Source organism: Musa acuminata, unplaced genomic scaffold (assembly GCF_036884655.1).
Source record: "Musa acuminata AAA Group cultivar baxijiao unplaced genomic scaffold, Cavendish_Baxijiao_AAA HiC_scaffold_1097, whole genome shotgun sequence".
NCBI classification, from domain to species: Eukaryota; Viridiplantae; Streptophyta; class Magnoliopsida; order Zingiberales; family Musaceae; genus Musa; species Musa acuminata.
Window position 1 is genome coordinate 17,851 of NW_027021310.1, and position 72,089 is coordinate 89,939.

General features: G+C 42.5%; 2 protein-coding genes across 2 annotated transcripts; one reads left to right on the plus strand and one right to left on the minus strand.

Moving 5' to 3' along the window:
- The first annotated feature begins 10,505 nt into the window (after positions 1-10,505).
- On the plus strand, positions 10,506-11,223 carry LOC103973023 (uncharacterized). Its single transcript, XM_018821265.2, is given in 4 exon segments — positions 10,506-10,623; positions 10,724-10,788; positions 10,863-11,163; positions 11,166-11,223. Coding segments are annotated over 4 exon segments (534 nt in total). The 3' UTR covers positions 11,216-11,223.
- Positions 10,637-17,849, minus strand: LOC135666410 (NADH-ubiquinone oxidoreductase chain 1). The gene has a single exon (XM_065177976.1). It carries the CDS (start codon positions 12,076-12,078, stop codon positions 11,707-11,709), a length of 372 nt encoding a protein of 123 aa, XP_065034048.1. The 5' UTR covers positions 12,079-17,849; the 3' UTR covers positions 10,637-11,706.
- Between the last annotated feature and the right edge of the window lie 54,240 nt (positions 17,850-72,089).

The following is a 72,089-nucleotide window of genomic DNA, read 5'->3' on the forward strand; positions in this document are numbered from 1 at the left end:
TAGTAGCTTTGCGCGCTATTCCAATTCCCTAGAAAAAGTGAAAGCATTGTTGTGCACTATTCTATTCTTGGTAGTAGTGATATCAGCCTTTCCCCACAGTAACTCAATTCTTATGGTTATTTCTCTTATTCTTGAGTCTGGGACAGAGGGCCCGGTTCTTACCTTTGAGTTGGATTCCCGAGGGCCATCTTTGCTTTCCAACTTAAACCCCCGCTTTGAAGTCTGATTCCACTATTCCTCATTCCCATACTGGGTCTCCTTCTTGCCTCTTACTCTAAGGGGAACAGGTAATTCTCCACTCCCCTACATGTAGACAAAGTAAGCATCAACAGTTGCCATAGGTATTATATAAGAGAGTAGCCAGCATAGTGTAGTTAGGGATATACTGAGTGAGATGAGATGAGAGCAATAACTAAACCTCAACTAGTATACGAGTAGTTTCATCCCCAGTTCCAGGTATTGCACTAAAGAAGAGAGTTGACTGGTATTGCACTAAAGAATAGAGTAGACTTACCTATCCTATGGAATTGCTTTGAGGCTCGGTTACTGACTTAGTTTACTGACTTGCTTTTTGAATCTGTCTTTGTTGGCTAAAGAGGTGAGCTAGTACATCCGGTTGCTATTCCCACATCTGTTATTGAACAACCAGTCTTAACCCAGTGCCAGCAAGACTTCACCTAGGCATAGGCAGGCTTCAATCAATACCAATCGGAATGGAGCTCGGTATACTCAGAACCAAACTCAGGAGTGACAGAATAGACCTAGGGCGAGCAAGGCTGAGCACTTAGGGACCTAACTAAGAATCAAACCACTACAAACAAGAATGCAACCAGTAAATCCAATACTATAGCTTAGCAAGTAAAGCAAGAAGTCACCTATCAAGTATGAATGAAAGTTAGCCAGAAGGGGATAATATATATATGGGTAACCTTTAGTGGGCTACGTTCTTTATCCTACGTGGACGGAGTAGAACAGAGGTATGTAGACTCGAAAGATAGGTTTACAGCAGAGGCAAAAGGAGAGGTGTCGCAGTCAAAGCTCAAGTTGGGGCATCCGCAAGCAACGAAGCAGGACAAGAAGTTCACTCTTATACAGACAGAAGCCGGAGGAACAGGTGATTTATTTGATAAGCCGGAGGAACAGGTGATTTATTTGCTTTCCCTTTGCGCCTAAATGTTTAAGATAGTGCACCACTTATAATAGAAACAAGTAAAGTCACTAAACACACATTCTTTCTGTCTTCTTAAGCGCCGAGTCAATGAGTTTAATCCCTTGTTGCATCCTTATTATAGAAAATAAGCTTGATAAGAATTAGGAGCCGGCGAACGATTAGAAGCGGAATAAAGATCATCGGCAGGACCAGATGAACCATCAAGCGAAGCAGGAAGTTCTGTAGAGTTCGGTTCGGGTGCTTGACTTCAATCGGTACTATCAATATGAATCTGAGGTGAAAGAATCGGCTAAAGAATCACCAGAATATAGATCTGGATCTGAGGCAGGAATAGAAGCAAGAGAGGGTTAGGAAGCAGCAAGCAGTGGTGTTTCAAGGGGAGTTCAAGAATAAGCAGTGGGGAGTTCCGCACCTACATTGGTTGCAAGAGAATCCAAAGGGGTGGTCTTTGCTTGTTGTGTCAGCTGTAAGCGAGGGGGAGAGTTTACAGTGTTAGCGACGATATCTGATCTTTAAGAATGCCCATTACAAAGGAGCGGTTCGTTCTAGCTTTCGTGGAGTCAGTTTGTTTGCTACTGGACTTGAGATAGTTTCTTCTCTTTCAACTAAATATTCTGTTGGGCCTGTAACTGGCAATACTTCCGCTGACTTTCTTTCTTTCCCACTCCGATCCGACCTAAACTCTCAGTGAAGCTGACCTCTTACTCCCTACCTGCTTTCTTTGTCCTGTGCCCTTACTTAATTAATGCTCCTGTATTTCTGCTCCTGCTCCTACTGCATATAAAGCTTCCTCACTTCTTTCTTCTTAAGGACCTGTGCCTGGCAATACTGTTCGAATAGACCCTAGCTCATGATTCTTTTTCTTCCCCTTGTTTGGGGACTATCCCCATTGGTATCGAGGGTTGGAGGTTGCCTTTGTCTATAAGTGAGGATAATTGCCTGCTCTACATCCGGAGTCCTGAGTTAAGGTATTCAAGGAGTTACTGGTACCAGAGTGAGGAGTTTAGAGTTCTAATAAATACAGGCACCAGCGTTGCAGAAAGGTGAACTAAAGAATGAGATGAAGGAGTGCCGGGCTAACTCTCGAAACAAAGAGTTCAAAGGTATAGTGTTGACAGGATCGGTATGCCTATATTCAAGGTAGAGTTCAGTGAATGTAATGATTGGATTATTATAAGAGAATAGATAGATAAGTAACTGACATAAGAGAATAGATAGATAAGTAACTGACACATAAGAGAATAGAATAGGTATAAAACGACTATCAGAATGAGTGACACCGGTGTAAGGCTTGGACTCCTTAGCAGCAGTCTTAGCCACAGTGGTTTGAGACCTTAGCTATATAGCTGCAGGCTTGGAGGCATGGGTTTGAGTCTTTGATTCACTGGTTTAAGACTGGTTGTCAGTGGTTGTAGGCTTTGACTCCGCCGCTTCATTCTCTAACTCCCTAGGTCGATTCTCCGTGTGCCTTAGCTCATTCTGCCTAGCTACATACCAATACCTAGCAGCGCTGGTTGTAGTCTTGGATTCACTAGTATCAGGCTTAGTAGACACCGTTCGACCCTGTAACACCCCAGCCCCCGAACACAGGACTTGGGCAACCCATACTTCTTGAAACTAGCAAAGCAGCTGGCTCCGATACCGTAGTTAACTAATACAGTTAGGGCTCTGGACTACTATCTTCTCCTCTGGCTCAACAAAGAAGGAATTTGATCTACATCTTGCCGAAGTAAACAAAGGTGCTGAAAGCCACTGTGGATGAAACTACCACATTAGCCTAACATCTACTGTAACCAAAGACAGATGAAACTAGATTACCAATTAGACTAACGCGCAACATGAGCCACCCTTCTGTCGCCATGAACAAAGGACTTGTTTAGTAGTAGCTTGTATGGCGCTCCGGACGAGACGGGAAGGGAGTTTACCGCCTTAACCTTTCCTTTCTATTAGTAGTGAGTTTGATGCTTGCCGGACCTGGTTAGTAGTGACTTTGATGCCTTTCTGGGCCTATTGACTACCATAGTGGCTTGGCTCTGTTACATACTTGTTAGGGAGAGGGGCTGGGCTTGTTGAATGAAGTTACTTATAATGACTTGGTTGTGCGGTCTTCAACTCGGATAACTATACTGGAATACTTACGAGAATCCGGTCTTCAACTCTTCCAAATGAATAGTAATGGCCTTCAACTTAATGCTCATCTAACTCAGGCTAGGCAAGGAAACCCGTAAGAATAAGGTGCTAAATACATTTCTACAGCCGATAAGTAGATTTCATAGGGCATTCCCATAAAACTCCATTAAGTTGTGGTTTAGTGCATTTCTTCCTAACATCTTGAACTGATGGATCCGTATCTGCCCTTGACTATTAATTGGGAAAGTCAACTTCGACTACTGAATTCGCAGTGCTTGGAAAGTCTCTCGGAACAGGCCAAATAACAGTTAAGTAAGGGGCGGGAAGGGCTGGCAATACTTGTTCCTGTTAACGATAGGGCTGGTCTATCTTGCTTTAGTTGCTAGGCGTGTAGGGGCGGATGCGTGTGTGTCATCTGTGTTTGTTGGCGAAAGAGGTTATCAAGCAAGCGGGTCAGAAAGGATAGGTCTAGAGCTGGAGTAGAGCTAGGTAAGTCCGGATAGGTGGCAAGCGGGTAATAAGAAAGGTAAGTTCATTGACAGTTCTAAAGTTGGGTGTTGGGAAGAAATAGTCTAGTAATGGGGCGAGGTGGGCAAAGAAATCCGATAAGTTGAACAAGGCGCGCTGCCTATTAGATCTTGTTTCTTACGAGTTATGTATTTATTGGCGAGTCAAATCAATATGAGTTCCCTTACTTACTTGCCTTAGAAGCATATCCCCTGGAAGTGGGTGGTGGTGATTCCACAACTCAGGATAGATAGCCGGTGCCGGTATTTAATATTGGATAGATCTAGTGAGTGCATCTATAATATCTTACTTCCTTCTTTGGGTGCGAGTTGAATCTAGTGTTGAATAAAGATCTTCAGCAGCAACTCCTTAAACTGTAAATGAATGATTTGTTGAGCCAGATCCACCAGCAGTAGATGATTCAAAGGTAAGGAAATGAAGCAGTTAGAGCAGTTATCAAGTCAGGGTACCGAGTTTCATCAGTTCTATAAGAAATCAATCAAGTGTTGCTAATGTTGCTAAGGAGCTTTCTGAACCTGAACAGGACAGGACTCGTTACTAACAGCTAGAGCAGAGATAGTTAGCTGAGAAAGGAGACTGATAGCAGTTACAGGAATGGAATTGATTGAATTTTGAGAGCACTCTTATAACTCGAGCGGGGCATATAAATATGGAATTGACACTAGAAACTTCAATATAGAATTGACACTATCTACTCCCCTACTCCTTCTCTCGTTGGCTTTTCTCGCACCGATACTATAACTTATGATTTTGATACTGATCTCTAAGATCAAACTAGAACGTAACCTTCATTTCGAACATCATTTCCTCGAACAACTTCTTATAGAGTCAACTTGAGTCCTGTTCTTGTTCTTGTGGAATCCGATATAGAAGCCGAAGAGAAGCAGTGCCTATATGAAGTAGCAAGCTATTCTTCAAGTGTAGTTGTGGAAATAAGATCCTCTGCTTCTGCACTCGATAGAAGAAATGATTGTTTGATTGTTTTCCTTGACTGCCCCTATTCTCTCTGGTATCTGTTTCATGATCAACTGCTGAAGCTAATGCGGATGTTCAATCATACTCGTCTCTTTAGTTAACCCATAGTGGCACCCACATATATTATATTCTAATTAGATTAGATCATCTCACCTCTGTATTCTGTGAATTAGATTAGATCACCTCTGTATTCAGTAGTCTAGGCGCCATCCCTTGTTGAATCTGTTATCAAATACTCGGGCAGGGTTAAGAAAGGGAGTGATAGTTTAGTTTGAAAGGAGACCGGGCAGCGTCCTGTGTTAACCTGTATTTTCGTGTTTCTTTCGGGGGCAACGAGTGGTTATGAGAGTGCGGTGCGCCTTAGTTTCAGAGTTGGATGACTTGTGGAGCGAAGTAGTGTCCCGTCATTGAGTGAGATATTCTATGCTTTTCCTTTCCGGGCGAAAAGAAGTCAGATTGGTTTCCTTTCCGGGCTAAAAGGAGTGTCCAGTGAATCGAGTGTTTAAGTAGAGTATGCTCAGTAGTTATCAAGTCTGCAGTAGAGGAGTCCAGAGAGCGCAGGGAAAACTGGCTTCGTCTTAAACTCTGGTATTAGAGTATTCTTCTCCTGTCAAGGGTTCTTCCCCTACTAAAGGAGGGACAGACAACCCAGTACTATAAGGGGCGAGTTGGGGCAATCAGATAGTAAAGAGTTCTGGGGCAGAGTCGAGTACGAGGGTTGGTATTAGTCCTGTGTTAGAGTATTAGAGGTATCCGGGAAGGGAGTGGAAATTACAACTACTTTATGGAGCATGCCCGTAATGTTGAAATTCATAATTGTTGTCAGTTGCCATAGTTATAGTAGCTTTAGAGGTTTAGTAGCCTTGTGTTAGAGTATCCATGTGTTAGAGTTCCCGCTGCTTTCGATCTACCCATTCCCTTGCTTTAAGATTGTGAATAGAGTGCACCACTGCTTTCAGGTACAGGTTCGGCATCAAGTATTAAGGAAGCAGGGTAGCGCTAAGTACTGAAGTGGAGAAATGGAATGAAGTAAACCTTGCCTGTTATAGATTAGATGTATGTAACCAAGTATAGGTAGCTTTCAGATCCAAGTCTCCAATAGTATGGGCGGGAAGGTAAGATCTTTCTGTGCAAGGGAAGTATCCAAGAGAATCAGTTGTCACTCCATACATATTCATTCATACTGAAAGAAGTGAACTTATACTCGCTAAAGCCAAACCAAGCAAGTAAGTAAGTAAGCAGTCAGATTCCACAGAAAAGAAAGGGAATAGAGTAGTGAGTATAGACCCACAGAGCGGTAATTATTGATTCAGAGGCTCAAGGCTAAATAACCCTGTGGGGTAAGAAAGGACTCTAAATAAAGGTTAAGGTCAGTAACAACTACAATACAAGTTATTACAATTCGAAGTTCTTACAATCTTATACAGCGCTAAGTGAATCAGTAGAGATAAGTTCGGGGTCAGGGAAAGTAGTTTACAGTGAAAGTGAAGGATGCCGGATTAGGATCTAAGGTTTTGGATCATAAAATCGAAATAGTACTTGCTGTTTGTTGACCTCCATACTTAATAACTGACTAATCAATATCATATAAGTGAACTGAGTAACTTAAATGAATAATGAAATGAATAAGTAAGAGTCAAAGATATGATTGGAAGAACCTCTGGCGAGGGTTCCCTACAGAATGGAAGGCAAGGGTATCAGTTTCCGGGTTGGGAGTTACAGACCAAGAGAGCGGGAAAGAGTGTTTATAATACTTACACTAAGTTTCTAATACTTACACTAAGAAGTGGGAACCCAGCTACTAATAGCGGAGTCAAACCAATGCTATAAAGAATGCAAATGCTACCAATAAGACAGAAACACCTAATAGAGAATAAAGCTAATAATATAGCAGTACTGGATTGAGATACGAAAACATATTCTAAAATAAGTCAATCAAATAAGTAAAGGAAGGGTGTAAGGCTAACTTAACTGTCATGAGTATCAGTTGAAAAGCAAACAGACAAAGATCCAGATCAGTAGTTAGCTCCCGAGTTCCCAGTCCAGCTCTTTCCGGTAGTGATTTCCGCCTTATCAGTAGTGGCAGCATTCCTATTTAGTAGGCTTTCAGCACCCGCTTGGTGGATGAAGTCCTGTAAAACAGTAGCTACAGTCTGATAGAGTGGATAGGGTTGTTCTCGTTAGTAGGTGCGTTAGATCATACCTGTGTTCTCTACTCTTGATTTTACCCACATAGTAGTTAGTGTTAGTTGCACAGCCTTTGTATCAGTGGTCATATTCTAATAGTAGCATTTGCTATCCAGGAAAGAAAGTCAGCCTATTTGCCTTTGTATAAGTTGCTTGGTTTTGCTTTTGTTATTTACTTAGATTTAGAATGGGTTTGATCTCATATAATATTTGAGAGTTGTGGGGCATCAGTAGTTTGCATTGAACTTAGTAGTAAGGTACTGCCCGGCACAAACCTAGTCTATTTAACCCCTAACCGGGAAAGAAACCATAAAGAAACCGCTGGAAAAAGAACTACTAGCAAATACTGTATTTATTTGTATATGAAAACACATGCTAATGCTAATAAATAAATAGAAGAGAGTAGATAAGTGAGTGGCAAAATACATTCTAATATAAGAACTCGGAATGCGGAATTGAATACTGAAACTTGACTTTGAATATGATAATGAAATAGTGGAATGCAAGCAATAAGTAAGGCCGGGAAGCGGGAGTCTAAGAAAGTCAGAAAAGGTTTACTGGCAGCTTGGAAGCATTGAAGGTAGGCTTTGTACTACATATTTGCATTATTCGGATTTAGATCTTGATTCTTGCATGTAGGGTTCGATTATCATTGCTACTAACTAATAGTATTCTGACTACCAAAATAATACCTTCAATCTTATAGTTCGTTGTCTAAGCCTAAAAGCAAGGAGCGAGAGAATGCAAGTCAACAGTATAAGAGGCAAGCTAGGATCGATGGCAGTAGTACAAAAAGAAAAGACAGGACAGTTAGAGTTGGAACAAGTAAGGACGGGCTTATAGACAGTGGTTCGATTCTATTAGATAGCAGCTAAAGTCTCATTAGTACTAGTTCAATTCGTATAGGCACCGGTTCCATTCTTATTAGTCATAGTATAAGTCTTATTAATAATAGTCTAGTTTGAAAGCAAGGCAGTTCTAAGATTATTGTTGCGACTACTTATATTTATGGTTACTTTAGCTTGATGAAATTGAATCTAAAGGGCGACGAAGCTGGAAGGAACGCAACCTCAACGTAGAGGAAATTCGAAGATCTTTTATCCTTAACAAGAGAATACATAGAATAAGAGAGGCTTTAGCGAGGCATAACAGATAGAGGTAACTAACCACCCTAGCGCTTCCTCCTTTCAAATCATAGTTTTGAGTTTCCGTTTTCATTGTGGAATTGAGTTTCGTATCAGACCTATTATCCCCTTACTTCTTTGCTTGAGCATACCTCGAATTCTTATGCTCCTTGCTTTAATCCAATAGTGACTTGCCCGGTAGGCACTACATAAGTTCTGTACTCTTCTCTTGTATTGCTTCTTATCGGTATCGTTTCGATTCTTGCTAGGCAGTGCTGGATTCCCTGGCATACAAACGGACTCTTTGACTACTTAGCTCTATTCTTGTACTGCTGAGTTTGATCCTATTACCCATGGGTTGACTTCTTCTTCTTATTCCTTATACTCTATATGTGCTACATCGTACCCAAGATGCACTATACTATATCGTACCTAAGGGCGAGAGCAAAGCAAGGACGGGAAGAATTAGATCACGGAGTCAAAGAACGAGTTGAACAAGTAAGGCGTGGACAGGCGACATCGGGTGCTGTGCTAAGAAACCTCACAATACAATAAAGATGTAGATCCAGCAATTGAACAATGAAATGAACAAGATGGAATACAAGAGAGAATGCTAAGATTGAGATTAAGTAGTAGCAGACCTAGGGTTCGTATCCAAGCCAAGGGAATGAAAACCAAAGTCAAGTCAGACTGCACCAGTGGGAAAGGTCATAGCATAGGCCCCAGTAGAGCAAGGTTCGGTCCCTGGTGTGAGTGTCGATTCGAACTTCCCAGTTGTTTTATTTGACTTACTTGCTCGATTCTTACTTGTTCGCTCAAGATACAAAAGAGATTAGTCTCAAATGAACTAAACAGGTACTTCTTCAGTTTGATAGCAAATCCATCATTTAATACACAAAATAGAGCTTCTAATGAATTTAGTGCCTAGTTTGGAGCTTCAAAAAACTGGACTTGTTGCCAGCAGCTCACTTTAGACTTAACCACTATGTGGGCATTCGCAAAGAGAGGAGATTCAATATACCGAGCTTCAAAGCCAGTACCTGCTCCTACTTCTGATAAGGCTTCTGCTTGAAATTCCTTCTTCTTCATAGGATGAAACAGGAACTGTAACAGGCCTACAAGGATCTCCCGGAACGTCACTTTCTGGTCTTGCTGCTTCCTTAGCCCTTGCTGCTGATGACTCTACTTCTGATTCTCTAATTACCTATTTTTCTTTCTATTCAAAGACTCTTATTTCTCGTATTCTTGATTCTTGCTCTAACATCGCTAGCTCTTTTATCAAGCCCACGTAGCGGTGAAGCATCTATTGATTCAGTTGTGCTTGCTTTACATTCTCTTACTGCTTTCTTTCTTTCCCGAGTCTCCATCTCTATCTGTTCTACTTTCCAACTTCATATTTAGGGTCAGCTGAATGCGTAAAGGTCACCGCTCAACCCCGTTTCATGCTGGAGGAAAGAAAGCCGATATAACAAGCTCTATATTAGCGCATTGCCTCTTACAACACTTCCCGGAAACTAGCGGATTCCTATTTCTTGAGTCTAGTAAACTTATTGGACAGAGGTTTTTCGAGGAGAGTAACCGATGGAAGGCCTAGTTGAAAAGCAAACCGAAGACGCACGAATGAAACGGGCGATCAATGCGCAGGACGCACGATCTACAAACTACAATAGAGAGCGAGCGAATACCAAACGGAGCAAGAAGCAGAGGAAGGTAAGAAGGCGGGCTGGCTTACTAAGTCTAAGGCGGAAAGCTGCCTAATAACGCATTAGGGCACTTTGAAATGCGGTATAGAGCTTACTCGGGCCGAACGATGGAGCTGCTCTTGTTGCTAATGGGTAAAGATGGGAGTTCTTTCTTTTGAGTATGCTTTCTAAGATCAATCAGAGGAGGAATAGAATGAAGGTGGTAAGGGCGGGAAGGAGTTTCCTTACTAATAAAAGCATAATGAGTTAATCGATCAGCAACCTCAATGTGGATTCGCCTACTCATTACGGAACCCTCGATTGCTCTGATTAGACTTCCCGAGTGCTTATTGTTCCTGAGTCTTTCTTTTCTTTTCAAGCGGGGTAGCACAGGGAATGAATGAACTCCTTGGAATCTCAGGCCTGGATAATCGTATAATCCGGGTCGATCCTATGGTAACCTCAAGGTAGGAATGCCAGTTGAACTTCCTTGACAGAGCTAACGGAGATGCACCGTCTCGATGTTTACCTATATTAGCCATTCATAAAGTGCTCATCTAGATCTCGCAAAGGATCAGCAATAGCTCTGTGTACTCGAGGACTATTAGGGCAAGGATAGAAAAGCACTTTTGGATCTCAGCAGGTTAGACCAGCTATAGGTGGGTTTGTTATATACAATTATGCGCCTTCCTTATTGAACCTTTTGGTATGTATTGCCCCATTAACTATAGCAAAGATCCACCAGACGAGAAACTCCATTCCGCACTGCTGCTGAGTGGTCGGACTTATCCACCTCAGGGATTCGTGTCATTTCTGTTTTTTGAATTTCGTTGGGGGAATTCTACCAAAGCTAGGCAGATAGATAGACTCCTTTCCCGCTGCTAAGGGAGAGCAAGAAACGATATTATGGTTTTTGAACCTTTTTATTGCGGGTACTAAGAGTCCTCTCACTACCAATCAGCAGACATCATTATCTTGCTGGGTCTTGCCGGTATCAACTTAGAGAAAGAACAACTAAATGGAGACAGCAACTAACTATGGCTCTTGGCCCAGACTACGTCCTAGGCGTCTGTGAGATCAGAGCAACAGGGAACGCCTAGACGACGACGCCCGTCCAGGGCTGAAGTAAGTAGATCGAGAGGTCGTTCCGCCCCTTGTCTCCGAGGATGGGTAATATGTTCTCATACGGAATTGTTGCTATCCAACTTGATTCTAGAGGGCCTAGCTGGCGAGCGATCCCAGTCCGCGGCAGAGAACAAGACAGCAAGCGAGCGTACCTTTGTTAGCTTCTTCTCCACCAAGCACGGAAGTTTAAGGATAACTGTAGGTCGGTGGCTACCTAAGGAAACTCCGATTCGATCCGCCCCCTGCTGGGAGGCATCTACCTCATCCCGATCACAAGGAGAGGTTCACCATGATGGGGTTTTCAGGTACTCCAATTCTGTCTTTATAGTATGAGGGTATCATCCATTTAGTGTGGCATGCTCGAAGATTTAAGGATTCACAGCGCAGGGGCCAAGCTTAGTATACAGTTGCTAGGCGAGTTATAAACAAGTCCTTCAAGTCAAGCCCTTACTTAGTTGACTGACAATGACAAAGGCTTGCGAAACTAAGTATAGCCTTTTCCATTGAAACTGTTTCTCATGTTCTTTCATTCGGAAAGTAGGCGAGAACCTAGAGTAGTAGCGTTGACAAAGAAGAACAGCCGGTTATAAAGGACAGCTATCAAAAGAAAGAGTTAGGCCCCAGCCCAGCCTTGACAAGCAACCTTTCTTTCCTCTGGATCTGAGGTGCGAATAGAAACAACTATTTGTGGATTACAGCCAATTCCCTCATCCCTATACTGAAAGGGAATAATACATAGAGAGCCCTCTGCCCTGTAAGCCCACACCTGTGTAGAGTAGATCGTTCAACACCTGCGGCACAAACCCATATTTGACCAATTGGTCCGTCTATCATAGGCGACCGAACGGCCGCTCCCTATATTACTAGACCAACCAGCTATAATAATTCCATAAACACCTAGCGAAGATATGGCAAACAAATAAAGTAGCCCTATGTTCGGATCTGACAATACCATACCATAAGAAAAAGGTACAACGGCCCGAGCGACCAGACTTAACGTAAATGTAGCTACTGGAGCCATTCGAAAAAGGGAGAAATTAGCACTACTTGGTGAAATAGGTTCTTTGAGAATCAATTTGAAACCATCCGCTAGAGGTTGTAACAATCCGAACAATCCTACTACATCAGGACCCTTTCGACGTTGCACAAAAGCCATGACTTTACGTTCAGCTAGCACTAAAAAGGCAACTCCTAGTAGAAGTGGTAGAATTAAACCAAGTATTTCTGCTGGAACTGCAATGTACGTTTTAGATTGGATATTGACTCACGATCGGCCCGGACCTGGTCGACCCGAGAATGAGATTGCACTTAGGATCTGGCCTGGTCGACCCAATCATTATATTGAAGGAGGGGACCTTTTCTGGAAAAGAAAACTCCGGATCCCTTGAAAGATGGTGCATTAACGAATCCTGTTACCTTACTTCCGAATCGTAGCCCGACTCACTATACTAAGCATAAGCTAAGTCATCAAAAGGGATTTCCTTAATACTAGTGGCTGAGATAAAGATGGTACTGTTTGGTTAGGACGAATGAGTGGCTGTGAAGCATGCTTTCTCACGAGCTCAAATTCACCCAGATCCCGATAGAATTCCCACAGATATAAAGAATTGTGAATAACAGGATAGAGAGTTATACAAAATGTTGTGGTTTTGCCTCGTTCCAAAACAGACTTTGTCGCTCTTGCAGATGTTTGACTAAAGCTTCCAGAAATTAAGGAGTGGCTTCTTCGGCAATACTCAAGTTGGCTAGGATCCTGCTTTTCAATCCTGTTTATAGAACATTAGCCTAATGGCCAATATTCACTAGATATGAGAGTTCTTTACTGATAATAGCACGAAGGTATTGAGCGGGAGCATCTCAGTAAGATTGAAATCCATCGAATAGCCTGTATTTGTATTAATTAATATAGTTAACATCGCATACATATAAGATATTATGATTTCTAGTTAACATCGCATACATATAAGATATTATGATTACTAACTTATATAAGATATTATGATTACTCACTTATATACAAGACTCTCATATTACCCTTTATATACAAGACGAAACTCACTTTAGATAAAGACTCCACTCACTTTAGATACTCAACTCAACAAGCAAACTCATAAGTAAGCAAGGAACAAGCAAACTTGTAATGGAACTATAGTACAAGGAAAGAATTCATTTAGTAGGGACCAAGCATATACTCAATTCTTTACTTAGCAATAGGCACCCAACAAGCTACTACACTTAGAGCGAGGCATGTTAACCGTAGAACACTTTTATAACCACTTCCCAGAAATCAAATTGGATGGTTTTGGTACCAGTTTTCACTATAATGAAAGCTAGGCGACCCGCAAGAGGATCTCATGACTCTTCTGTAAAGAACAATAAAGATGGAATTAACATCTTTCTTCAAGTAAAGGCACTCAATGGGGTAAACTCTTGCATATCGACGCTTTCCCTTATCCGTGAGAAAGTTGTAAATGTTCATATTCTAACTACGGAACTTATAGAAAGTTGTAAATGTTCATATTCTAACTACGGAACTTATACTAACTACTTCACTTATATTATTCTAACTACGGAACTTATACTAACTACTTCACTTATATTATTCCAACGACTTTGAACCTTATATTATATAGTGTGTGTCACGCCATATGCCTTATCTGCAGGACTGTAAGCGGATGCTCTGCATTGACAATACATATTTCATGATATGATCTGGTCTCTATCTATTTTCACGATGAACTTCTGGATTCCTAGCCTCCCTTTCCTCTTTGTAAAAGAATAAGGTCACTAACAGTGCTCTTCCTTCCTCTCCTTTCCGTCGAGTTACTTCTGTCGAGAGCAATAAAAGTAATGTATTAGCGGGCCCTTACTCTAAGCAATAAAAGTAATGTATTAGCGGGCCCTTACTCTAATTGGAAATAAAGCTCTTTCGCGCTCCCCTTACTCTACTGTAACAAGTTCGGGCCTGTAACAAGTATCTACAAAATGCTTTTCGGCCTATGGAGGAAATCCCCTGCTTGAGTCAGTGCGTGAATCCCTTGATTTTCAAAGTCAGGCAATCCTTTACTTTAACTGTATCATTGGTAGTCAATCCATCCCCCAATTCCTTTATTTCAATATATCTCCCCGCTTTTTTGGAGGCTTTTCATTCGGGATCAATCTTAGCCTCGTCTGTGGTTTACAACTTTGTCTATATTGGCCTTCACTCTATACGATCGGTTCGAGCAATCAAATCAAGTTGCCAATTCATTGGATAAGCGGTGGTCGTTCGTAGGCTAACTCACCTCTAGCTGGGATTCAAACCCCGTCCTTGCTTAACCTGTATCAAATTCCTCGTCTTAATTGATACGTCCTCATTTGGTCACCTCAGTCTTCCTTTACCTTGGTTGAATCTGATTCCACGCAAACAGATAATGCGTCTGTGGCGCGTTAGGGCGAAAAGATGAGAGGTGAGTTTTCACGCAGCTGTACCCTAAGCCCTTTGATAACCCCCAAAGTCGTCCCAATTTCTTGCTTCTATTATGAAGGGAGGACTCATCCGATGTTGTTTAGCAATTATCAAAACATAAAGGATCGGGTCAAAGTCAATTATCCGCCCCCTAGCTTCCGATCGATTTCCTACCTTCGCCGTAAAGAGGTCCCACGCTAAGCGCACTACTCCCATGCAAGGAGCTGAAAGCCTTTTGGAATCCATCCCAGATCCACGACAAACACACAAGTGGAATGCTCTCCTTTATTTCACCATGCCGCATATCTTTATAAGCTCAGCCCAGGGAGAAATGGAATTCAGCCTTGACCCTTGTCTAGTACCAAAAGAATTCTTCGCAGCGGGGGGAATCCACTTGCTTTGTCAGCTAATTCGTATAAGTAGTGCCGTCTTCGGTTCGGATAGACAACAATGAAAGAGAAAGACGGACTTACGAGCAAGAGCACAGAAGCAAGATAGATTCTTCCACCCACTCTAAATGGAGCGAAGTGAGTAGCGTGTATAATCCGTCCTTGCTTTCAAAGGTTTATAGATAGGCCCTCTCTCTCTACCTTTTACTACCTTTGATATTCGTATATGCTGAGAAGAATCCGTAGGTTTGGTTTGCCTTACTAATGTCAATATCGTTTTTATTTGAAGAAATGCCCTAAGCTCTTATTTCCTATGGTAAGACAAAAGGCTTTCAGCTCCTTGATTTCCCACTCCGACTGAGGAATCGAGCATAAAGCAAGAGAGCAAGATAGCTGCCACGAAGCTTACCCGGTCCACTGCGAAGGCCCTCCTCTGCTAGCGACTACTAGAGATCAGTTCACTTGCATTCTTCCTTAAAACAGGGCCGCATCTGTGATCTGGTAGGAGAGATAGAATAAGGTACAACCCAGGGTCTAAGGATACTAAGGTCAGTCAACTAATTCATAATGGAAAGAAAGTGTCTCCCCCTCCAACTGAAGCAGACATGATCAATAGTGACGATATCCCACGAGCAGAATGAATTAAGGCAATCCTTGAATCGATGGAAAGAAGATGAAGACACTGGTACAGGTACAGGGACTGGAACTTGGTAGGCGGAGCACCCCAACTGCCTCACTTGACCCAGTATCAATCATTCTTATCCTACTGATCCTACTGGCAATAGCTTTAGCGCGAACTCCTCACTTTATGACTCTAAACTCACCACTCAAGTCTTAGGCTCCATAATCTTGTTTGATCGACTGAGACCTACCCTTTGCCTTTCGTATCCTTAGGTTTCTTTGTCAAATGTAGAAAAAGAAAGAGTACTTAGCGCTTAAGAAGGACAGAAAGAGAAAGGCGCACGCATTTGCTAAGTTGAACCTCTGTTCCACGGCGAGAAAGAAGTGTTGACGAGAACTCTCCGTAAGCTGATGAAATTAGGCCTTGTTCCCTTACTTATTGAATAGCTTAACTCAATATAATAAGTAGCATGTTACGCGCGCCATTCCTTTCGAAAGAGCTCCTCTGTTCTCCCCCAATCATAACACGTTAGCACCCCCACCTAGAAACCATAATCAGTTTGCAGCTTCGGTGAGCTCCGTTAGTGAGTTATTAGCGAATTGCAGCTTCGGTGAGCTCCGTTAGTGAGTTATTAGCGAAAGATTCCATTCAACAATTCCTAGATTACCCGTCAACAATTCATTTGCTCTTTGATTTCGAGCTTAGAGTGTGAGTTCAATGATTTTGCCCAAAACAAGCAACGGCCACTAAGTGTGTTAGCGAGTCTCGTTTCAATTTATACCCGCGACAACGTTAATAATCTTTCTGATTCATCTTAACTACTTATATACTCCCTTATTCTTTCCACTCTACTTTATACGGCTTACAGCGCAGCGAAAGACTAGAAACTAATGCCTTGAATATTGAAGCTTTAATAAAGAATATCGGCACCCTGGAAAGTAAGCTAATGCACCCCGCTCAAGTAAACGTTAGTTAGTTTTGTAAGCAGGAAGCAGGTAGGTGAATCTCTTCTAGTGAAGTTGAATTCCCATCTTTTCTTTCGCCAAATGTTGTGCTAACAGAGTTTGCCGAAGCGTTGAGTTCACCCTTTCGAACAAGTGCTTTTGAGAGTGAAGTATGTGGTATGGATAAAGGCCGATTAGAGGTTCTAGGAATTGAAGCGCTAAGCACGCACGCACTGAAGTGAAGTCTCCTTGGGTGCATGAGTGTTGTCGTTTCGGGGAGTTATTGGCTTTAGTTAAGGGTAGAAAAGAGCAGAGTTTACGGCTTTCAATAGTATCAAATCCGGGTTCATTCTTATACTGACTAGTGGAATTCTTAATGCACGTTCATTCTTATAGTAATCAACTGCTTTGCGTCTGTGGTTATATGATGTGTGACCCAGTGAATAATCCCCAAGGTATAGAGTCAAGGCATAAATCAAAGTGTAAGTGCAACTCTACTCTCTCATCAAAGGTAAAGCTATGTGATGTCAATTTCCATTATGTGAAAGGAAAGGCATGAATAAAGATGAAAAGAAGGACAGTTCGGAAACAGAGAGCGGATATTCAGCAATAAGTTCTTTTCTCGGAATGTTCATCACCTTTGATCTTGGAGCGACACGGCCAAAACATATCAAATATAGAGTTCAGTCGCTTGGACAATAACCCCAGAAAGGCAAAGAGCTCTATTTAGATTGGAGATTTCGGTGCCTATAACAAAGTCAATAAGTACGTGTCTTTTATGGCGATGCTTAGGAACGAACCCGGGGTTGCTCTCGCAAGGTTTGTGTACTCAAGAAAGCTAGAAAGCGAAATTACTACATTTCCCGTAGACTTTCCAATGTTACTAATAGTTTGTTGTTAAAGGGAGTATGGACTAGACCCTTTATCGTAGGTGCCGAGCTGCAGGGCGCGGAAGCGAACGAAAACCCTCCCCCAAATCATACGGCTCCTTTCATAGAAGGAGAAGGCACCCTAAAGGAACGGGTCCAGTAAAGATGACAATACGATCTCTACCTTTGGTACCTTAACGGAAATGTTCTCTAAGACGCTATATCCCCGGCGATATAAGCATAATCTGGTACCCGCTGGCGGCTGCGAGCAGAAGGCATCGGTAAGGCCAGGCCCCAACAGGTCAAGGAATACCTTCTATGGCTCCATCTCCCTATTTTCTTAAGAGCAAAATCTCTGCTCGAATCTATAGTGGGGAAGCTAGCACCCCGACTGGACCAAGAGCTCCATTCCTATATTAGGGAAAGCATTCTATCTTCTTATCTTCGGAATCAAAGGAAGCCAGCCCCACCCACCCAATCTGGAGTTTAGAGACAGTATTAGCCATCAAAGAAGCGATATCAGCCTCTTTAGTCTAAAAAAGGATTTCCATCTTATATCTACTATAACTCATCTTTGGCAATCCATGCTAACTTAGCCCACGGGTAAGCACTGCCCACTCTCACCGTCCACTATCGAAGCAAGGGTAGCGCCACGGGTAGAAAGAATCCACCCACGTACGTGAAGCATATGCAAGACAGTATTCTAATGAAATAGTACAATAATTAGACAGTATTCTAATTGAATAGTCAAACTGTTATACTATATTCTTTATTCAGTCGTTCAGCTCAAGCTTATTTAGGAAGGAAGGATGGACCCACTCTTGAAGCACCCTAATGCCTCATATCCGATCGAGCTGAGCTCTCAGGCGCATGATTTTTAGATGAAATACCTTCGATCTCTAAGTTTGCGGGACAGCTATAAAGAGAAGGGAAGCCCGGGGCTACACTCCGGAGTGAGGTTAGTATTGATTGGCAAGAGATAGAGGTAAGTCAGCAACAAGTGGTTCTGGTTCAGAGCAACAACAATTGGTTCAGGTTCAGAAAGCTCCTTAGCAACTAGGCCTATCAAGAAAGAAAGAAAGTAGAGCAATAGGTATTATAACAGTACTACGGGTTGGTTTCAAAGAGACTGGTTAACTACTCTTGGCTCGGGAAGGACAATTCCCTACATTTGTTGGCTTGGGAAGGACAATTCCCTACATTCCAACTTTCTATCTATCTTATGAGTTCAATCTTGGATCTTTATTATATAAGATGGAATTTCGATAGGTTTATTTAACTTCACTTTTGTCGGTAACTCTGTAACTCCTCCTCCTTAATCTAACTATACCTGCTCCCGTGGAATACCTAGTTTACGAGTTGGGGAAATCAGATAGTCGATTTCTTCTTTTATACCTTATTGAACAAGCAGCTTTATCATCTACCTCTGGTAACTGGCAAGAAAGAGGAGTTCATTACTAGGGAGTTCAAGAGTTCAGTTTGTATCTTAGTATCAGAGTTAGGTTACTTTACTAATAGAAACAGGAGTGGTCTAGGTCGAGGGGAGTGGTTCACTCATTGAAGTAACATTAAGGGAAGGGGAGGCGTGTAATAGAAAGAAAAAGTCACTAACCAACCCTTAATACAGGACTTATTCAGTTCTCATGCCTACCGGAGCTAAGCTAAGCTAAGGGAAGAATAAGGAGGTAGAGGAGCCTCATTCCGGTATCAAAGAAATGTAGTTAGATGAGAGTCCAGTTCAAGCCCTTAAGTCAATTGTGATAGTGGAATACCAAACTAGTGGAGTAGCCCAGAGCCATAACTTGATTAGTTTACAGAGGTAGTAAAGATTCACTGGTGCAAGCAGACGGACAACTACTTCTGAATGGAATGGAACAGTAGGAATTGGAATAGCAAGGAAGAACGAAACTCAATCCACTAGATCGTACCTTATTCAATTACTGACTATAACCATTCTATTACAATGACTTATGATTATACTTACTTGTCTGCTTGTCTACTTATCTGCTTGTCGGACCGGTTCTTGCTTTTGGAATAGTGACTTTCCTGATAGCCAATAGTGGAGGAGCCATCAAGAGTAGTGTCTTGTCTAGTAGTTCCTTGGCCCGTGTCTTGGCGGTCATTAGTAGTTGCTTGGCGATCGGCTTGGTTAGTAGTTACTTGGCCCTCCATCGAGATTGATTCGCCTAAGACAGAGAATGCCCATACCCTAAGGTGATGATTTACAGGTATTTAGGAACCCTGTTTAACCTCCAATGGGATTCTGTAGATAAACGATGTATAGCTGGCCTTCAATACAACTAGGAGAGCTAGGCATCGACTTACTTACTACACATCGGCTTGCTATGCAGTTTAGTCGGGGATTAGCATCGAATTATGCCTTAATGCTTCACCGCTGCCCCCTCTCCTCTCTTTGTAAGGCTGGCGAGGTAATGAGCAATTCCCAGATAGTTTAGTTCTCCTCAATTGGGCCACTTCGTACTCGAGGATTTGAGACGGTAGTTAAGTGGGAAACGAACACTTGGGGCAGTAGGCGGAGTTGGGCCAGTGTTTAGTAAACCATGAAGTAAGAATGGAATATTCATTAATAATCTAACAAGAATCCAGAAATCTAACAAGACTCATTTTATACTATACTGGAACTTGACTTTCGTAGTGACTTGACTTTCGTAGTGACTTTACTTATACTGATTCTACCTTGATAGCGCTTCCCTCTTTTCGGATTCCTTCCCTTTTTTTACCACAGAAAAACTCATACTAATAGCCAATGCTACTTTATGGATGCTTCAAACAAGTTCTTTGACACTTATTTCCTTCCTGTCTTTCCCCGATATAGGAGTTGGACTCTGCCTTTTCCCTCGGTACTTCTTTCTTCCCTTATTATGATCCCTGCGGTACTTCTTTTCTTCCCTTATTATGATCCCTGTTAAGAATAGAAAGCTGTATGATCCCTGTAAGGAATAATATATCGCTTGTGCTTTTATTGCGAGTCAATCGCCAGGGATGAATAGTCTGGTTTTGTATGCTCAATCAGTGTTGTGACCTACTTTATTGCTGGAAGTAAACGAGAGCTTAGCTTATGAATTGATTTCCCTAACGTTTGAGCTCGTCCTCGGATCTGATTCTATGATTTCTATAATGTTTGAGCTCGTCCTTTGATCTCTACCTTTTCACTCTCTTCCGGTTTAGCCCCAGCTTTCGCTTTTCTCTTACCTTACGAGGAAAGCACATTACTTCTGCTTCTATTCAAAGATTAGATCGTTCTCAAATATCCATTATAGTATCTCGTCAGTCACGTCAATGATTATGATTGAATGAATCGCTTGAAGATCAGAGTGGCATTGGATCGGAATAGTTGCAGCTGCCCTTATTAAGGTCTACAGTAATTCTAGTTTGATTCATAGCTCAGGCTCAGCCAAGTTCTCGTATGGATAGCCTTGTCATCATCGGGTAAGAGGTCGTGGAAGGGGGTTTTCAATCTCGCCGCCAAGAGAGGAATAAAGAGGAGGTGCGCCCGCTACGTTCAGTCAAGTAACGAGGAAAAGCTTCAAGTCATTAATGTCAGACTTATTAGTGAGAGCGCTACGAAGAGCAAATGCTTTCTCCAACTTTGAACATAGGATGCCCCAGGAAAAAACAAGGACCGATACTTATAGGCTTGGGCTTGCGGATGCAGGCAGTTTCAAATCAATGAACTTCGTACAGAGCATCTCGGAGGAAGATGAGCAATTAGAGCAGCGGACAAATAAGAGAGATTTGGTTCATGTCTTACTGAACAAAAATAATACCTTTGTGACCGTGACAGATGCTAGGGGCAATAAGAAGACAGGGGCCTCTGCTGGTTGTTTGGAGGAAAGAAAAGGGCGGTCTCGTCTTTCTCGGTATGCAGCTGAAGCAACTGCAGAACATGTCGGGCGATCCGCTAGAAAGATTGGTTTAAAGTCAGTTGTCATGAAAGTGAAAGGATCTACTTATTTCCGGAAAAAGAATAAAGTGATCTTGAGCTGGAGAGAAGGTTTTCGAGGTGAAGGAGTAGGAGATCCATCTCCCATTTTGTACATAAACGATGTGACCCAACTTCCACATAATGGATGTCGACTCCCCAAAAAACGTCGTGTTCAAATAGTTCCCTTTTGAGAATCTCCATTTTCACTTGACAAGAAAGAATAACGGACAAAATCTGACTCGGAAGTCTGCTATTGTACTAGACTTATTGACTGAGCGAGACTCCATCTTACTTTATATGCATCCATCTAGCAAAGCCGCGTGAGTAAAGAAAGCACCCGAAGATCAATAAATAGAACGGACAACAGCAGAAGAAGCACGGACTCCACAGGGCTAGATCCAATCCACTATACAAGCCTCTTATTTCCACCGTTAACCGCTACGTGGTATTCTTTATACAATGACAGCACTAGCACCGCGTCTTTCCTCTCTCTAAGATTCCACTTTCAATGGAAATCAATCATATTCTTTACTTACTGATAAAAAGCCGATACTCTCTTATGACCGAACTTCGAGAGCGAGTTAGGCAGCTAGTCCTCATAGCAGCTAGTTAGGCGTGTTTGTTAAAGCAGCAGGAAGTGTGAACGAGCTGAAGCTTCAAGCAGAAGGAAGAAAGCAAGCGGGCTCATTAATTAGTGTAGAATACTGCCAAGTCCCTTTGAGAATTTGTTAGGTCTTACAGTGGCAGCTACACAGTAGGCGATCAGCTACTCCGAGAGCCGCTACACTGTGAAAGGAAAGCCGTTCAAAAGCTATCTTTACTCCCAAAAGCTATATATACTTATAGTACGCTAATTCATTCTTTCTATAGTACGCTAATTCATTTCATTCATTCTATAGTACGCTAATTCATTGGTAGATATAGATTGATTACGTAAAGTAGGGCATCCATCTCTTTCTTGAGTCCGGCAAGCTTATCATACTCGGTCGATACTCTTTACATATCTCTATAGAGGCACTGACCCGGATCTCTTCACACAAGGATATCCTTTCAAGGTCGATACCATCTCTCATTCCGTAGTGAAATCAATCGGTTTCATAGCTCTAGCTTGCTGCGTAAACTGGCCTGGCCCTTCGTAATCCTTTCCGTGAGGTAGCTTGTCTCCTCCTGCTTGTCTGGTTAATGGGGCTCTCTATTCTTTGATTCAAGAAGTAACTCCGTGTTGATTCCTCTGGCCAACACCTTTCCTTTCTTTGATTCATTCGCCCTACGTGATCATCTACTTTCTTCCAGTGGATAGAGAAGGCCCCGTCTAGTCGAAATAAGTCAAAGCTATTTTGGTCAGAAAAAGCTAATATCAAATCTGTGCCAATCCCGTGTAAGCACCCTATCGCCTGTGCTTGTGCGTTCCTATCTCTTATGAATGGAGTAAACCGGATCGTTAAGATAAGACTTTCTAGAAGTAGAAGCTGCGGAACTGCTCTGAATCAGAAACTTCGAACCAACTCAAGATAGAATTGTAGGCTAGATATTGATATAGGAAAAAAAGGGGTGCATCTGACATTACATCACTCGGTCTCTTTCTCGGCCTAAACACCTTCCTATGAGCAAGAGAAAAAGAAGACCTTCAAGCGGTCAACCGGGTCCAGCCAACTGACGCTATGAAAGATAACAACTATTTCTATATAATAATTATTGAGAACGGCGAATAATAATGGAAATGCAGACAGATCCGAGGTTTTTCTTATTGAACTCTTTCGAAGTGGAATGTAGATGACGAGCAGACCTTCCAACTCTCGTTCGCTAGTCCACTTACTTTCCATGATGGGTCTTACGAGTAAGACAATGTCGATTCGATTGGGCCTTTTCACACTCGATCCTAAGCTACAATCTCTGTTGAAGATCGATTGCAAGTGCCTTCTCGGCCGGATTCTCATCCTTACTTACTGTCGGAGCAGACAACCGATCTGAAATCGTCCACAACCTGGATACTGGATGCCATATCAGCGGCAGGACCCATTGAGGCGAATGTTGATTTAGTCAACTTAGCGAAAAAAGGAACTACCCAACCCAACTCAGTAAGAACCACGACGGATACTGCCTTACCAAATAATCTGCACTGTCATACCTCTTTGATATACCTCGGAGATGAATGGAAGGAATGATCCTTGGGAAACCTGCTCCAGTGGTAGCTACCATCGTAGAGTGCTGCCCCTTGACTTCCGCTGCAACAGTACCGTACCCCACACAGTTTCAAATAGAAAGCAGTGAAGAGTAGACCAGACCTCCTCGACAATCGGTAACATGCTCTCACATAAGCAACGACTCTTCCTTATCGCGCGACCTGTGGGAACTCTTATTAATAGGCCCTTTAGCCATCCCGGCAGACTAATTGCACCAGCAGAGCCGGAGTCAGCGTATTGGCATTAGCAACTAGACCGAAGAGGTTTCGCTTAAGGACACAGGGAGACTTCGAACGCAAGGTGCTCTTCTCAATTTAGATGGCTTATCCGTTTATCCCCCCAACAACTGATTCCAGGATCAAGGAGCGTTTAGTACTTGGTATACCTTCCATCTCTGAGAGGGTAGAATAGACCGTGGTTTGTCGTCTCCCATTCTGGTCTATCCTTTCTCTTTTATAGAAGATCAAATCCGTTTCTTATCAGGTATCACTCTTTTTCCTCCCGGAACGTTTGACCAACAACGACCTATTCAAGTTTGTCTTGAACCATTGGAAATTTCTTCCTTTGATTTGCAGTCTGCTACTGATCGATGGCCTCTGTCCATTATATACACTATCTTTTAGTTATTGTTTGGTGGCCTCATCTTTAGTTAATAGTTCGTTGGGACTCCACTCATTTTTTGTCTGGAAGCCTATGGTGAGGCGGAGGGAGTAGCATTGTATTCCTTATTTCTAGTTTCGACCTTGTTAGCGTAGGTTCGATTCATAGTTGTTCATTTCATTCCTTGTGTTGAGTTTAGTGATTATGAGTTCAATCCAACAGAAGTTATCAAGTAAAAGGCAGTAGTAGCGGAGAAGAAGTCAAGTCTAGCAATAAGGGCAGTGAGCCTGATAGGCAGCAAGGTCAGATTTAGATCAAGGAGTGAAGAGCCTATTTCTTTGTTTGACTCTTTCCGGTAGCTCAATGTAATCGACCCTATTCCTAGTTGTTTTCTTATTCCTATATTCCCAGTTGTTTTCTTATTCCTATTAGTAGATGCGCTAGACCGTGCTCGTACTTATACTTATGAGGTTGATTCACTGACACAAGAAGTCAGTCCGGTACCTAAAAGCTCGTAGGTAGTAAAGTCAGGCTTATAGGAAAGCTAGTATAAGGGAGCGAAATACTTTATTTCTAGTTAAGGTCTTATCGGCTAGTAGGCTTTCAGCACCTTGTTATGAGTCCAAGTATTAGAAGCACTGGTTTCTGTATTTCTTATAAACATAAGTAATAGACGGAGGGATTCTTTGTCTCTAGTTGAAGCCAGTTAGTAGTAGCTCAATTATGAGAAGCAATATTGGAATTCCAAGTTGCTCTTTCCATTCTTATTAGTTTTGCTCTTGCCGGGCACTAGTTCAGTCTTGGAGATACCGTTTGGCATTGTTACTTAATGGCACGGGATTCCGACTTATTTGTTTCATTCCCATCAGTAGTACGAAGCCTTAGAAGCAGCACAGGGAGCCTGCATTGGGAGTTCCAATCTGTGTTTTTAGTTTCATCCTGGGTGTTTCGTTCTGCTTACTTGTTCTTAATCTGTGTGCGCTAGAGCCACCCTAGTGTATGCTACTGAATAAGATTATTTATTCGTAGTTCAATTCGGACTTCCTACACACGCCCGAGGAGAAGAGTTCTTGTCCTTGATTTCGTACTTGCCCCCGGAGTTGACTCTTAAACTAATGTTTCTCGTTCTTTCTTGGACTTTGTCCCTCTGTAGTTGTAGCTTCGGTCTGCCGTCCCTTGCTTTGAGTCACCAAGCTGTATAATAGGTTTCAGAGCACTAGCAACAAGAACAAGTGTAGGACAATAGAACCAAACTAAGTAGTAGAGGCCCTATACTACATTGCTCTAGCGATTATGGTATTGAACTCATAGGTATGATACAGCACACACAGATTAATAATAAGTGGTATAACATAGAATCCAAGGAGCGTTAGTAGCCTTCCCCTAACTCCTATTCTCACTACCTAATCCATACTCGTTTTCTTGATCCCGTTAGTTAGTCTGCCTGTCCGGGGGTGTTACTAAATTCCTGAACATAACTTCTACTTGTTCCTGGCATCCTTGCTTTACCACATCGTAGCCTGCCCTTACTGACTCTAATCTAGTAGTTACTTGTCTCTTTGATTACTTCAGTTCATTCTTACTAAACACAGCAAGCCACTCTATAACAATGCCCTAGTAAGCCATTTTCTACAGACCCATATGATAGACAAAGACATCCTCTCTCTGTGGCGCCCTGGGCAAAGCCCGTCTATGCATCAACACTGTCATTCTGCAAGTGAGGGTTGGTTCTTTCATGACTAATTATTCTTATTTGTGCTGCCCCCGCTAGTTAAGCCTTGTAATAACTAGCTCAATTCTGATAGGGCAACCGGCACACGCTGACGCTAGGTTCGGCGAACACATCACTTATTATTATTTCATTGCCAAGATTATGTTCTCGTGGGTCAATATTTCTATTCCATATTTCTATTCAAATTCCAGTTATTTTATATGATATTTGAGAGTACTTTAATGAACTACCAAGAAATATTATGATAATACAACAGAATCATTAATAGTAGCAGCAGAGTTCACTTTGCACGAGGGAATGTCAGACCAAGGCATAGGCGTGTTGAAGGGGCAACTATGGAATGAAAGACAAGAGCACGAGACTAGGAGGTGAACTGCATAATTGAATCGAGGAGCGGGGGGAGTTAGACCAAGTAAGATCGACTACCCGGCGAGTAGGATTGACTATCTGTTAAGTGAATTATGATTACCTGTACATTGTGCTTGTACGTTGTTTGTACGTTGCTTGTCGAGTTCAATTAACTAATAAGTCAGGGGCTCGGCTGCTGGTGAATTAGACACTGGTGAATAAGGCTTGCTTGGCGTAGCGGATGAGTAGTAGGGGCTTGATGCTCTAGGCTAATAGACAGGAGTGGAGTTTTGAAGTTCACAAGGTAAGGCGTGTACAGCTGGGGTTCATTCTTTTACAGCAGGGCTCGGGTCGGCAACTTCTGAATGTCATTCCTATATTGGTATCCCAGCAATACATATTAATATCATAGAATGGAATCATTAATAATGGGCCGGGGCATTGAAGGCTTAAATCAATAGTAATAGGTGGAAGAGTAGTAGTAAGTAGCATAAGGAAATATCTCCCTGGAAATTACACCACTACGAACAATGTTTTCACTTTATTTACGTAATTCAACTCATAAGCACAAGAACGAACTACTACAAGTAAGCATCGAACTTGGAACTCAAACAAACACTAGCGCTAACAGGACTTCGCTACTACCTAATAAAAGGGGGTCAAACAATGGAATAAGAAGAAATGTGACAGTCATGTGAGGATGCCCTTATTTTTCTTCAACTACAAATGGCCAAGCGCCAGACAAGACACGGATAGCCAAGCGGGCAAGTTACTACTAACGGAATCGAACCAATGGCTAATCAGGATTGGTCTACTACTGATGAGAATGGATCCCCTGGCTTTGATTACTTAACTACTGGGCATGGACCTGGCACTAATACCGAGAAGAATGGACTACTGCCCCTAACTAGTTTGAATCGAATCAATACCAATAGGGATTGGACTATTGCCGCCAAGAACTTACCTGCTAACGAGGAATCGCACTACTGAAAAAAGAATCAATCACATAACAACGAGACTTACTCCACTGAATGGGAATAGAGAGCTCAACAAGTACTGCTGAGACTTCGACTAATAAGTATCTGACTTGATCCACGACCTCGGAGTATACCAGCACTGCTTAGCTTCTAATAATCAACCAAGTAACCCAGGCTTTCACAACCTCCCTAAAGTCTGACTTTGCTGTCTCTTAGGCTTATAATTGGCTAACTAGAAAACTGTATCTACAATCAATCAAGTCTTGCTTCCCGACACCACCTATGAAAATCGCCCTGTATATTAGTCTGCCCTTGCCTTGATCCGAGCCTGACCTACCTTTACTAAAATCTGATATAGTGGTCTCTCATCCTGTTACTGGTGTTTTTCGTTCCGTTCTTTTACTCTCATTCCATATTTACACAAATGTGTGATGCTGCTCTCGAAGAAGGAGGCGATACCACTTTCTTTATTACAGGCATAGTTTGGATTACAGGCATCGTTAAGCGATACTACTTTCTTTATTAAAGACATATAATTCATAGGAGGATCGGGCCCTAAGATCAGAGGTAGTTTCAAGAGAAGAAGCCGACCACAACTCTATTACCCTTATGACCCTTAACATCAAGTAAGGCTAGCTAACCTTCCCTCGCTACTTTGAGCTAGAGCACCAACCTATACAGCGGATTCTCTTTCTTCTGTTGATTCTAGTGGATCTGCTTTAACAGCTTACTTGGGGGTTGGAAACTTGAGATAAGATCTGATGCTGCCGATCCTACTCCTGATCTAGCATCGGAAACTGCTCTTGAAACAACTGCTGATAACTCCTGACGTCTGTCTGCTTGTCGAATTGATAATTGAGTTACAAAGCACTGCACTAAGCTTGTAAAGAAAAAGTGACTTACCACTGCACGCACTCTACTTAAGAATGTATGTCTCTGAACTAGTATACCCAACCTATCTCTTTCTTTGGTCGACTTAGAGCCAATAACAGAACTCCCATTAGCCGAAAATAGGACTTGAGAGCGCAGCCCATATATAATTGGAATTTACCCCTAGAAACTCAACTCGCATCGCAAACAGGAATTGAGAAACTCCTCTCGTAAGCGCAAAGAACCACTTGCTTTGACTTCGAGCAGAAAGAATAGAATTGTTCACTGAGACACAACTACAGAAAGAATAGAATTGTTCACTGACAACTAATATTAGCTATAAGCGCGAAACCATACTCCTTACACTAAGCGTAAACAACATTGCTTAAAGCATTGAACTTGAAAGCTCGCGCCCCGGAAAGTCAAAGAATAGAAAAGAGTCATTCTACTGCTTCCTGCTTCCTGCTGGCTCTAATCAAAGCTCTGCTCTATCTGCTTACTGCGCTTGTTCCCTTGCTTAAAGAAATTAGTATTAAGAATTTTGTACACCTATCCTCTGCTGTTATATAAATTTGTAACAACACACTCCTTGCTAGTAGGGCTCACTCACTTTCTTTAGTTAGCTATAGGGCGCTGACTCACTACTGACTCTCGCTCTCGGGGAACACAATAAATCAGTTTGCTTGCTCGAACTCACGTGTAAGCAAAGGCATACAAAGGTCTCTGTTTCTGTCCGGAAGGTATAAAACTCAAGAATTCAATATCTAGAATCAAATAAGAAGGTAGAAACCCATCAAGTAAGAATCAAACCAGAACTACTATAGCCTGAGGTTTGGTGCGAGAGTGCGAAAGTCAGTAAAGGAAGCAGTTAGAGCTGATCCTGTTCTAGCTGTAAAGGAAGCAGTTAGAGCTGATCCCGTTCTAGCTTCTGACCATATCCAGCTCCAGCAAGACTAGAAGCAAGGTGCTGAAAGCCTGTCATTAGCTTACGGAGTTCTCTTCTGCCCCCTATTGAATAGAATAGAAGTACGACATAAAAGAAGTAGACTACTGAGTGAAATAGTATAAGAAGTGACTTAACTCTTTATAACCTGCTAAATGCTAATTAGAAACCGGAATACCAATCTCCCGATCGAACAGACAAGACAGATACTTGACTTCAGCGAGCACCCCAAGAGCTTCTCTATACTCAAAACCTCGAACTGGAACAGGGGCAGCAGACTTAACTCCTTACAAGACAAAAGTATTATAGTATATGTTATTTGGAGTATCTGAAGTTAGCCTCTTTCCTACTCAAGTTCCTTATCTTTATTAGACTCCGGATCTGGCATCGGATCTTATAGATGCAATTCGAACAGAAATAGACTTTAGGGCAGATGTACTTTCGCCAACACCCAGCTTTCCAGGTAATTGCTAACATTGATAAGTATAGGTCTAATGCTATTAATAAGAAATGCACTAACCCACAACTGAATTGAGTTTTATGGGAAGTTCCCTAGTAGGAGAGCAAACTTGCTCCAAATTGCATTAAAAGGGGCATTTCTACTAGTTGGGGCAATAAGGCTTTCAGCACCGCTACGCACCTTATGCTTCTGCTATGCCATAGGAAGTCCGCTGAGCTATCCAGTTGGAATCCAAAGAATACCCTGTGACTGTTCTTGCTGTTCTAGTTTCATCCATTGTTTCATCCTAGTCTCCAGTGACAGAGCAAGAGGGTAAAGAATGATTTTCAATCAGTAGATGCTTTTAGAAGGGATCCCGGCTTCCTCTCTTTAACAGGAACAGATCTAGTTGGTTACCAATCTATCGAGAACATAGCAAGTATCTCGCCCCTACCTCTGCCTCCGCTTGAGTTCAATTCAGTAATGAAATACCTGAGAACTGGCAATTCTCCCGTTATAAGTAAGGGCAACTGGAACTGGTAGTTACCCACGAGACTTCACTTTCCTTCCTGCTTCGTCGACAACAAATCATCTTGTTCCTGAGCCTGCTGTTGATTCTCTTGTTGACTTGAAAGCAGTTTCTCCAGCTTATAAAACGGATCTTGTTCCTACCCCAACTCAAAAGTGAGAATGGAAATGATATCTTTTACCCGAGCCCTGTAAAGAAGGATGGAAATACCCAGCTACCGATCCCAATAGAGTATTAGTATATGCGCTCTCAAGAAGAAATTCCACAATTCATTATTTGTTGCTCTAAGGGAATAAAGTCTTGTATTGAATAGAGGGTAACGGGTCATTAGAGAATCAGAGGTGTGTTGGCTGAAGAAGGCTATTCTCTAAGTAAGGGAAGGCGCCGGATTGAAAGTGCAAACCTATGTGAAACTCAACTTCGAGTAAAGAACTGTGGAACTAGTATTTGAAAGAGAAGCTAGAGCGGGACAATCACCGAACCTAGACTTGACTCACACAAGGACTCATCCTTAAGAAGGCTATCCATATATATAAAGTAAGGGATAACATTGAGATGAAATTCATTATTGGAATTATGGGGTTTCCTCTGCGCCGAGGACTCCTTTTGAGGCGGGCTATCATGTCCAGCGCTAAGTATGGAAAGTTCCTGTTCTAGTTGTTGGCGATGAGTCTCCTTCTTTTCTTGTTAAGTCTTAGAGATAATATGCGGGATCAGACTCTGTATCAAGTGAAGAAACAGAAGAATAGGGTTGTGAACTAGAGAATAGGGTTTAGCTAGGTATAATAGAAGAAGGTAACTGCCCAGAATAAGGTTACTAAGCCACCTAAAGAAGGTCACTCACCCACCTAACATACTAAAGCGAGAAAGGATCAATTCATGTTTTCCTCGACTCGGCACAAGAAGATGAAGTAGAACAAGTATAAGGTAGATCACCATCAGCAACAAGTGGTTTGCCAGGAATATTGGCGGGTCTTTGAACAGGTTGATTCTCAAGTAGATGATAAGCCCGTATCAAGCCTACCATCTCTCTCTCATGAAAGTGTTTCCATACCGTCTCCGAAAGACAGAAAGAAATAGGATTCCATATCCGTGTGGCCCTGGTTCCTGATTCCACTGGTTGTAAGGCAATATGCTGGGTCAGAAGGAAGAGCAAGAGCAAACATCATCTTATCTGGGCTCTTCTCTGGATCTTTATTCGGCAGCTGCCAGCAGCCAGCAGCTGACGCTGACCTTGCTTTTGTTCCCCGAACTCAATAAGAAAGTCAAGGTGTTTATTCCCTGTGCAAGATAATCCATTAATGTTTTCCTCAGTGCAAGAATGAGGGTAGCCGAAAACTTGCCCAATAAGACGCCTCAGTGCGGGTAAAGGAAGGGATTGGTTTCAATTCATGTTTGACAGTTTTCCTTGACAACTTCATATTTCAAGGCAAGAAAGAAACAAGTTTAGTGCACAAAAGGTAAAGTTTCATAATTATATGTTGGCAGTTCCAGTTTAGGGTCAATTCGTTCTTCGGCGCAAAGAGATTTGAAAGTTTCTGTTCGAGTGTCGGTAAGTAAATCAGGTGTGAAAGTATAAGTTGAAGTTTGAATAGCTAGAAGATACTCTGTTCTGAGGCGAAAATGTATTTATACAGCCTTTCTGAGGTCAACATAGGGAATTAGCCATAATCAAAGTTTCCCATAGGTTCCACTTAGAAAAAAGGGGCCACTATTGGATTGGGGTGCTGTGCCGCTAGAGCTCAAAGTAGTGTAGTTGGAGTTATCAGAGAGAAAAGAGCTTCTGCGCTCGAGAGAACAAGTAGCGTCTCTTGCTACTAAGTGTGTTAGGAAGAGGGAGTTTGAAGCGTTAAGTATTGCCTGTTGAGGAGAGTTCTTAGCACTTATTTCATGCAAGTTAGCAAGTTTAGTATCAATCAAATGGGTAATTAGGGAATCAGAGGTTCAGCAGTTCCCAAGTCGGCACCCGCTCACTGACGTGCAACAAAAGAATAAGTTGAAAGAAACAAGTGGAGTATATAAGCTTCTATAGAAAGATAAGAAGCTGTGTCTTGCATAGATAGAGTGATTATAGAGTCATTATTGAAGTCTAAAGAATCAACAGTGGAAAGCTCAGTTCGCCTTTACTCCTATGTATAAGCAGAAGCCAGAGCAGGATATGAAGATGGGGAGCAAGTCAATTACAAAAGTGAACAGAACAAGCATAAGGAGTTACACCGATATTTTCTATAAAGAAGTAATGAGGGTAATAGATAGATTCATTCTATTGGTGTGTTTGTAAGAGGAGCAGCTTTATTATATTCCTTTGCTTTGATATAGCCGGGTGAGATAGAATCAATTACTGTTTGACTTTACTCTTCACTCTCATCTCAAGATTCCATTACTGTTTCCTTTGGCGCAAGAATACTAAGTGGAGGTCTAGCTAAATTAGCAAAAGACATATGAAACTGAAACAAGGGATTACTTGATCACTGAACCTGATCCAGCAGATGATCTTGAAACTGAAGACGATGCCCCTTTACCCTAGGGAGTAGTCCCTTGTGCCTAAGAGGGGGTTCCTACTTTCTTGCCCTTGGCGCACAGTCTCTTCCTTATTTCTCAGTCGATCGATCCCCTCTTTTGTAGCTCCAATCGTAGCGAGTATCTCCTTTTTCTCGTGGAAAGAGACTTGGATCCTCCCGTTAGGCTCTCCCGGGAAGCGTACTATACACCCTCCTTACAATAGGGTTTGGGTCAAAGACAACTACGCTTGTGTCTCCTTAAGATTTGACTCCACCACCCTATATTGATTTGGCTCCCGACTCCCTACCTCCAAACCTACAGTAAAGCCGCCCACCCTTCTGCTTTGACTCCAACCCCCGGTTCACTACATCCGGTATATTAAGAACAGCAACCGCTGAAGCTCGTGAGACTGTTTATCCGTGGCTGACTCCGATCGAACTAGAGTAAGACTCACTCTGCTTCCACCAACTGAGACTTCAACGCGGATCAACCCACTGGAGCTGTTTCTCTGTGTTGATTTGTTTTCTTCGCTTTCATTTAACGCCCAGCGGCTGCGGGCTAATCCCAATAGCTACAAGGCAGACGGAAAGCCACACCACAACGATATGGTCGACTGGTTTTGAATTATGCCAAAAAAGAACTACCTGTAACCCTACTATAAAGAAAAGAGTAGTGCTGCAATGCAAAGAAAAGAGTAGTGCTGCTTGAATGCCTCGGGCCAATTGAGAACTTATCGGCTTATGCCAATCGATCACGTTTAGCTCTACCAACGCCGGAACAACTGCTAGCCATAATGCAAGTAGAATCTCTTGGTGTTGTCTTCCAACTGCCCGGCGTGCTCCCAGCTCTGCTTGCCTCACTCAAACCAATTGAAAGCGGATGAAGAAGAATCCCGCCCACACATCGTTCCATTTCTCGATCATAGTGAGGGCATGAAAATACAAATAAAGGGATTGACACCAAATTGAATCCAAGTTTGCTATCTTTTTTGAATCGCGTATTGATTATTCGTTGGACATACTAGCCCTTACCCTCTAAGACGTGAATTGGAATTGTGCCAGAAAGACGAAGACAAAAGGCTTTCAGCACCTTGCCTCGAGCAGGGACGATGAAGATAGCCCCCTCGGGTTCTTGTATGGCTGATGTCTAGTGTGCTTTTGGAGTGTTTAAGCCGCACGTACCACTCTCCTTAGTCTCTCTGCTTCGTTATGCGAGGCCGCCGTCTTCAATCACGATTACGTTGACGACGAACTTCTTCGGCTTTACCTTCTCTACTCTTATTATGTCAGCGTGAGTCTAGATAATGGTATTTGACTTTAGACACTCGAGTGCTGTTGCCTTGGTGCTTTCTTTTTGGATTCTGTGTTTTAAGATTCTGGATTTCTTGTTTTCTTCATCGATGCTAAACGCCCTCGTTCTTTTCTTCCTTGTAATCGAAGTTGATTCCTCCGGTTAGATTTGAGCTCTACTGCATCCCTTCTCGAGGGGACTGGATTTGATTAGAGAGCTAGCGGCTCCTGTGGAGGTTTTGTAGTTCCCCATCTATCAGCCATAGATCTGGCTGTTTTCCTCCCGCACCCTTATCGGGATTAAGGAAAGCCGGTTTCCATCCTTTGTCAGGACCCGAGAACCTCGTGACCTCCCTCTCTTGCATTTTAGTGTTTTTGAGTTCTATAGTATATTTTGGTCAATGTTATAAAGAATTAGCATCAGCAATGAGTGCATCTGCTAGGTTCCCATTCCTACTCAACAACTTGAGAGAGAATTGATTTATCCTACCTAAGAAAATCCACCACATCAGGTAAATTATAATCAAGGCCTACTTCAATGCACACACGGGCAAAGGAAACGCTTTCTCTGCTGTTATCTTGCCCGGAGAAAAGGGGTGCCAATGAGAAATTAGATGCTGGCTATAGAAGCGTACCTCGCGAAAATGGGTATCTTAGTGATCCCAAGTTGTCCAAGGTCCTGCCTCCATAACATGTTCCTTAGCTGAAGAGTAAGCGAAATCGAAGGGAAAGGTGCCTTTACGAACCATAGAAAGATTTGGGAAGACTAAACGAATTCCAAGCTCTGCGAATTAACTTCACCATATCTTGAATAGACGGTGTAGCACCTAATACCCAAAACATAGTTATTCCCTCTTTCCGTAATGAAAGGAAATCCAGATAAGCTACGATTGGCATAGAAATAAGGATAGAAGGAAAAACGGCAAGCACCCTTGCTAGGCCAGACGACTTAAACACAGCAGTAAGATTCCGAACTCCTTTAAAATAGGGCAACCGCATGGGACAAAGGAAGGCTCGGCGGGATGAAATGACTCTAGGCGAAAAAAGAAGGGATCGTCAGAAAAAGCTTATCTAACTTCCACTCAAACAGGAACTGGCCTTAGGACGATGGCAGAAGTATGGATGGCTGGGAATCAAATAAGATATATATGCAAAAACCGTATCACAGGCTTGGTGAAACTGCCTCTCTCAAAGCTGCTATATTGGAATCCTATGCTTCTCTTAAAGCAGCTGTCCGTCTTATCATCCTCTGATGGCTGCTTATGCGATACTGCACCTCGTTGGTCAAGTATTCACGCTTACGTTCCATTCTTGTGCTGGTTGGTCTTCAAACGCTTGGTAGGAGTAAAGCAAAGAAAGAGTTAGAAGAGTGGAAACCTCTCTTACATCCACCAAGCCATTACTCGTGTAGAACATGGGCTGCTGGACAGAGTGCTTACCGATGAGATAGAACATGGGCTGCTGGACAGAGTGCTTACCGATGAGATCTTTTGAGACTGAATGCTTTGAGTTGGGTTCCTTTCAAAAGACAGATCGGGAAATTGCTAAAGGTTAACCCTAAACTGGCTTTCGTTTTAGCTTAATGGTATATAGGTGAACCTGAACCAGGTCCGAATGTGTTTTATTCCTTACCCCGACCCAGAAGTAAGGTCGGTACTAGGAATATATCAATATCCATCCGGGCTTGACTTGCGAATAACTCACTACCGAAGGTGCTGAAAGCCTGATAAGAAAGAGTTTCTACAGTTAACTTCTTCCTAAAATAGTGAAGGAGCAGTTGAGTCTGTCGATAAGAATTTGTTTATACCCCAGCCTCCTGAAACTTGATAAGAAAGAGAGTACACTGCTGGTATTAGTTTCCGGGGACCAAGGAAGTATTTGTTTCCTGGGCTAAATGGAAAGTTGTGGAATTTGACTGTTGAAGTTGAGTCCTTTGTTTATGCTAGTTAGCGAGTGAAAGGTTGACTTGACTCTGCGCTCGCAAGTCCTGTTTTCCGGGGCAATTAGATCTTAAGCTTGTTCTTGTGTTGCTGTAAGTGAATCAGCTATTCAAGCATTGTCCGCAAAAGAGGCTTTCAGCTCCTTAGTTGTCGTAGAGAAAGAAAGTCAGCACCGCCAGTCAAAGTTCGAGTAGCTGGATTAGACGCGGATGAGGAAGCTTCGGAATAGCTTGTAAAGTCTAGGTTCGGTGTCTAAGAGAAGAGGGTGAGAGTCCTCGTATCGCTAGGTCGAGGAAAGTATATTTGATAATCCGCTAGAGTAGGTAAAGAATTGGGAGTGGCCCCCCTGTCTTTGGAATCTGACCTAACAGCATATAGAACCATCTTCAGCCTCTGGAACAATACTTGATACTGCTAAGGATCTTCAAACTTCCACTCGAAAGTGAGAATGAAATCCATCTCTAGCGCCTAAGCTTGTTCAGAAGATATTATTGCCCAAACAAGACTTGGAGCTCTAGCGAATTAAGTAAAAGCATGATAATCTCTCTCAACCGACCCCTTACTTTTCCTTCGACTAAGTTGGACCAGTAGGGCCTTGTTTCTTCTCTTGTAACTGACTGCTTTATCTCGGCACCCTTATGCTTCTTTACTTTAAACAACACTTGAAACTGGAGCTCTACTTGAATAAGGAACTCCCCTTAAACATGGAACTCTCCTTTCTCATCTTTATCTTATTATTTCTCTTATTATAGGAGAACACTCAGATATAGGAGACTGATCAAGACTCGGAGGAAACCGGTAATGGAACTTGCCCGAACCCATCTCTCTCTCGCTTTAGCCGATGAGGATCTTTCTTCCCTTGCTACAGAGGTTGTCCTGGAGAGTGGCTTTGCACAAATAAGAAACAAACTAACCGCATTGCTTACCTTTTGCTTCAACTGACTCCTGACTTCACTCCTGCCCTTACTCTCCTCAAAGAATGGAATCTCTCGAGCACATTGTATAGCGAGCACATGGTATGTTATAGAGGTATAGAAACACTTTTGACTTACCTACCTAACAGCTTTTCGAGTGGAGCGCTCTGTTTTTCATCACTCCGGCCATTCTTGAAGTTGAAACATGGGTGAAACGATTAATTACCAACGCTCACCTCACTGAATCGACTCACTACTCTAATAAGCGCATTAGCACCACGAGAGCAGATAGGGGAACTCCACAAACTAGAACTCCACGACAAAGAGCTACCCTTAGACACAAGCACTTGAATCGAACCTACTTGCTAGAGCGAGACAAAAAGGAGAAGTATCCCTTTGATCTGGATTATGTAGCCCAGCCCAACTCTCCCTACTTAGTTTTGAGTGCTGGAGAAGTCTCGTCTAAAGTAGAAAGTCAGGTCTCAAGCAGGTATCAAGAACATCAACTCGGGTAAGGTAAGGTTTAAGAGAAACCCCTATTTCTGGTCCTACTCCCCCTATTGTTCAAGTCAAGTATGGAGCGGGTGCGCTAATGAGTTCGAATCAAAAGCCATAAATGAGTTAGCGGAGGTGATATATGACTAATTTCTCTATTTGGAACGCTCTCTTCAACAAGAGCAAAGGCACCAACCAATCCACTGGAGGGAAGGGCATAAATAAGTGGAGGAACCGGGCAAAGATTAGAGGCGTCAATGCCGTATAAGAGCCTGACGGTACGGGGTGTGTGTGTCTTTCCAACAAGGTGTGTCTTTCCAACAAAATATATATAAGTTGTTTCTTACCTTGGCGGAAACTTAGGGAATGAAGCCGGATTACCAGCTGTGATAGTCCCGTTATAGTCTGCGGAGTCTCTTTGTGCTTTTGATGTGGTAAAAGTCTTGTTCCAGAAGTTGTAGGTTGTTCGGGTGTTGTCGGTTATTCGAGTTCCAACGGGCTTGGCTTACCTTGAATGGAATATCTCTTTCACCTTGTCAAAAAGGAAAACTAGGAAAGGAATATATCTCTTTATATATAGACTTATATAATCAATGAATTTCCTCAACAAACGCTTCATCTTTCTTTGCGCCGAGGAAAACTCGTAGAAGAAGTCGTTTCAATAGAATACTCAGGATCCGGAGTCGGAATAGGATCTTCAAGTCTTGTTCGTTCCATAAGTGATTGTACGTTCTGTATCTTTATTTAGATCTAGTGCAAGAGAGATTCAATTCAATGATTACGTCTCAAGTGCAAGTGATCAGAAGGGTTGCTTTGCCAGGATACCTTCGTCAATCAGTGCACTCAAAGAGATTCTTTAGTTAGAGTAAGCCCTTGTGCGTTACGTTAGCGAGTTAGTGAATCCAAATCCAAAGCTTCAGTGGAGATACCCTTTCTTGCAGGCCCTATACAAATAACTTGGACAGAGGCAAAGAGGCGTGGACACCGGTACCGTGTTATCTAAGTTTCTACTTGTTCCCGAAGCTTGTTTAAATGTAAGGAATTGCAGTGTAAACTGTCTTCATCATCATTCATTAATAGAATATCTCGCCTCGACTCTTGCTCCCGTTAGCGCATCCCTCACTCCACTACTTTGAGCTACATCGGTCAGGGCATTCTCCACGAGACAACACTCTAATGCTTCTTCTATTGTAAATGACAGCACAGCTTCCTTTAATAATGAGGCACTCCTACGACTACTTTCATAATTCTGACCCAGTTTATGATCTCTACGACCTTTGCTCGAACTAAACAGAACTTCCCGATTCTAATACTTTTCTGGCTCCTGTCTCTGTTTCAACTGTTTCTTCTCCGACTCCTTATCTTTCAACTCACACTTATGATCCAGAGCCTACTCTATCTCCCGGTTACTCACCATATGTTGCTTCTTATGTCGTTGACTTAACAAGAACGGATTCTATTCTGTTTCCAGCTGACTTTCATTCCATAAGTTAGATATAAGGTGAACTCTGTAAGTGCCCAAAGAGAGTATAATAGATGTCTGGTTACAAATAGGATTTCTATACAAGAACTCGAGTCACTAAGTAACTATCTGGATGCTTCTAGTAGTGGAAAGTCAAGAAGCAGGGTCAATTTCCGGGTCAGTGCCAGTTCTAGTTCTTGGCTTATAGTCTCTTTCCGTTGGAGTGGAATCCTATCATACCCTATTAAGAATCAGAGGTGTTTCGGTAAGCAGAGCGGTACAATCAGTTTCATCGTCGGGACAATCAGTGTTATCTACACGCGAATGCAAGTCAGTTGCAAGTGCAAAGTCTACTCTCTCATATGAATCAGCAGGAGCATGCGCTCTTTCCAATCTTTCTGCGCTCGAACTCATTTACCTTGGTAGTTCAATTCTGCACTTCTTTGATTAGTGGGTGAAACTCCATTCCGTATTTACCTCTGTGTTTGATTACTGAAAATGAATGTTATTAGCTTACCACTATATACCTCTGAATTAGCAATGGCACTCCAACAGGCATTGGGACGATAGGAGGTGTTACGAGGCGCTATCAACAATGATCTTTATTACAAGCGGAACCCGATCAGAAGGAAGGGCAGGTCTAGAGATAGATCATGCTAAATACCCTAGGATATGGCTTTCAGAAGGTAAATGGGGGACAACCCCTTAATCTTACCCCGGTTTTCAACTAGATAGCTTTCAACTGGCCGAGACCGATAGCAAAGCAAATCCACTTCATCTGTAAAAAAAACAGAAACTAGCTTTACAATAGCAATGGAAGCTAGCACTCACACAGGATGGTTTGAACCTACCATCTTAGATAGAAGGCAACTTGATGGGACTGAATAGAAGGACGGGAACGAGCGGGATCTCAGACGAACAGGAAAGAGAGAGTCAACGCCGTACAGGACTAGGCTCTGAAAGACGTTATTCGGCTCGAGGAAGAGGAATAGATAGGTACACGAGGTGAGCGGAAATCTATTATTCTACATTTGACCAAAAGATAGGTTCAATTCAGGACAGGTTGGTTAAGGTAGTTGTGTAGGCTCGCCTGCCGAGTCCTTGGTACTCTCTTAAGCAAAAGCCCTTTGTTCGAGTCCTTGGTACTCTATTAAGCAAAAGCCCTTTGTTATAGTTAAGACTGGGGGAGCGCCCCCTCTGGTTGCTTCGACGGGTTTCATCGCGGAAAGAGCAGCCGATCGGTTCTTAGTAGCTTCGCAAACTAGTGATCACTTTATTCGACTTGGCATCGATCAGTACTGGGTAAGGTTTTATGTGCCTCTTCTCTTGTGCAGAACTCCCCTTACTTAGGAGGGGGGCATAACCTAATAGCTCAATGGTGGAACCCACTGAAACGGCTCGGCTAAAGCACGACACTGAGTTAATATACCAAGCAGAAAGAACCAAAACAACTAATAACCATTGAATATAAAGAATCCAAACTTCCAACAATGAAATGAGCGGTACCCACGAGCGAGGAGCCGTGAAACTGTATCCTCTTTGTAACCCCATTTTCCCTGGGGACCAAGAGCAGGAGCTGCCTTTTCCCTATAAGGCTTGGTCAATGAAAATCGATTGGACTATTTCTAGGCCAGAACCGTAGCAAAGGGGCTAAGGCATGAGTCTGTTCCACTACTCTTTGTCCTGCACCACTTGGCTATTGCTATTTCCCACCTAGGATCCCCAATCTAATAGCATAATATAATAAAGTGAAAGATCAGATTGTTAAAGAAGACCAGATCGAGGGAAGGAATCCACTCTACCGGACAATCAAAGAAAGAAGCCAGGTAAGGAAACAAGCCAAGCGTATACTCCAGTGGGAATTCCACTCTCAAGTAAGTATCAGCAGAAGCAACTGGTAGATCAGCAACTACTTAGCAACTACCGGGAATGAAAGCATACTAAAACAAGAGAATGGGAATGCAGCTAACGAGTGCCTGTTTTTAATACTAATAAGAATGATGTGACTACCAATAATGCTTTTGACTTAGAAGAATGGTGCTGACTACTCAGAGTGATTGGGGCACTTGGGAGATGTTGTTTACTTAGAAGAATGACTCAGACTAATAAGAGTGATTAGCCGATACACCCAAGCTGCAGATCTTAAGTAACACGGAAAACCACTATAGTTTTTAGACCCTAATAAATCAATAGAAAATAGAATATGAGAAAACGGAATACTTCATTGGAGATAGAGAAGAACCAATGGCCCCAAGTTCAAGTATTCAAAGAAGTAAAGGAATTCCTATTTATGAGGTTGGTTCCCGCTTTTGAGTTGTTGTCTTACTTTCCAACTTTCTTGCCATTCTAGTTCCTCTGACGATGATCCTTACTTATTAGTTTGATTCCTTTTCTCATTGGTTTGATCCACTCGCGCAGTAGTGCATTCTTGTTAACGGCAGTTCACTCCCTAATTAGAGGAACAAGTAGTAGAAGCACCAGCCCAAGTCTTATTAACAGGAGGGGAAGTTCTATATTGAAAGTAGCGTTCTCTAGTAGGAATTGCTTGACTTCTTGTTATCGGTTGCTAGGATACTGGTCTCCACTACAGGACCCATAAGAACGGCTATAACACCAATAGCATAGAAGTAAAGAATTCAGTGAAAGGTTTTTATCTGAAAGAAATGTATTAGTAACGAAAGCGAAAGGGGAAAGGCGGCGGGCATAAGGGAGTCAGACTAATAGGGAATAGTAGCAGGTCTCATCAGTAGTAGTTACATTCGAATTAGTATTGATATGATTCCAAGTTCCTAGTTAACCGGTAGTTACAGAACGAGAGCAAAGAAGGTAAGGCTAAGATAAAGCAGTAGCAGTCTCATCAGCAGCGGTTGGACTCTTTATTATAAGTGAAAAGAATAGTCGCAGTTCGAAGCTAATAAGCAAGAGTTAATACAAGGGCGTAGAAGCTGTAATTCAAGTGCCTTGGTGGCTGAAACCAGTCAATCCAAGCCTTCAACAAGGGAGTCCAAGGCTTAACCCAGTGCCAATAGGAATCAAAGCAGTGCTAGCCAGAATCAAAGCAGTACCAACAAGAATATAACTACTAACAGCAAGACTGGTGCTATACTAACTCCAAGCCTTAAAGCAGTGAGGGCTCGCTACCGTTTAACTCCTACCGCTTTTAACTCGCTACCGTTTAACTCGCTACCGTTTAACACAGGCTCCTACCGCTGAAAACATAGATTGTAATAGAAAGAGTGGAGCGGCCCTGCCGCGCAACGTTAGTAGTTGCTTGGCCGTAATAACTGTTACTTGCTGCCGCGCCACATTAGTAGTGTCTTGGCCGTCTTACGCCGCCTATAAACTCACTGCCGTTTAGCTCAGGCTCCTCCGCGCCACGTTAGTAGCTCAATAACTCCTGCCGCCTTCCCGCTCGCTACCGTTTAACTCAACTCCTACCGCGCCTAGATCGGCTTGGTCATTAGTAGTTGCTTGCTCGTTAGCAGTTCCTTGGCGGTCATTAGTAGTGTCTTGGCGGTCATTAGTAGTTGCTTGCTCATTAGCAGTTCCTTGGTCGTTAGTAGTGGCTTGGTCATTAGTAGTTCCTTGGTGAACCAAACCCAGGAAAGCGAGAATGAGAGCAATGGATCCCAGAATTAATTGCGCTGAGGAGTGCAAGACTGAACCGAGTGAATCCAAGCCTTAACCGCCAAGCAACGGGATGAGCTACGTAGACAAAATAGAATAGTTGTGCTAAAGTTGTTACAAGTAGTGGTCCTGTTCTGGTGATTGTTAGAGTGGAAGACCGATCCTATGAGAGTGTGAGTTGACAGTTCCAGCTGAGTAGTACTTGTTTTATTCTTTAATGCCAGTTGCATCCCAGTAGTCGTAGCCCAGGTAGTCGTAGCCCAGGTAGTCGTAGCCCAGTTCTGGTTCTTGTTGAATACCGAGTAGTAGAGTTCGGGGCGATGTGACTCAAATAGGCATATTTCCGAATGTTACTAATTTCTTTAGATCAGAAGAAAACAGGAACTACTTGCTTGCCGTAGCGAAAACAGGAACTACTTGCTTGCCGGAGCAGTAAAGTCTCTCGGAGCAGGCGCTAGGTCAAGATTCAATGACTCTCTACTTTACCACTTGTAGGGCATATACTCTTTCTTATGAGTGGAATTCTTACCTTTCTACCACTGAGTGGAATTCTTAGTTGAAGTTGAATTCGAAAGAGAAGCTTCTTTTGAGGAGTAGTGAAAAAGAACACTTGTTATCCGGTTTATCCAGACCAGATGAGTTGTCCCCTTGCCGAAACTGTAAATAAGGGCCTCGTATACAAGGTCAAGCGCCAAGAGCCTTTAGTCTGGATTAAGCCAAGCCCCCAACAAGGGGGAAAGCCTTTCACTCCAGTCAGTCTTGTATAGACAGACAGGGGTAATCTTCAATCAATCCTCTTTTAAAGACACAGTTTTGCTTTAATAGGAAATAAATAAGGATTCTAAGACTTAGAAACTGGTCACTCTAAGTGAGTTAAGTATCCAATTGCAGAGTTGCGGTAAGTCATACTCTGATCCTCTGTTTTCTAGCTTTCCTTCCTTAGTGACTTGGCCCGGACTCCTATACTGGATGCGCTAGATCTACCCCTTACTTACTTGTCTTATGAATATCTTCCCTTGCCTCTGCAAAAGCATCATTCCCTGATATCCATACTAGAGCCAGAGGGATATAAGCCAGCTGCTTGTTTAGATGAGCAAGAGAATGCGAAATCATGCCCCTTTTGCCCTATTCGTGGTTAGTTGAAAGAGCCAGCCCTTATAGTAAGTGTCAAGTAGAAAGGGAGAGTTGTTGGCATAGAGTCCCTTTCCGTTCTTGTGTTTGATGAGCTTTCCCCGTAGAGCTCAGTTCTTGGCTTGACATCTAAGTCTGGGTTCGGTGCTTGTGTGAGGCTATGAAGGAATTGAGAGTAAGTGACTTGGCTGTAGCCTGAGTTAGATGAGCAATAGGGTCAAGATGTTAGGAAGAAATTACTTATAAGCTCTCTTAGGCCTATTCAATGATGTATTTCCCATAAAACTACTTTTGTGATGTTAGAGTTCATTGACGCCTAAGAACATGGGCATATCCGGCTCCTGTTTCAAATCCTTAGTTTGATCCCGTTCCTGTTAGAGTTATAGTCTGCATCCCGGTAGTACTATGGCGTAAAGGTCTAGGTCATCTGCTTGTGTGAAGCAAGTAGTAAATAGATAAGTAGTTGCTAAGTAGTAGGCTTGGCGGCTCGGGTAGTTTACTGACTTACTTGTTGGTTGGGGTAGTTAAGGGATAGGGCAGACGTACTTACTGGCTTTGAGTCGAGGTCGGGCACTTATTAGAGGTAGGGTCGGGGTCAGAAAGAGGAATTAGTTGACAGAGCCAGAGGGTAAAGATGATAGGAAGAAATGCACTAGTTTTAGCTCTCTACCGCTTTTCAGCTCCCTTCCAGTATTCCTACTTCCGCGTTTAAGTCTCATTTATGAGTTGACTTCTTCTGAGTGTTCGGGGTGAGTCCTGTGCTACTTAGTTCAATCCAATCCCTAGTTCGTGGTTGCTTGCCAATACGAGTTCCTTTCTTTGCTTTTGTAGTAGTAGCTTGTCTTATCGGTGCCAGTTACATCCACTCTGTTTTTAAGAAGAATAAATTGACTGAACACCCAAACCATAGCTATATCGTTCAATATAAAAGCACTTCTCTTTTTTGCCAGCTTTTCCTTAATAAACAAGAAGGGATTCTTATATACAATACCGAAATAATCCATTTCATAAATCAAAGAGAGAATGGAAACCAAAGAGTAAGGCTTGGGCTAACGATATAGATAGTTAGATTGACTACTGTGCGAGTCAGACTTGGTGTTGGGGAGAATCTATCGGGTTGAGTTTCCGTTCTCTGTATTGGTACTTTCTATCTTAGATATAGTATTGGATTTCTGTATTATGAAATGAATGATTCTGTTTTAGTATAGTAAAACTTCTTTGTGATTGCTTAGGGAAATGAGGTTCAAAACCAGCTCGAGTTTTATACTTTTTGATTAGAGTTTCTGCTTTTTTCTCATAAAATAGTAATTAGTGAGTTTTTCTGTTGTTTCTATGCCGCGCCGGTGCCGACCACGTGGTGTCGGTGTACCAGCCATACCATACCATATTATATCATATCATACCATACGCGGGTGCGCCATGCGGCGGGGTTTTTGTGTGTCGGTGTGGTTAATCTAATTCTCTATGTCGGTGTGGAAATTCAAACTAGCGCTACCAACCTTGTTTTCACCCAATGCCGGTGCCGATCAATGCATTACCGAGCGAGGCATCCCCAATGCATGTCTGTTACAGTGTACATACCATATTCTACTAGGGTATATGTGGTGTGGGACCATCGATGCACGTCCGCTGGTCGATACACGACCGAACGCTCTAATACTTAGTGAATGAATGGTAAATCAATGCACGTGCGCTGGCCCGAGGTACTTTATATGCACGACCGAGCGAGGGACCTACCTTCCTTCTATGCATGGGGGAATGATCTGATCCCCGTAGTCCTAAGTTTATACCGTCTTAGGAGCATACCTTTGCGCTCACACAGGCCCCTCCGCTCACACAGAATGAATTGTGCTACGAAAACCCAAGAACAACCAAAAAGTGCAGAATTAGGGACCCGGTACACGTTGTTTGTCCCGTTGCTTGGCCCCAGCTTCTAGTTTCCGTATTGGTAGCCCGGGTTCTATTCCCTTTTTCTAGTGAAAGTCTCGGTAACACACCCACCTAGTTGGAGAGGATGAGATAAAACAGTAGAAGAATCGACTAGTAATCCAAAGGCAACAACTCTCAAGTCAGAAATCCATTCTATAGTCGTTAGGCACCTAAACACACTTACTCTTAACTATAGGTCTGCCCTCTTAAACGGATATTGATGTCCTAAGAGCCTTTGCTTTATCTCAACCTAATAGCCTCAATTCTTTGACTACCCGCTCTAGGCCTGCGGCTGTTACACCTCATTCTTTATCTACTCGCTTTGGGGCTTAGCTACTGTACTCACGCTCCTGTATAGCAGGCTTTCAGCTCCTTGCTTAAGTCGTACTCGTGCTTTTCGTTCTTACAAATTCTCCCCGGCTCCTATACATCCTTTGCAGCTTTTCATTATGTAACCACCGACTTGTATCTTTGCTTTACTGCTTACAAGAATCGAACAGGCACCCAGGAACCCATCTTCTTCAATTCACACTGAGTAAGCGGAATAGGTGTTACACAAATTCTACATCTAGTGTCTCCAAAGAAAGAATTCGACTTTTGAGCGCCAATCCAACATCTCCCTTACACACCGAGGCAGTCACTCCTTTATCGTCGAGTCAAGGAAACCAGTCAGTCCAACAATCATTCTCAAATTGGCAATTCCGTTAGTGCAGTCAAAACAGTGGATCTTCCCCGTCAATAAATACTTGATTTCATCCTATAGAGCAAGCATCTAAGTTATTATGATTACCATTAGACTCTCTACCCAACAAACACCCTCTTTCCTTACACTTTATTGCTTTATCCTCTTTTTTGCAGAACGATAACTTCATTTTCTAGTTACGTGGGCTGAGGGCTTCTAGAGCCTTTGATACTGAATCATCACTTACCGCACCGCTTCCTTTAGCGCCAAAGAAAAGCCCATAATAAGTAAAGGGCGATTATTGACGTTACCAACCTCTGATGTTATCGACACGCCAAAAGCAAGAGCTTAGAAAAGGAGATATAAAGCGAGAAAGCATCAAAGAGTTACCCCTTTGGAGAGGACTGTTACACTTAAGATAAGATACCCCCTTTTCCCTTGGAATAGATAGATCAAGATTCCATTCTCATGTTGGTGCAGTAGATGTAGCGGAGTACATTAAATGAGATTGATATGTAGTAGCAGAGGATGGAGCAGAAGACGAATCAACCCCCTGTGGGCTAGTTCAAGTTCTCAAGTCAGATGTCTTTGTTGTCGGTTCTTCAATTCTAGTTTAGGTCGGGAAAGAAGAAAAAAGCAAGTAAGCAGTGAGAGAAGTTCTTTACCCTAGTTGTACACGAGTTATTGCAGAAGAATTACCTGTTTGTTCGAGTTAAGTCAACAATAGAAGGAAGAGTCTCTAATTACTATTGGTATAACCGGGTGATAGGGAAGAAATAGATGTTATAGTGAACATCTTTGAAAGAATAATCGATTTAGGTGTGAGAATCAGAGAGAGGAAGAAGAGTTTGGCAAACAAAAGGGATGCTTGCTGGCTGTTAGGTCAGATTCAAAAGAGAATAGAGATTCAAAAGATAGGGAAGCAGGTGGTGTTGTTACAAAGTTCTATCATTAGTGCTCGAAAGGAAGAAGAGTTGGAAAGTCAAGTAGACCAGGAAAGGAAGAAGAGTTGGAAAGTCAAGTAGACCAGAGCAGATCTAACTGTAGTATTAGTTGACACTGGCCCAGCCCAGACTTATTTGATGAATTGTTGCGCTAAGCAGTATCAAGGTTCTTTAGCCTGTGTTGTGTAAGGTAGAAAGATGGGATCGCAGCTCCCACACATTGCAAGCAGTCGAGTATCTCGTTTGCAAGTACAGCTCGACAAGCAAGCAAAGGAACTGTGCCTTAATTCGAACTTTATGTGTAATATTAGCAATAGATATACGATCTCGCAACTAACAATGAATTATGAAACTGGAACTTACGCTGATGCATTAGCACAACATCTGGTTTTACACCGTCACTTGTTCGTTTTGTTGGGCCTGGGCCTGGCAATACTTAACGCTGAAGCTGAAAACTCGATAACAGTAGCTTTAAGAGCAAGTCCTGTTTCGGGAGCTCACACAGCATCTTATCGAGTTGACAAGGAGGCGGGAGACCAAGCAAGGGAGCAAGGCTAAGCAGCGGGACAATAAGAAGTGTAGTTACCAACAAGAGCAGATCTTTAGAAGTTCCACCACAACTCATATACTCTTATAACTCACATAAAGTAAGACAAAACAAACATACTTTTTCGAGTCCAATGCGGGGAGTCAACCATTATAAGAAGCTAGATTTGGATCTAAAGCGGGATCTTTTCATAGGAGCAGATGAAGCGCAGCTATCGATTCTTCAAGTGATTGAGTTGCATCTATATCTTAGTTTGTTAGCGACGAGCGAAGTTCTGTTCTTGCGGGGAAGAATCAATTACTGGGGCGTAGCGTAGAGAGGCTATTGGCAAAAGTCAGCGAGAGAGATTATTGGCCCGGCGTATAAAGAGGTTCAGTGCTAGTCAGTTATATCCTATCAAAATCAAGAGAATGGTAGGCTAACTGACAGTAGTGGGAGAGTTCAAGCAGATATATGTTTTTCAAGCGAGTGGTTATGGGCATATTAAATACACTATCAATACAGGTTGAAAGGCAAGTAAGTGAAACTAATAGAAAACCCGGTGTAGCACGAGTCAGAACAATGCCCACCTCTCGACACAAAGCAAAAGAGCACAGAAGAAAGAGGCAAAGAAAAGGCCATAGAAGCAAGCAACGGTTGAAAGACATCTTAGGAAAGGATGACATCAAACAGAATGAAAGAATGCAGTTTCGTTGTTGGATGGAATTGAAAACAAAAGGACCAGGCGCTACTAATATAGGGTGAAAGGCGTTAGTGGCAGACTACTTATTTGCTGTATAGAAGGGAAGGCTCACAACTCCCAGAGTAGTTTAGGTGAAAAACACAGGGTTGAGGTCATTAGTTGAAGAGTTAGGGCAGTGTTAAAGCTAACCTCTAGGAATCGTACCAATGAGTTAAGGAATGAGGGAAGGGATAGTAAGTTGAAGATAAAGTAAGGCAGGGTTTAGGTTCAGCAACGAAAGTCCTATGGGCAGTGTTCGATCTGATATTTAGTAGTGAAAGGCCTTAGCAATAGTAGATTGATTCTTGTTAGCACCAGTGGAGTTCTTCCCAGTCGTGATAACCCTAGAAGCAGTAGTCATAATTAGAACTTAGAATATTGATTCCGAGTCAGCGCCTAGAAGGCATAAGGTTAGGTGTATTAGGGGAAGCCTTGAATGAAATTCTGTAGTTATGCGGCCAAACCCCTCAAATATCGTACTTGATTCCATCTGTAGAGTGCAATTCTTCTGTAACTAACTCCCAGGAAAGGCATTCTGAGACTTTCTCCTATGATTCTATACTTGTAATTGGATTATTATCCGTGCTGGTGTCACTCCTATGCTACTTAGTGAAACTCTAACTTGCCTGCGCGCCTACCAGTTGTAGTGTTGTTTAGCTCGTTATTAGTACGAGTATCCTTTGCCTTTTATTGGTTTCTCGGGGCCTTAGTCTTATGGCTCTTCCCAGCATCCTTACCTTTCGAATTGGATTCTTTATTGACTACTTGTCTTTATTTACTACTTTCAAGAAATAGGCGTAGGTTGTCGAGAGGTGGGTTCACTCTTTTCCTGACTTTTGGGTTGGAGTATTACCTTCCCGACTCTCTTTCTTTTACTTGCTCTTTTCATTTCGTATATGCCTTGCTCCACTCTCGTACTAACAAGTAGTATAGCCTCTTAGCACGGCCCTAAAACCTAATACTCTTTGGATTAGCCCCAAAGCCTACTCCTTACATTCGAAACTGGTAAATCAACTACAAACTATCAGATCGAAACACTACCTAATAAGAAGGAAAGTAGATCACAGGAATCAACACTAGACTATTGGAATGAAAATCAAACCAGTCAGAGTGGAACCAGTGCTTCGGAGAATCAAACTTGCGATAACCAAGAATAACTCCGGTGCTTATAAGCCAGCTCTTTCCTTCTGTGATTCGGATTTGCCTCTATCAATATTACTTGACTGTGTTTCTAAGGCTCTAGTTAACCTCTTTCACTCCGGGTGGGTGTCCAGCGATCTAACAATTGCACTCGGGAATCCAACTCTCAAGTCATATACATCGTAATAGGAACTCGGTCTGTGACTACTGATTGAAATTCCCTAACCACTGCATCGGATCCACCAAGCGAATGCTAACTACTAAATAGGACAAGCTACTAGCAAAACCATAATAATAACCCCCCTTGCCGCGTAGCAAGACTTATGCTCTAAAGTCACTCTTCCATTTACTGGCTATACGCCTATATCCCTTGACTCCAACTCTGCTTTTACTAACGGAAAGTATGCCCCTTCTCGGACTCCGATTCTGGCTATCCCTTATATAGATCCGTCTCCACTAACCATCATTCTTACTAAACTGCATCTAAGTCCACATCGACTCCATATTAGTATACAATCATATTGATTATGAAAAAGCTGTAGATCCATTCTTAGAAAAAGGAAACTCGGCCTAAAAGTAAGGGTCGTTAACCTGTTAGTTGGGGGTAGGTGATTCCATTTTCATGTGCTGCATCATACCTCATACTAATATAGAGAAACAAACCCCAGTCTCCTTAACTCGATTACTAATACCAATAAACCAACCCAAGGCTTGTACTGCGCTACTGGATCTTACCCCGAACACACTGCCGCTACACACTAGTCGTTGCTTGGCTCTTTGAACTCAATCAAATTCGGACTCTTTTCTTATCTCGTCTAGATTGCTCTGTCCCCCAACGGCTTCTGACCCGATATACCTAACTATCTATCCCAACCCCTAACAAGAAAGTGCTATTACCTAGAAAGAAAGAAAATCCTTCTGTCTTTTCCTTGTATTGTTAAGCAGGGGGGGCTGGTTACCTTCCTATAAGATATATAGGTAGGAGACTCAACAACCTATTCGGAGATACATCGGATATATCCGCAGCGGAGTCAGCCTTCCCTTGAAAAGACAACTCATAGGGGAGATCTAAGGAAGATGATTAGTAAGACAGACGTGGAAAGTCATTCCCCCTATTGCTGAAAAATCCAATATATCCTTTTCGGGTGTTCTGGTGGTGTCCCCGTCTGGGGTTGTCTGAGTTGGTAGTAAAGTGAACCTTGCCCGAGAAGGTGTGTAAACGGTCTGACGAGAAGGTATCAATCTCCACGAGTTTATTATATCCATTTATAAAGGTCATTATCTAGGATCATAAGGAATCGCTATAATTAACACGGTCGTGTGCAATTCTTCTGTTCTGCTTTATCTTTATCTATCGTCTGTATGCTTGACCTTTGCTAAAAAGGTATGGCCTTATACTTTTATTAACAATCGAGAAAGTCATAACTATTTTCAATATCTTTCTTTTGCAGCTGGGCTTCCGCGGGTTAAAGTTCCTTCTTTCATTCTTTATACTTTTCGATGCAAGCGGTGAGCAAAACAGTCCTACCGTCCTACTTCCCTTCCTGCTCTTCTCTTCTTGTTCGATACCGCTTCGCCCCCTTGTCAATCTCCTCTCTTAGCGTTCTAATGGATCAATCGGTCGAATTGCGCTGACCGAGGGAGGTGGACATCGATTCACGTCTATCCCATTTCCGGAACCGGGTACTTTGGCACCTGTAAAAGAGCTTAGGAACTTGGGCAACCCACATGTACCAGACGCAGGGGCATTTTTCTAACGTGTCTTCGGTAATTCCACTGTTCTTTGCCATAACGTCTATTCTAGAAGAGGAATTCCTAAGAAGCGACTCCTCGTTTATTGAGTTTCCTTGATAGAGAGTTACGGGCTTCTTTCGCTTTACGAGTGTGACCAAAGCCCTTGCATGTCAGTTTACCTATCCTGCCTCTCTGACTTTCCGTTTGAGAATCGCCTAACCCAGCATCCTTCTCTGGCTCTATCTCGATATCAGGTCTTGGCATTGGTTATAATCCTACGTCTGTCTCTTCTCTCTCTTATCTTTGCTCTCTCGCTATCTATATATCCGGTCTCTCTCTCTTTGGTATCGCTTTACTATCTGCATTGGTGTCTTGGTCTTTGGAAAGTTAGGTTCTAACATCCTTGCCCCGAACCTCGGTACTTCATGCACAAATAGCATGTACGGGTAATCTTCCTTTACCAACTCTCGATAGTACTCATGTCACACTCGGATTCCTTTCCACCCAATTTGGAAGCCTTGTCAGACACTAGGGAAGAGCTACTGAATAGGTGATTACTAACCATCCTACTTGGATAGCGGTCTATCTTCCTTTATTACATGAATCTCGATCGGGGAAGCTAGGATCGGTTCGCATCTCTCTTCATTCTTTACTGACTATTGGCTAAGTAGCGAATGCTGTAATCAAAGGCATCTTGGTTCCTGATATGGCCTATGACTTTGGCTATGGTATTTTTGACCTTTTGTTCTCCTCACAAACACTACTGGAACGGCACGACAGCAAGACCACGACTGATATACTCGAGAGAGATAGCGAGCCCTAGATGTAAAGCCCACACACCTAATAGAGAGAATGTCTGATTTACATAGAGAGAACGTCTGATTTACTGCTCCCCCTATTGTTTTTCTATGGAAACTTGGTTCAATTTGATATAGATACGTGGTCAAACAATAAGAGACTTTCCCTTAGTGATTTCATACCTTATTTCTTCCTTAATGATCATCAAGATTATTCTATACTGGGGAAACTAAGAAGAGGGGACAGCGGTACCATAAGTGCTTAGTATAAGGTCTGAGTATAGACAAGAGGTATTGTGGGAATTCTATAAGTGTGATGGTTCGAATCCTCTCTTTAGATCTTTCCTCAGTTGACTGCTGCCATGAAATTAAGGCAATGCAATTCTATCAATAGTGAAGATATCCCCGAAGACGAGATTGGAAACTAGCTTGAAACGGAAACTCCACTGCAATAACTGCTTGCTGCCCAACACCGGCAAGTCTTCATATACGGGGCGGGATCCAGTTTCTTCTATTTATACAGCATCTCTAAGCCAACAACCACCTTTCTTTGATCCCGCTTAAGACCAACCAATACCCTGCCCGGCTCTCGAAAACTAGACTTGCTCCTTCCATAGTCAGATTCATTCGTAGGATCTGTCGAAGCAATCTCTGCTCTGTAGTTTGAAGCAGGTCAACCAGTCATTTCTTATATTTCTTTGACATCTAATTTAGGAATAGAAACTACCTTCCCATTACGTACTGAGTCTTGCACCGAGAAAACTGCATTCCACATTTCCATTTCTACTCCAGGAATTGACACTGGAAATTACCTGACCGTTAGCGCCTCACTCTAGGAAGGGCTCACAACCAAAGGATGCACGGAGTGTTGTTGCCTGTCTAGCCACTCCTTTCTTTAGTATCCGAGGTGGGCTCTTGAAAGAGCTCCTTCGGCAGCGCCGTACGTGACATTCATTCGGGTTTGTTCTGATTTCTTTGTATTAGTTATCCAGAGCAGCGAGGGAAAGGTTGTCAGGATGTGCTTGTCCCACTTACTTCTTTACTTCACCCGATGAGTTCGAAAGTTAGACATGGAATAGAGTGTACCTCGAGGCTAACTTTGCCAATATAATAGAGGAGTAAATCCCAGCCAGAACTTGACTATATCCAGGGGAAAGAGGGGAGAAGCTAAGCAAGCAAGTAAACCACTTTCCATTCTGTAACAATGGTCAAGTAAGCCTAATAAGCAAGCCATAGGCCGGTTCTCCACCTGCAACCCTATACTGCTATAGAAAGAAGGGCTAAGGAATAGTAAATAAAGTCTTCTAAATCATAGGCCTCTTACATTATTAGCTGGATTTGCATCTGGAAGGGCTTGGCTCCGTAAGTGAGTAACTCTTATCGAACATCTCCAAATAGAAGACTGCCTCCCTTTCGGAATCGGGGTATACATAGGAATTTGTTCATAAGCCAAACCCGGAGACTCCTATCATATTGCATGCGGAATGAAGTCTTTCCTCCCCTTCGGATCAATCCACGGCTAACCCCCTAAACCTAGGAAGGGAGTGGTTGCTCCACGCGAAGGAAGATAAAGAAGGTATCGTCCTAACTCTGATCGTACGCTTGTCCAAGTCAGCCGGTATTAACCTCCTCTTGGGGGCAGGGCATCGATAGTCTATAGGGATATAGAAATGAGTCTTATTTACCCACGTGGTTGATCTAACCATTTGATGGATGTGGGGTTGACCAGGGAAGGGAGAAGTTCAAGCGAGGCTCATCCGGAGAAGATATAAGTGCAGACCAAACCAATTCATATAAGAAAGAAAAACCCATGCTTATAGTAACGAAGTGCATTTGGAATCCAAAAGGTGTGTGCGATTGATCGATTCATTTCCCCGGCCATTAGAATGATAGATCCAGCCCATAGAAAATATAGGTAACCTCTCCCGTATACCTGCTAGGGGATAATTTGTCCATTGAATCTTCACTGATAAGAAAATGAGTTCGAAATTGATATACCACTTACCCCGAGTGCTTTCTTTCCAGGGAAATAGACCAAACCAAACCGCTAATCAACATCACGGCCCGCTCATAGAATTGGTTATGTTATTTAAAGAACCTACCGTGCTTTATTAAAGAAAGACATCAGTGCCAGGCTCAGAGAAGATACAATAAGGCTTGGACTGCTGGGTTTGGTTCTGTGGCTTAATTTATTGCTTGAACTTTGTTTCCTTCCATGCTTTTGTTTCCTTCCTTCCATCCATGCCATGCTTTCTTCCTTAGGGGGTGAGCTCGTAACTAAACTCATAAGGTAAGCAAAAGATCCATTACTAGCATCGACTGGCAATCCGCCTATCACACTTTCAGCTAGTCATATCAAATATGAGACTTTCCATACCATACTATGAGGATCTTAGACGAGTTCGCTCAATCTTATCTAGCTATTCGATTCTGACTTGAACTGACCTGACCGATAACTCTATTTTCACTTTACTTGAGCTCGGGTCTGCCCACTAAACTATGAAAGAGTGCCAAGCCAGATGATGACCTGACCACGATGGATTCTCTTCTTTGAGTAGAGTGCCCCGCTTTCTTTTTCTTTTACATTCACTACACCGTTCCCAGCAATCCTTATCCCATTTGTTGTGGCATAGAGCCGAGTCAACCCTATTTATGAAAAAGTGCATCGATCATAAAGAAATTCCATCGAAATAAGAGTAAGTCACCTGGAGTGGAGGTCCTTCTCCTAGAATCCAGAAGCGGGAGGGATAACCACGGCCTTTTGCATAGCACATAAAGAAGTCGGTCATATATCGGTCATATAGATAGAGATCCATAGTAGCTGAACTCATAGCAAAGAAGACCATAGAGGCGAAATCAATATATTGGAATTCGTGGTCAAATCCGTTCAAGCTGCAATGATGTAAGTGTCAAATCTTAGATGGATGCTAGATGAAGCCGGACTCTGATCTTTTGTTAGAATTCTGTTTCAAAGTATTATTACCTCTTTGCCACACCAGTGTAGTAGGAATAAAGAAAAGAAAATCATAGGAAGTAAGAGAACATAGAATCATAGAAAGGAAGATCACAGGACTGACTGACCTTTAGTAAACTTGTACTGAAAGCTATAATTAACCTTCTTTTGACCTTCCGCCAGTGTTGAACTTTTGTAGGCTAATGTCTTGCCCAGTGTGGTTCAGAGCTAACTAAAGCACAGCGACGGTAAAGAGGGTTTGCTGCCGCACTAGCCTAACTATATTATTATATATGATTGACTTCCTTTCTAGCCGCTTGTGGAGCTTCTCAGGAACCTGTCGATAAAAGCTTTGCTGCTTATACTTTATTTACAGCCCAGGGAAAGGGAGTAACTACTTTCTTTTCCGTTCGAGGAAAGAGACGTATCAAGGAGTTTCCGGATGGCTTGGATTTGCACTTTCAAAGAATAGATAGGAAAATGGATTTCTGCTTTATACAAGAATGAAGTACTCTATCTTAGGGTTCGGCAATAAAGAAAGTCACCTAACAACTGCCTACTATGCCTCTATTCAACAAAGCAAAGGGAAAGCCAATAACTTCCACTCTACTTATTTGAGCTGCAGCGGGGTTACGACTTGAAATCACTACTTGGTGTTGGCTGGGCTGGCTTCTCTTCTGGAACTCTTCTTTAGCGCCAAGGGCTGGCTGGGCTGGCTTCTCTTCTGGAACTCTTCTTTAGCGCCTAAGTACTGGATTTCTTCACACTGGTGGTTTCAAAACAATACTTTCTATCCTAGCTTTAAGAACGAATTGAGGAACCCAGGAAAGTCACCGTTAGCTTTAGTCGCCACTAATACTGGAAAGTAATCTAACGCTTAAGGCGCAACTAATATATAATTGATTCACATAGCACTGTACCTTAAGTTCTGAAAGAGTCAGCTGGACTTAGAGTAAAGCACTGAACAAGCCACTCTAAGTACTAACGCTAAAGTAGCTCGCTAAGCGTTAAGTTTTTGGTGTTTACGTGAGTTATGAGTTAGGAGTTAGTGTCTTATTGAATATGCTAGAAAGATGCAATGAATGGTGAAGGGATATGAAAGATTCTCAACCTGTGCCTATAGCAACTCCATCATTTGATTCTATAACTGTGCCTATATCGGGTGAAGGGATATAAATGATTCTCCACTTTGCCTATTCTATTGCGGCTAAATCATTTGATTCTATAACTGTGCTTCTTTCGGGCTCAATCATTTGGATTCGATTCAGCTGCCTCTTCTATTTAGTATATGTGGGTTCCTCTCCTATTTAGTATATGTTGGTTTTTGTTACTTTCGAATTGGGTACTGCTCTCTGGTTTTTCTTCCCAGTGAATTGCTCTCTCTGTGCGCTTAGCTTTCTTTGCTCAACTTCATTCATAATACCTTTGTTATGTAGCTTTCTTTGCTCAACTTCATTCATAATACCTCTGAGTATTGTAGCATTCTTTGCTCAACTTCATTCATAATACCTTTGTTATCTAAATCATTCTAAAAGATGGAACCGGGGCGCTTGGTTCAATAATGATCAAGGCTGGGGAAAGGTGGCTGGCCTACAATTGGAGTCAGCGGCTCAAGCAGTCCAGGCGCTGTAAAGGTCTCGCACCACGAGTGTCGGATATTCAGGAGAGCAGCCAACAACTCCTTTACCCAGTAAATTGTAACCCAGTAAATTGTACTGTTCCAGACAACCAAGATCCATCGGTAAAAAGAGTAGGTAGGGTCGGTGTTAGAGGGAGACAACCAAGATCCATTGGTTTAAAGAGTAGGGTTTGTTTTCGTTTTAGGGACGTACGGACAGGGCCCGAGTCGGTCAATAGAATAGGCTAGGGTGTGTGTGATTAACTCAATCTTCTGACTCTTGTTCTTACCTAATACATTATTGATAGCTAGGAGTAAGGGAAGCAAGGAGAGAAAGCATATATTGAGTTCATGCCATCGGTGTAGCCCGGCCCGCTCTGTACTCATAGCATAGGGTTGTTTTCGATGGTGAAATGCTAACTGCCTTTCGGATGTCATAAAAAATGAACGATAACGTCGGTTAGGTGGGTACTATAAGGTGCTGAAAGCCTGTTGATACAAAAAAGGTGCCTTAAACTTCGCATTTGCAGAGATATTATTTCTACTAGGCTTATTCCAAACCCTATCTCTATACAACCAACAAACAGAATCCAACCCGCTCTTAACTTACCTTATCTCTATACAAACAAAGAGAATCAAACCCGCTCTTAACTGACCCTCAACCCATACCTTACTTAAGGAAGAGGCACTTACTGTTATAGAATCGCATTATTGACTTCGCGCCTTTCCCACCCTTTTGACTCGGTTCGGTCAAGTATCTCCTTTCGAGCTTGCCCTCTGCAATCGACATGGAAAGAAAGAGAACAATCAACGGAACTAGAGCTTTAGGCAAGGCAATAAGTAGTAGCAGCCTCCGTACTTACGTATGCGAAACGAACAAGTTAGCGAGTCCAACAAGTAAGTAAAGAACTGGAACTCGTGGAGCTACAGCAGGACAGTAAGATTTAACTGAAAGGGATGCAGTGCGGTATCTCGGTATTGGCATGAACACAGGACTTGCGCTAAAGAGAACAAGCAACTCAACAAGCAATGCTGGGGCAGAAACCAGTGTACGAGCTAGCTTACTTTCGGGCTGCCGATATAAGTTCTTCAAGTCAGGAGTGAGGAGTCCGGAGGAAAATACACAAAAGAAAAGCATCGAGCACCCCTTTCTGTTCCATTGTGAATTAGAGACGTTTTCGACCCCTTCATGTCATTTTTGAACACAGCGATCAGCAAGCGTGGGAGAGTCATTCAAGTACCAGACAGGACAGGACTTACGGGGTATTTAGGGCGCTCTTTCTTTCTCTTTTCAGCTGGAGTTTGGTCTAGGGAAGGTGCTTGTGTTGTCGTAGATACAATAAGAGAATCAGCAGTAGAATCAGAGATAGAAGAAGCGAAAGGTGATGTTTGAGTCTTCAAGTGAACAAGCGAGGGAACAAGTAAAAGGCGTAGCAGAGTGTATTCGCCTGTGTTCATCAGCGTTAGGAGTAGAGGATGCACACAATAGAGTAGGTTTGAGAGCTTTAATCACACTTTGGTGAAATTCTTTTTCCCTTGTTTGATTCTATTAGTGGTTGTTGGAACCTGACTTTCCTGTCTGTTTACTTTACTATCTTTTATTAACTAGCCCGAGAGGCTGACCTTTACTACATATAGGATGACTTTACTGGATCCCGCTCTTTAACACTTCCTTTGGAGCCTTACTGTCCAGCTTCAACGCCTATATAGGAATTAGAGCCTTCCTTTCCTAGTTTGAGGTCTGGTCTGTAGCTACTGATCCTTCTTCTTTGCTTGCTTTTAGTTTGCATTGCCTGCCTTCTAAACCAATAACTCCCTACATTAAGGCTATCTCCTCTGACTCAAAAACGAATATGACTTTATCTTATTATGGAACTACCTTGACTTTAGTTCTTTAGTCACTGACATCAAACCTTGCTTTACTTCATATGCCTATGAACCTGCCTCTCCGACTTCCATTCCAATGCTTTCACTGCTAACGCTAAGGCTTACCTCATAAACTGGGAATTACACTGTCGATAATAGGACTGCCGCTACAATATTGGATTCTGACTTTATAGCTCGGGCCTGGCATTCCCTCTTCTCATCCTTTATTGGATTCTTGCTTCACTTTGCTTTTCACCTAGCACTGTTTACTTCGATTCTCATAACCCTTGCTTCCATTCTATATTGCACCTTTCGCTCCGCCTTTTCTAACTCTTACTCGGGCACTGTTGGCTCTCAATTCTAAGGAAAGGTTGTTGGTTTTAAAGAGGCCTTGAACTTATTTGTATAGGAATGAGCGGGCTGGGCGTACAAACACACACACAGGAGAGTAGGGGAATGAAACTCGGAATCGGAGGAATCAATACATAAAGGGAATCAATCTACAACTCGCAGGGCGTAACTCTAATCTACAGAATTTAGCAACTATGAACTATTAATATAATACTCCAGCGCTACAGCATCTCATTCTTTCCAGCCCTACGCATCTCATTCTTTGACTCCTTACGGACATTCTTTAACTAGTATCTCTAGTACAAAAACCCAGGAAATAGAATCAAATCACTGTTAACAAGGCTTCACTAAAATAGGCTTCATCTCGGAATTAGGGATTCCATTACTGCTAACGAGACTTAAAACACTGCCTAACGAATGAAACTCTAACATAAGAACTAAGCTGCTAAGTAGAAGTTGGAAATACAGATTTCACTAAAGCAGTATCAGAGTCAACAAGAGGAATCGGCCTCATCAAGTACTGTATAGGAAAGCGGGGATATTCTACAGAATTGATGAAGGGTAGTAGCATGGGCTTAGTGCGGCGCTGGCCAGAATTGAACAAGTGGTATAAGAGTAACAACCGGAGCCCGGGAGTACAGGAATCGCACTGGAAACTTGGAATGACCCGCCAGTGTAAAAGAATGAGCACGAGCCACTGATGGCGTGAGGGTTGGTTGCGAGTCAACATTATCTTCATTAATATTTTCATAGTCTTGAAAGTTCTTTTATACAATATTGATTAGTATCTTATGAGGAAACTAGGCTAAAAAGCAGTCAGCCAAGACACTCATACAAGCAACTAAGCAAGACACAAACACCACTCTTATACATCACTCACATAATCCGTTTTGTGTTAGTTATGAACAAGTCCTGTGTTCGGGAGCTAGGTAAGAAAAGATCCAGACCAGTTAATCCTGGAATCAAAGCAAGGATAGGTAAGCCTAAAAGAAAGAAGTGAAGGATCCGGCGGGGTAGCTACAGAAAGAAAGTAAGCCAGGGCTGCTTTTAAGTCAGTGGTTGACAGTATTAGAAGAAGTAGGCTTTCAGCACCTTATATTAGTAGTTCCTTTCTCATATGGGTTTCAGAGGGTTGTTCTAATAGAGGTAGTTGTAGACGAATACAAGGTATAGTTATAGCTCTTTAGGCACCATTGTGAGTTTTAAACAAGCGAGTAAGGATCTAATGTAGTAGTGACAGAATGTCAAGTAAGAAGAGTCCGCCTATAAGACTTGCTCCCACGCCTCATGACACTAACGTTAATAATATAGAATTCAGCTACCAGCTCTAAGACCTCAAGTGTAAATAAAGAGAAACGAACCCGGGACTAAAGAAATGAACTCGAAACTAGGGATTAGATCAGATCAGTACTATCGGGAATCCGAAACTATAGCTAATAAGAAGGAAATCATATAATCAGAATTGATCTTGGCGTACCGGTCCTATGCTTTTGGTGTTAGCCTTCCCCTACTTCATCTCAGTATCACTTATCCCTGCGTGGAGTCTACCTCTGATTGAGTTGAGTCTCTTAACCCCGCCTTGGATTCTGGAACTGCTGCCTGGCATCCTTGTACTGATGTCTTCAATGCCTATACCCATTATGAGTATGTAACTAAGTGCTTTCACAACCTTACACCACTAGGAGCAAAAGCGGAACTACTATCTATAAGAATAGAACTGCTAATATAAGATTGAACTGCTTATAACAGGCCCTCGCTACTGGCTATTCTATCCTCTTAACTGCTGGAACTAAAGCCACCTCTCTCCGCTTCCAATCAGATATCCCCTCTTTAACTAACAACCTCTTCTCTTGTTCCTCTCCTTAAAGGCATGCTTAGCCGGGTATTTAGTTTGTAGTAATTGCTTGGTGGAATGAGTAATCAATACACCGAAAGGGAATCGGAATGGAAGAAAACTTTACAGGAAACCGGAACTCGGGAACTCAACCACAAGAATCAAAGAAAAGAAAGAAAGAAAGTGGTGAGCCAAGCCAGAGTTCAAAGAGCCAGAGAGGGATATTCAGAGTCGAAGTAAGAAGCCGGGTGCTCAACTGACCGAGTTTAGTCTTAAGTGGACAAGCGAGTGTTGGTGCTCTAGCTCTAAGTCTGAAAGTGGAGTTCCGTGGTTGGTGACTTCTGGTAGTACTGGGTTAGTGACTTAGTATTGTCTAGTATACGCTTGGAGGGTCGGGTAGTTTACATACTTACTCCGGTAGGCTAGGCTTGTTTACTCATAGTAGGCTAGGCTTGTTTACTCACAGTAGGCTAGGCTTGTTTACTCATAGATCTATACAGGATCAACTCCTTTCACTTATGAACTTCACTTATGAGCTTACTGCTTACTATGGATTAGAACAGCATACGTAGTGGGTCTCTTCTTTGGTTGGGGCAAAAGGGGAGTTTCAAAAGTGTTTCATTCTTTCTTATAGTAGTAGTTGTCATTTCATCCTGCCCTAGCTGTGGTCATTGAATCCTGCCCTAGCTACTGTTACGAGATACTTTCCTCACTAAGATATATGAATTATTGATCTTATTATAGGAGAGCGAATTACCCACGAGACTGAACTAGAACTGCAGACTGCTTTCAAGGCATCCTCTTAACTCCCTTTTGAGATTCAACTACTCTACTATTTCTTGGGGCAAGAACATCACTTTATGAACTGACCGGAACTGCCTCTTGCTCTACTTCATTTATTTATGTATTTCCCGCTTCAAAGCACAGAAGTTATGCTTCTCTTGCAACGACTTCTTCTCTTGAACGATAGGGCCTGTACTTAAGGGCTAAGTAGTTGATATAACACTAGCAAACTTACTATAAGGTCCCGCACTCGACTCTAATTATTCAGTCAATTCCATGGGTTTTCTTACTAGGTTATACTACAGTAGGGGTCTGCTTGTTAAAGAATTATTCCTAGGCTATCCGAACCCAACCGGTAACTTCCCTCTTTTCTTTCGGCTTTAACACCTGTCTTATTAATGACTATCTTCTCCCTACCCGACCCGGCCTCAACAATGGCTCTGTACTCTTTACTACTATACTACTTAGACCTATTAGTAGAAGTATTGTTATCGGAGTGATCTGACCCTACTCTTTGAGTCTAGTAGCTCAGTTATCTTAAGTAATAATACCAGACATCTATCTCATACCTAGCTCATGATTCTTTTGATTCTTATAGGATGACTGATCCAACTAGGGATGACACAAGTAGTGCTGGATAGAGGCATCCTTTCCCTTCCCTTGTTTTAATAAGATATGATTTAGAGGCCCTTCATACAAATTACTTGACTTTACTAACTAAAGACAGAGGCTGCAGTATTACAACTACTAGAAGTAACTACAACTACTGGTATTCAACTAGCACTCCCGGCTCATCTCACTCTGGTATTGTATTTAATATAACAACTAGAAATCTTATCCACTCCGCCTACATGTGAAACAGGACTACTCTTCTACAGACTTGATAACTACAGGCTCGGCTCTGTCAACTAATACAGATGCAACAGGGGATTCAGAATCGACAACCGTAATATAAGTAAGGCAACTCTCCCCCTCGGGATTCACTAGCGATATGAGACTTCGCCCTTACCCTAGACTGACTCGATACCAGCTCAGTGAGACTTTTCCCTGGCATTGGAATTAATTAATAACATAAGTGGGAAATCTCAACTAAATACTTGGAATTCTAGTTTCTGTCTTCTCGTTTGAGTAGGAGGCGGCAAGGCTAGAACGCTACTAATGCCGCTTTTACATAAGAAAGTAGAGGAGCTTATTGGCGAACTTGGATTCGAACGATGGTCTATATACGAAATTTGGGAAGTGAGTAATTCCATAAAACCTTTGTAGTGAGTAATTCCATAAAACCTTATTAGGAAAGCTGGTGGTAGGGCGCTTCACCAACAACACTTCGGCATAAGCACGCACGCACCCGGATGCAAGAACCAAAGATGCTAGGTCCGGTTCTTAATGATATAGGAGAGCTTCCTCTCCCTTCCTTCGATAAGGCCGGGCAGATGTTAGAATCATGGGTGAAGTACGGTATGCTAGTAATTTGCCACGGCTGGGGAAACAACACGGAATTGAAAGCCGGAAGGGGTATTTACGGAAGACCATAGGACGTACCAGAACGTAGCTACTGTAGAGGCACCCAAGCCCTTAGCGGCATATATCCATAGTTGCATCACTCCTGAACAAAGGTTAAGGTCAAGCCAAGCAGACAAGTGGGCGCCAAGTAACGTAGTAAGTATAGCGGCAGGGAGCTTGGAGACAAGTAACTACTACTGATTGAAACTAACCTAACTATGGCAACTGATACTGAATTGAACTCATATCGGTCATAACCCTACTTGAGAACAGGAACTAGACTCTACTCTCACTCTTACCTTCCTTCCCTCTGACCTCTCCTCTTCTCTGTCCTGTGTGCGCCTTTTCCTTATTCTTTGCTTTAGTACTAGAGACCTTTCCCTCCATTGATACCCTTATGTACTTGTTCCATTCTGTTGAGTAGTGGTTGCATTCTAACTTCCTTAGTACCAATACCTAGCAGACACCGCATTAGGCTGAGGAGCAGTGGTTTGAAGCCTTACACTCGGGCCGGATAGCCTCTGTCACCTTATTCCCAGCATCAGGCTTACTAGCAGTAGTTGTATTCCTGTAGTTAGGTGCCTTAGTTTAGTTAGCACTGGCTTAAGTCTTGGATTAACCGCTTCCATTCTGGTTGTTAGTGGGTTGGTTCTGTGAGTTAGTAATTGAAGTCTTACTGCTCTCGCTTTAGGGCTTAGATGCACTTGTTTCAGTCTGTTTCGTCGTTTGCTTGGCGAGTCTACTACTTACTAGGTTCGGTCTGCTAGTTCGTAGTTGAGGTCTTAGTAGCGATAGTTTGAGTCTGATGCTGCGGGGGTAAATTCTGTAATTCCAGTTTGTTTGCCGGAGGGGTCGGGTAGGTGCAGTAAAGATAGGTAGGCACGGGAAGCTGTTAGAGGAGAGGTATAGTCGCAAGACAAGAGAAGAGTCATCGGCAGGATCAGTATCAAAATAAGTAGTAGCGCGGCAGGGCCGCTAGAGTTCCCAGTTATAACAAAGTTATAACAATTCATGTGTTCGACCAAGCAACTACTAATGACCGCCAAGACACTACTAATGTGTCGCGGCAGTGTTGTTTGAGATCTAGGCGCGGTAGGAGCCTGTGTTAAACGGTAGCGAGTTAAAAAAGCGGCAGTACTGTTTTGCTACTAGACAAACAACTACTAATGACCAAGCCACTACTAACGTGGCGCGGAGGAGCCTGAGCTAAAGCGTCAGGAGTTGAGTTCCAAGCGTCAGCGAGTTAAAAGAGCGGCAGGGCCGCTCCACTCTTTCTTTTACTATAGATGCTTTTTGGAGTTATTGAGCTACTAACGTGACGCTAAAGTGAGCTAAAGCGCGGCAGGGCCGCTAACAATTCCCTCAAGTTATAAACAAGTCCTGTTTTTTGGGCGGCAGCGAGTTAAAACGGTAGGAGTTGAGCTAAACGGCAGCGAGTTAAATAGCGTCAGCGAGCTGAAAAGCGGCAGTAACGAATAACGAGGTCTTACGAGTTATGAGAAAGTCCTGTGTCTGTGAACTCATATAATATATGTTAATGGGGCTATAAACAAGTCCAGTATTCAGGGCGGTAGCGAGCCAAGGAGCGGCAGTCCCTCCCTACCTTGCTTTATGGAAGAGTTCGTTTTCCTTCAATTGGGGTTTCTCTGATTCCCCGCCCAAATGCTTTCCTATTCTTATGGAAATCCCTACCATCTCTTCCTGTTTTCTTGTTATTACCAAGTCCTGTGTCCGCCTTATCCTATTCTCTAACTCTTCAACTAACTGACCTCAATTCCTTCCTTTTTCATTCCATAGGTAGCCTTACAACTCCATGTTTTCCATTCTATCTTTTCTTGTGAAATGTCTTATCCCGGGTGACTTCTATTTATCATACGCTTATTTCTATTCTATCTTAGAGTAGTTGACTACTAGAGAAATCCGAATTGAGCTCGGGAATGCAATTAACAACTGAGAACTACCTAATGATAACAAGAATAGAGCTGCCTACTAAGAATTGTAAATAGGGCAGCTTATTTAGTTGATGGGGCTACGACTTATGAGAATGCAAACATGACTTTACTAGGCTTATAAACAACTAATGGAAAGGATGAAACAAGGGCATATGAGCCCGTTACTAGTGCTTCTTATAATTGAACTGGGAATAAGAACGAACAGGACATTCATAAGCTGCATATCCTAGAACTGGAACTGGCCCGCTTGCTGCTGCCACAGATTCCACTTTCACTGGCAATTCATAAGCTTACGGATATATATAGGTTTGTTACCTAACTGTTTCTTCACCGGCTGCATTCTCTTGATTCTTCTCCGGCATCTGATCTTGAAACTTATCTTGAAACTCGAACAGGAAAAAAGTAACCAAACCCCAGTGCTCTTTTCTCGGGGATGAAACTAGAAAGTAGGAAAGTAAGAATGGAACTGACAAGGAGTATCTAATCTATATGAGAGAGCTTAGGTTAATATAGATACAAAGTATGAAGGTTAATATAGATACAAAGTATGAGGAAACTCTAACCTTCGCTTGAAAAGTAACCAGCAATGAAAGTTGACTCCGAAAGTGACAAAAGATGGTGTTTCAGCCTAAATAGAAAGTTCCCGCGTTCAAGCCAACAACTCAAAATCAGGTAGAGCTGCATCTGAATCAGCAGTGTAAGTGAAGTCGACGAGATCCGGATCATAAGAAATATCTTAAGCAGGAAGAAACGGAACTGAAAGGAGAGTAAGTGCAATCAGATATAAAGTGTAGTTCCTAGGCGGAATTCACTATTCACTATTGGCTTTGACTTGACTCCCGCTTCCGTGCCTCTACTCCTTTCTCGAATGCCTAGTTGGAGTATACTCTCTAGTGCCTAGTTTGATACATAGAATAGAATAAGGCGTGTACTGCTGGGCATAGAATAAGGCTTGGGCACTGGAGGGGCATGAATAAGGGGCCTTGGCTCGATGTGAAATAACAATAATAAGGCTTTTGCCCCCTGTTGTCGTTGTAAGGCTTGGTTTACAGCAGTCAATTCTATATTTGGGGTTTTCCTCTGATACCTGGATGTGCTAGATCATACCCCGCTAGTTCCTTATGGATGATACTACGCAGACTCACGCCCTAACTACAGAATTGAGGGGAGAAATGGAAGGCTAAACCGGTAAATTAATAGAGTCAAAAGTCACAATCAATAGAGAGGGCAGCTTTCTAGATGCCTTTGTTTTTACTCCGAGTTTCCATTTGAATCCTCTGATACACCCATGGAATTCTTAGGCTTATACTTATATATAATACAAGCTATCTTCTTGATTCTGAATGTTAGCATTAGTCTCCCCACTTTCTAGTTAGATTCTCACTTTCCTTATTACTAGTTGTATCTTCGCTCTTGGTAGAGTAGTTCATTTTCTTCCTTTTCATCCTTGCTCCTATTGGTTGTTTTCTTTAACCCTAGAGGAAAGAGTTAGACTAATGAGTTTCATTCCCGAGTGTATTCTTTCTTCTTAGTTAATACTGGGTACGCTACCATCATACTATCTATATTCTTGTAATACAGCGTTCAATTCTTCTATTGTAAAAGGTTTCTTCTGCCTTTTTTTCGTTAAGTGGGCGTCTGTTGCTACTGGAGTTAGGATTCTATATTGTTGGGAGTGAAAGTCTCGTTAGCTGCAGTGCAATTACCGGGTTAGGCCCAATGCTTAATTGAAGTCCTAGTTTCGAGTTCGATGCTTACTAGTTGTAATTGAGTTCCCATAAGCAGCGACTGTTGCCTTGTTAGCAGTTGTTCTATTCTATTAGGTAATAGTAAAGAGTCAATCAGTAAAGCAAGGACGCGGATCAGAGGTTCTAAAGAAAGAAAAGGAGTTAGGCAGGGCGGGCAGGCACATAGATAGGAGTCAAAGCCTTGGTTCTGTGTTAAAGTCTCGTTGGTAGTGATAGAATTCTGCCCCCTCGTTGAATTATGACTCGGTAAGTTCCATTCTTCTGGTTCCGCGGTTCATTCTGATTAATCCACATACCTATTATTTGTATTTAGGAAACACCTTTCTTAGTATCCAATCCGAGAGGGACAGTTACTATAGTTGTGGAATAAGAATAATCAGAATAATGGTTTGGTGCTTCTAGATCTGTATAAGGGAAGCCCGGGGTCTGTTTAAAGTAGCATTGGCTGCAGTTCAGCTCCATTCTTTTATGCTGGGTTTCGATTCTTGTTGATAGCAGTATCTTTACCTGGGTTTCGATTCTTGTTGATAGCAGTATCTGTACTAGAGGTGCTCGTTTGTGCATCCTAATAGGAGCAAGTTTCGATTAAAGTGTAAGGAAGTGAGGATCCGGCTCCGGGGTCTTAGAAAGAAAATAAGGATAGGCAGACTAACTGGCAGGAGGGGAAGTTCTCAACTAACAAGTCAGGATCCGAAGTAAGTGCTAGAGAATCAAAAGCACTAACTCAATTCTGTTTGGCTGCTGCTACAGAACAAACCCAAGGATGCTAGCCTAAAAGCAAGTCAAGTCAGAAAGAGAGACTAGAAAGTAATCCTATAAAACAGTAGTGCCAGTTTGCATTAAATAGTCAAAGTCAGGTTAGTGAGAATGAGATACAGTGGTGGCAGACCTCGATAAGGGAGAGGCAGCCTCAGCTACAGTAAAGTAAGAGATTATAGGTTTCTTAAAAGAATAATCAGAAGGAGTTAGTGCCTCCAGTTCAAGGTGTAGTTCGGGAAGAGGCATACCCCATGGAATAAGTAATTATGAGATGATGTTAAAGTAAGTAAGACTGATCACACCAGTAAAGAAAGACGGAAGTGGAGGACAGTAAGACTAAAAGACAGGTGCGGCATACTGAAACAAGAGATATATAGTGTTAAAACAAGTAAGGTAAGCCTAAAAGTAAGGGTAATTAGAGTGGAAGCGAGTCAAGTAAGGATCCAATGTAAGTTTCTATAGAATGAAAGGCACGGGCCTAAGCCTAATAGTTTATAGCTGCTTTCTCGTGAGAGTAGTGATATAAGCCTTATTAGCAGCGGGTTCAGTCTCATCAGTAGTTGTGGGGTTCCCTCCTTTGAGTTCGAGGTCCAGTAAAGAGATGATCTTCTATATTCAACAAGAACAGGACATTCCGCTAGTGAAACTGGACAGCTGGAATGGACCTTGAGTGAGAGCACAGAGGCCGACCCGGAAACTTGACCCCCGAAAACAGGACTTCTTCAGCGCTAAAGTCAGGGGTAAGTGATTCTTCCGTATCAAAGTCTCTATCTCTAGAAGTATAAGAGTGATGTGAAGAAGCATAAGATAGAGCTAGATCTGAAGAAAGAAAGTATACAAGGAGAATCCGAAAATCAAGGTGAAAGGTTCAAATAAGGATCCGGATATGAAGCCTCAGAGAATGATTCAATTCAAGTTAACCTTGGCGCAACAAGACTCAGGGTGTTTGTTTACAGTTAGGGTAAGTGAGGAGTATGGATCCGTAGGTTTAGTATCATCAGTATAAGCAAGATCCGGGGAGTAAGCAAGATCAGTAGAATCCGCTGTTGGAGGAAAGGAAACTCTAGAATGGAATTTACAACTAGTACGGACGCCATGTTTCATTGGAAAACTCCTCCTCTGGCAAATGACTGATTGCAACTAGGAACCAATCGGACTTGAAACTAGCAATATAGTAGGGGAGCGCATTAACCACAAAGCAAAGTAGTAGCTTGTTCAGTGCAAAGTCCAAAGTGAGAATGGAATTGAAACTAATCTATCTCGCAACTCATCTATCTCCGCAACTAATAGAATTGCTCTATCTAACCTCAAAGCTAGTTCTTTCGCCGCTGCTTGTTGAATCCTCAATGCTTCCATTTTGTCCGTCTATACCAAACCTCATTGCGCTTGTTCCGTAGCTTGGACCACAACACTACAAGGTTCAGGTAAGGCTTGAACTTCATCTTTCTAGTCGTTTAACTTATGCCTATGCCTCTGTTCCACTCCTACTAAGCAAAGCGCTAATAAATAGAATAGCTCACTTCAGTTCAGGGGATAGAATAGCTCACTTCAGTTCAGGGGTCAAAGGCAAAACAAGGTCTTTGCGAACCCTTAGCTTAGTGCCAGCTCTTGGGCAAACAAAGTAATCTCCAGTAAGAAAAGAATGACATAAAGAAGAATAAGTAAACATAGTATAGAAAGAAAAAGGTAATATAACTCTCCAGGACAACCGCTACGTCCCTTTCTTTTGCTTCAAAACGAAACACCCACCGTTTGACTTGAATAGAGGATTCGGCACCCGTTAAAGTGCACTTAGTCTTTAGAACTTCCTAACACGCGAGCTACTTAACCCGGGGTTGCTTGTTCATCTCGCACACAGGAATTTCAACACGACTCTGTTAGCGCAACTCATTCATCTCAATTGGACTTTCTCGCCTAGTAAATAAGATATGATGATTTTGAGGAATATCTCTGATGAATCTTACTTGCGCCTGCATCCTTACTGACCCGACCTTAACTCTATCACTTGTTCTTGCACCGCTATCCCAATAGACTATCCAGATGGAGCTTGCCATTCCTATGTCTTTACTTACCGCCTGCCTTATCTAAGTCATTCCCATCCGACATTCCTATGTCTTTACTGCTTTATATAAGTCATTCCCGTCCGCCATTCCTATGTCTTTACTGCCAGAGATCGGAACCTAACTATCCAAACTCTAAGTGTTGGAGGGAATGAAATGATCGAGTAAAAGCTGTTTAGCGGTGGAAGTAGGCTTGTAATAACTTAGTCGTGTCCTCTTGCTCGTGAGCTTGGCACAGGTTGCTCTTATTGAGGGGAAGGGCTTAGAAGCGGGGTAAGTCACAATAATGTTGGCGTATCTGGAGAAGAGAATCGATACTGCCCACTGTAGCTCTGTTAGCGCAACTGTTTGCTTGTTCCTTTGAAATAAACAAGAAAGATTGGATTCCCTATCCATAGAGAGAATAAAGTCACAAAGCACAGCAACAACTAAGGTGATCTTATCATAGAGCTAGAGGTAGCATTGAAAGGTGATCTTCTAATATATGGAAAGGTGATCTTCTAATATAAGTGTACATAAGCGCCAAGTAAGGTGCTGAAAGCCAGTTCGAGTGTAATCCCCGTTCTTTTGTTTCGTAGAGAATGGCCGGATTTCCCTTACCTGAGAGTCTTCCTCATTGCCTTGTACTGAATACGAGTAGATGAAACTAACCTACCCATCGATTTGGTACCATTTGATATAGAATATCGGGTCGACCTATTGAGTGGACCTGAACGCAGTGCTCATAAAACTTCCTAGTCCACTGAGCGTGTTATATAGCATCTCCACGGTCTCGTCTCCCAGTGGGTTGATAGAAAAGATGCGGATTCAACAATATCTCGATTTTCTGGAATTTCCTTAATGGAGGGCGAGACTCTGAAGGAAGATTGGGCTGGGCATACGAATGGATCTCTCTTTCTCTTTCCTGAGCTAAGTAAGTTTCCTTTGAATATGTCACTCCCTGTAAGAAAGGTAGAAATCAGAAAAGAGGCGAGCATTGATTTCCTCTGCATCGATCCCGATCTAGAATACTATCGGAGAGTGAAATGAGAGACCGAATTCATTGAATTCATCACCACTCCCCTATACTTGAAGTCGAGCTTCATTACACGTGGAGGTAAGGGTAAGGCATTCTTTCTTTTCTCATCGAATATAAATGCCTAGGCTAATTCTTTAAATAAGGGATGGTTTGAATCCCATTCTAGGGTTACTCACTCGGCTCCGGGGAAGCCAGACCTTTTTTTCAAGACAACCCGAGAGGGACTTAGAGTCTATTTTCTCATAATTGTATCACTGCTTCCGTTATGCGCTTTCTGGTTCATGGTCTTTCATCGGGTCAGGCGGATGCTGTCTCTACCGTGGAATCTCATCTCATTATATTTCTTTCTTTTCATGATTATGAAATGATATAGCAATCAAAGCATTTATGACTATGATATAGCAATCAAAGCATTTATGACTAACTGTCCAGTCCAATCTGGAGAGGATCCGCTTTCTATTCTCTGTCGATTCTTAAGAATGATTGGGATCTATGTTTCAAGAGGAGAGTTAGAGTTCATAATTCAGAAAGTAGAAAGTAGAGCTCCCTATATTGCTCCATTCCTGGCCATTACTCGTCGCTGTAACACTGTGGAATCAGTTTCGTTTATAGTCTATCTGTTTCTTTGCCTTGCCCCTTTCTTTACCATAGGTTAATATGGCTAAGTCCAAGCGAGTCTTTCTTAGCGGGCAGTCCTAGAAGTCTCAGTAGATTCGTATTTCCCTCCATTAGTTTGGGGTTAAAGTCTAAGGCGAGGCGCTAAGAGAGAAATGGGATTCCTCGCCAGCTTTGCACTTAATACAAATCCAACTAGAAACCGGCCCATTGGAAAAAAAGGACTAAAGGCCCTTATTCCACAAAAGACACTCTGCGACCCTTGCTTATATATAAGTGGAGGTAGTGTTTTTTTCTAGGGATAGATCAGTTTTGAGCGAGTATACTATTGGACTCTTTTTCTATACTCTTAAGTAAATGAATAGAATATAGTGGCGGAAATTGGAGTCTTGGAAATAACTCGACCGAAAGGAAGATCGACAGCAAAGCAAAAGGAAATCGAATCGAGGATCTTTGTTTGCGGAACCTATCTGCCTTCTTTGTCTTGGCAGACAGGGCCGACTCCTTTCAAGGGCTCCTCGGAAAAGGGAAACACGCGGGCCTCTTACCTACTGCTGGCTTGCTTTATTGCCGCCCTAGTTGGTGGTTCTTATCGAAGAGAATAAACAGAATCAAGATCAATTGCCACGTGCTCTATTTCTCCTCCGTACCCCTCTGACTCTATAGGGCTCCCTTGAGTGAAAGTTCCAATTCCAAAGGGGAGCTACAAGTAGTAGGTAAAGTGATTCGCATCCCATTCATCATCTCGTGAATCTTTTGGTGGCTCAACAATCTTCCATTGAGATGTAACCAACTTGATCGAGGTTCCATTGAGATGTAACCAACTTGATCGAGGATTGCACCCTTCCTGCTAAGAAATTGATCCTAAGATCGCCTAAAGTGAGAGCCCCTTGATTGAAGGTAGCTTGAGTTAACAAGACACGCCTTCCTGTTAGACATACTCCCACAGGATAGACTTCCACGAAAACTCTAATCCCTCCGCGACTGGCAGGCTGGGAATTACAATTGCTTACTTTCTTTAGCACTGGGAAAAGTATTAGGCTAAGAAGAAAGAGCCGGATTGGAGTATGGGCCTTATTCTAGTTCATCATTCAGTAGTACTTGCGGCGTTTTGATCTACATCCCGCCTTACTTCATGGCTGGTGCTGGTATTGAACATGCCGAGAGAGGTAGAACAGGGATAGAACCATTTGATAGGTAGGATGAAAGCGATAGACCTACGGGTATGGAATCGCCCTGAAAGAAAGGTCAAAGCCATAGGGATATGGAGGACAGGGTAATCAAGAGCGAATACAACTTCTTCTTTTTTAACAGGATACTATAATATGGAGGACAGGGTAATCAAGAGCGAATACAACTTCTTCTTTAAAAATAGGATACTACCCTTGCGAGTAGAGCAATTTCAGAGAACAGA

Coding starts and splice junctions, on each gene's coding strand:
- LOC135666410 (XM_065177976.1), bottom strand. CDS start 12,078: ATGGCTTTTGTGCAACGTCGAAAGGGTCCTGATGTAGTAGGATTGTTC.